General features: G+C 39.0%; 1 protein-coding gene across 4 annotated transcripts; it reads right to left on the reverse strand.

The window, feature by feature from the left end:
• Positions 1–1,775: 1,775 nt before the first annotated feature.
• Positions 1,776–48,417, reverse strand: EMCN (endomucin). 4 transcript variants are annotated; one of them, XM_026698280.2, is made up of 14 exons: positions 48,076–48,346; positions 35,325–35,357; positions 29,554–29,589; positions 26,944–26,985; positions 22,376–22,453; positions 19,635–19,703; positions 17,406–17,483; positions 15,171–15,221; positions 12,349–12,444; positions 11,142–11,166; positions 7,988–8,049; positions 4,741–4,819; positions 4,228–4,298; positions 1,776–3,286 (listed from the first exon to the last, which is right to left on the reverse strand). In XM_026698280.2, exons 1-13 carry the CDS (start codon positions 48,143–48,145, stop codon positions 4,274–4,276), a joined length of 744 nt encoding a protein of 247 aa, XP_026554065.1. In that variant the 5' UTR covers positions 48,146–48,346; the 3' UTR covers positions 1,776–3,286; positions 4,228–4,273. The 4 variants fall into 4 exon arrangements, with proteins under 4 accessions (XP_026554065.1, XP_026554064.1, XP_026554067.1 ...); XM_026698279.2 differs by having other exon boundaries at positions 4,228–4,301; XM_026698282.2 differs by lacking the exon at positions 4,741–4,819 and having other exon boundaries at positions 48,076–48,417.
• Between the last annotated feature and the right edge of the window lie 23,672 nt (positions 48,418–72,089).

The raw sequence follows: 72,089 nt of genomic DNA on the forward strand, positions 1-72,089 counted from the left end.
AGCCATTTTTGCCTTCCTGAGCTCTGGAGGCTTTCCTAGAGCCTCTGGGAGAGCAAAAATGGCCTCCTCAGGCTCCAGAGACTCTCTGGAGGCTGGAAATGGGCCATTTCCAGCCTTCCAGAGCTTCTGGGAGGCCCATTTTTCACCCTCCCCAAGCCTCCACGTGGACCCTGAACTTACCTGTGATCCAAAATGGGCTGCATGGGGACTCCTTGGAGGGGAGGGGCAGAGCGGGCAGGGCCAGTCAGTCACTGGAACTACCGGTTTGCTGAACCAGGTGTAAAATTAATATCTGGTTCACCCAAACCAGTGTGAACTGGCAGCAGCCTACTCCTGATTTCAGGGTCATGTGATGATCTTTTGTGACTTTCTGACAAGCAATGTCCATGGGGAAGTCAGGTTCACTTTATAACTGTGTTACTAACTTCACAAGAGAAGTGCTTCATTTAATGACTGTGGCATGATAGGTCATAAAATTGGGGCAAAACTGAGTTAACAAGGATCTTACATAGCAACAGAAATTTTGGGCTCAATTGTGTTATAAGTTGGGGATTACCTGTGTTACTGTAACAGCTGGATTTGGTACCAAGAAAAGACAAGCTGTCTAAATACTTATACAAGGTTTTATTCTATTTTGTTTTTATAGTTGATATTTATGTACTAACACAATTCACTCAAATTTTTTTGGTAAAAGTACAAAGGTTCCTAATCCAATTTCATTTACATTTTCATTTTTTGGAACAGTTTTTAACAATACGATATAATCTCCTCCCCACTTCTTAAATCACCATCCAGTTTAAGGATGAAATAATTCTCTTCTTTTGATTCATTCACTGATCCTCTGAGTGGATTGGGATCTCAGAATTTTAAAAATTAACACACACTGCGATACGTCCAGAGAAGGAAGATGGAAATTGTGAGAAGCCTACAGAACATGAGGAAAAATGGAAGGACTTTGGCATGGTTTGCTCAGAAAAGAGGCAATTAAGAGGAAACATGAGAGCTATCTTAACATATTTGAAAGCCTGTCACATAGATGTCTGAGGAAATATATGTTCTTTTGCTTCATTCTGATGCCTGATACAACAGGTTCAAATTATACAAAAAGGGATTTTGGCTAAATATTAGAACTCTCTAGCAGTACAAGCTGTTTAACTATACCAACTGAAATAGATGTGTCCATTCTTCATTAGAGGTTTTAAAGATAGACTGAACTGCAATTTAATGTTGAATTTCTAGCATCACTAGATTGAATGGGATGACCTCCCAATTATTTAAAGCCTGCCACATCTTTCAGCAACTTATTTGCATCTTAGCCATGTTAATTAAGCACAAATGTCTCTTTGATAAAACATTGCAGAAAAACACTTTTTTTTCTTCCTGACAAATTATATTTTTGCATCCTTAATAAAAGCACCCAGAAAAGGAATTTTAACATAATAGTTTGCTTATTACATTTCTAGATTGCTATAGCAAACACAGCTTTTGACCATGTGCAGGATTTGTTTCTTTTAAAAAGAGAACACAATTCTCCAGGGAAAAATGCTTGATAAAGATTGACAGGGTGATGATTTCTAGAATCTTTTCTGAACATTGTGCTTATGCAATGTAGTCATGGTAGCAGAAGGTGGTATCATGAATTTTGTTATTCTGAAATTATTATTTCCCTTTTTGAATATTTGGAATTAAGGAACATTAGAAATTCGTTAAAAAAAAATAGTCCCCAGACCTGCCATTTGAAGTAGAAATCCAGTAGATTAAGGAAATCAAGCCAAGAGATTCCCATGTATTTTATTGAAGAGATATACAAACTATACATTCCTCCTTCTTTCCTAGGTTCAGGTTGCATTGCAATGATTTTTACCTTGTAAAAGTGTTCTTTCCACCACTTCACAAAAAAGATTGCAGAGCTACATATAATGGTTTAAAAAACATAATAGTAATGTTGGCCTATCAGGAAAAAACCCAGGAATCCACATTATGGTAATAATACTTCTGATATTATCAAATGATGCAGGAGCAGTTGCAGAAATCTTCATCAAGGTAAGATGTTACAAGAAGCAGAGAACAAGTAAAAAAACAACAACAGTAAAAGATGTCCTAGTATAGTAGCTGAAACTCTGAATATGTTGCATCTGCCGCTCACAAATAGTTATGTCGACACCTCCAATCTTAAGTCCAAATCTGAGTTACAGACATCATGGAGACAAATTCTTATCTTTTTGTGCAAGAAGTTTTGGAGTGTCTTGCTTCTTCCCTTTCCTTGTTCCTTCCCATTCCTTGTTTCTTCCCCATTCCTTGTTTTTTTGTCACATTTTAGTGGTGAGATTCAATTTTTTTTTTTACTACCCGTGAAAAATGTGGGCGTGGCTTGTTGGGCATGGTGCCTTGTTGGGCATGGCTTGGTGGGCATGGCAGGGGAAGGATACTGCAAAATCTCCATTCCCTCCCCACTCCTGAGGGAAGGTTGCTGCAAAATCCCATTCCCTCCCCACGCCACTAACCTGCTTTCCAGCTCCATTCTCCTGTGCAGGGCAGGAACTCAGGAGGCAGAGAATAGATGGGGGCAGGGCCAGTCAGAGGGGGTATTTGCCAATTCTCTGAACTACTCAAAATTTCCGCTACCGGTTTTCCAGAACTTGTCAGAACCTGCTGAATACCACCTCTGGTTTTGCTTTAGAAAGACTTCTGGAAGACTTAAATGTGGTGGACATTTTTGTACCAGTTTAGTTAGTCTTAATAAGGGGATTAATCACTTTTGGATACAATAATTTGAATCTTTGCTTTGCATTGAAATGGGAGAGAGGGAATCTACTGTATTTACAGAAGGAAAGACTCAAGTTAGTATCTAGCTCTTATTGTAAACAGGTATGGCCACAAAATATAATATTTAATATTGTGGTAATTATTGAAAAAACATAAAGAATTATATTTACAGACAGAATATATTTTTATGTACAAAACTACAGTGTCAGAATTGGCAAATGTCAAGTGCATTTTTATATAGTTTTACATTACGCAATTTTTTGTCTGCCTTACATACATGGAAAGCAATAAATAGGTCTTGTAGAGCAATGGACTGAAAGACAGAAAGAGAGAGAAAAACTACAAAATTCTTTTTAGAGGTAAACAGCAGGCATGTAGAAAAAACCATGACAACATGGCAAAATTGCAGAGAAATGAAAATGAATGGTTTTTTTCAGTGATGCATAGATGCTCTTGACTCACATCAAGAAAATCCAACTTTGTTCGATGGTTTCCGGAATGAAACAGGAATTCTTCACATCTAAAATGAAGAAAAGTTTTGAAGTAGTTTTTATTACAAGATTATTTTGGCTTTATTAATTAGGCTGGTTTTTAGAGTGCAAAAACTACAATAATTTGCATTATTTGTCTATAATTTCAAAACTGTTTGAGAATATTAATTAGGACACAATTAATTGCTTGGAAAGGTGGTACTGTTTCATTTGGGATTAAGGGACATTTAAGGAACCTTACATCTTTCAAATGACAGATTCCCTCAGGCTAATCTTGCAGAGGTCCTACATCTGCCAAAGGAAACCAATGGAAATTTCTAGAAGAAGGATGTAGAAATATCCCTTTTTCCTAGTTGTCATTGCCCTCTGTCTACCTATCTATCTGCCTATCTATTCACCTGTCTTTCTGTCTGTCCATCTGTCTGTCTATCCATTCATCTATCTATCTATCTATCTATCTATCTATCTATCTATCTATCTATCTATCTATCTATCTATCTATCTATCTATCTATCTATCTATCTATCCTCTCATCCATCCACCCATCTCTGAATTATAGCATTCCTGGACATCTTTCTTATGGAGTTAATACAAAACTCTTTATAGTTCACTGTTTTGTCAGGGGCATCCTCTCCGCATAGAACATCATATTTTCATGACATATTTCTTTTTCTAAATGACCTTTGCATAATTATAGTAGCCCATCTCCAAGGCTACCCAGATGCTATCCATGACTGACACTAAGAATCTGTTCTGTTTTGGATTTTCTGAACTGCAAGCAGAGTCCTCTAAGGTATTTATCCACTTGCCTTCTCTGCTTTGGGAACGCATAACAATATTTGCTCCAAAGTTTTAAGCTACATACGGAAAAGGTTATCTGCCTTTTTTCAACAAAAAACTATTGACTTCCACTGAAAATGAGAAATATTCATTTAGCATTTAGCAGATAGAAATAAAATCTTGAGCATACACATTTATTGCCTTGGCATGAGGAGGAATCATTATGTTGCCGAGTTTTATTCCTTCCCTGAGAAGTCTGCTCTGCTAAGAAAAATGAAAATATACACCATTTCAGTAAAGGTCCAGATACAGTCACATTAGAGTTTTCTGCCTTAGCCATAGGCCACTGCAGTCGGTGAAAAAGAGCTAAATAAATTAAATGTATTTTTTTTTAAAGAGAAAAGGATGGCCTACATATTAATCTAGCAGATCCACAAAGTGCAACTGAGTAATAAGAACAGGTACTCATTTAAGATTGTAAAGAAAAAAATCCACCTAAATTATTTTGCTTAAATATAGAAATGTTCGACATCACTACTCAGGATAGATCTACTCTGGGATATATCCCACCAGTTTGATGACTCCCAGCCCAGAAGCAACTTAATCCCAACGCAAAGGGAACCCATTGAAATCACTCTTCTAAGCCCATTGGGAAGTACTGCAGTCTTTAGGCTGCTGTCTGAGAACCAATGGGAGTACTCACATTGGTTTGAAGGATTCCAAAGGTAATGACATGCCTAAAGGCAAGTCATAGGAGGAAAGGGTCAAGAAACTGAACATGCCTAGCCCAGAAGGAAAATAAAGATTAATGGGGAACAGCAGTGGTTTAAAATACGCAGGAGATGAAAAACAGAATACAAACATCATGCTAAAATATAATTATGCAAAATTGTAAAAGCTTTCAAAAACCACTAAGCATCATTGATCAGGTGAATCATAATTAGCGAATACAGAATGTACACTTCATAATGAACTGGATTATTAACAGGGGATGTGGAAGGGGCTTGCAGATTTTTTTCTCTTTCTTAATATGGGCTTCTAAAATCAAACAAGGGAAAGGAGACTGGAGAATAGATTGTAGTTAAGGGGCCACTATGTAGCCTTCCCAGACAGAAGTCCCTCTCCTCCATACTCTGACTTTAACTTTTGGAATTCAGAACAATGGACATCAAACTGTTAAAACCAAAGTTAACACCTGAAGAGTTGCTCTTCATTCTGAAGATGACTTTGCTAATTAAATCCAAGTTCTTTTGGACCAAAGAGCAACTATTTTAGTCAAAGCAGAAATAATCCTCAGCTATGGTGAAACAATCTTATTTTCCTGTTAACATATCACATCTGATCCCACCGGACTAAAATTTTGTTGCCCATCTTTCTTGCATTTCTGTTTCATAAAACAGCTGTTCCCTGGGAGCTCAGTTTTGACATCTGAAGAAGGGAGGCTCATTTCCTTCAGAAAAGTTCAATAAAAGGTAAATGTGATTACATGTATAAAAAATAATCTCAGGGGAGATTTGGAGACTAGAGAGTTTCTTCTTCTTTTTCTTGGGCTTTTAAAAAACTGAATATTTCACAAGATCAGAAAGGGCAAAGTGGATTTCATGCTTATGGAAATGTGTGAACTGAAAGTGCATTAAAATTTTGAAAAGCCAGCTGCAAAAAGTGTATTAAATATGAATCGAATTAACTAGTGTGAGAGGGAAGAGAGAAAAAAGTAATGTTCCTTAAAGTGCCAATGGCTCAAATGTCTTCCAAATATAGTATGCATACAACACGGTTCAGTAATGGGTTTATTGAGCATTTGCTCAGCAGAAGAAAACTTTATAGTCAGATTGGAAAATTTAGAAGCCTTCTGAGGCCCTGAAACTCTCTTTTCCATTTATTACTTTTTTAAAAAATTGTCAATGTTATCTTTCTTTTATGCCAAGTCTGAAAACATTATGTCTAATAACAGTTTGATAATTTCATACTTGTGATTTTCAAACTCTGTTTTTTCAAATCAAGTGTGCCAAGACATAGACATAGACACACACACACACACACACACACACACACACACAAAATATATATATATATATATATATATATATATATATATATATATATATATATATATAAGTTTTGCGGGTATTTATATGTATGCTATTCAGCTTTGTTTGGGTATTTTCCAATGTCATTATAGTTGTGCTTTTAAAGTTGTCACAACATTTCAGCAGAATCTCATCTGCCGTCATCAGATGAGATTCTGCCGAAAACATTGCTACAACTTTAAAAGCACAACTACAACGACGTGGGAAAATATCCGAATAGCATACATATAAATACCCAAAAAAACAAAATATATATATATATATATATATATATATATATATATATATATATATATGTGGATCTTTGGTTGTTCGGGTTTCTCCAGCGTAAGATTCGAGTATCTAGGCAACGTTTTGATGAAGTCTCATTCATCATCTTCAGGCTGTCATTCTTGCTTCTCTGAGATACCGGAGCTGAATCTTCACAGCTGCCTAGATCAATCTCGGAGAAACCCGAACAACCAAAGATCCACATACAAATACCCGTGAGAACCTCAGAAAACAAATATATATGTGTGTGTGTGTGTGTGTGTGTGTGTGTGTGTATGTGTGTGTGTGTGTCTATGTCTTGGCACACTCTGAGAAGCACAGAGCCGAAGACACAAGCCTGAAGATGATGAATGAGACTTCATCGAAACGTTGCCTAAATACTTCCAATCTTACGCGGGAGAAAACCCGAATAACCTAAGATCCACATACTAATACCCACAAGAACCTCAGAAAACACAAACACACACACACACACACACACACACACATATATATAGTCTCCAAATCTCCCCTGAAGTTTTTTTCTTATACATGTAATCACATTTACCTTATATATACAAGAGTGTGTGTGTGTGTGTGTGTGTGTGTGTGTGTGTGTGTATGTATGTATGTATATATAAGAGCTTATTTATAAATGAAAAACCTCTAATGACAAACTATGGGTGACATAAATGGTTTAGAACAGGGATGTCAAACTTGATTTCTTTTAGGGCCACATCAAAGTTGTATTTGACCTGGGGGTATGGGCATGGCCAGAGTAGGCATGGCCAGGTCAACATCACTCATTTTGGGGGCACTTGTGGTGGCCAAGTGCTAAGGCAGAACTTCCCTCAGACCCTCCCTCACTCTCATTATAATCTCATTATAAATGGGGCCCGAGAGGCCTGTGGCCAAAAATGGGGCCAGTCCTTTGCTCTTTACAGGGTGGTCTCGCCGGCCAGATCTGGCCCATGGACCTTGAGTTTTATACCCCTGGTTTAGAAGAAGGTCCCAATCATTTCTTTTGCTGTACTGTTTTCCAGAAAATGGTTAAAACTTACATGAGAGGCATAATCATATCCAAAGGTTGGGGCGGGGGGACGACACACCAAGTATTCTGAACAAGCAGCCAAAGCAACTTTTCTTTCATATCATTTTGTCCATACATTTTTCATTTAAAGAAGCCTTCTTCAGTGTTATTGAGATTGATCTTAACATATTGTTAGGGATGTGTGGTGTTGTTTTTTTGAAGAATTGGAAGAAGTGTGTTAGCTCTTGTATGAGCAGAGCACCTTTAATAATATTCAATAAAGTACCCCAACTTGATTCAGAACCTTAAAAACATCAATTGGTCCTTCTCATTTACATTAAGGTTCTGGCTCCTCAAAGCAGTGGCATCATTTATTCCACACTTTGGAAAAAGTCTCAAACTAATTGGGCTGATTTAATGAATAACAGACATATGCTAGTCTCACACAAGGTTCAATCTTTTTCAAGCAGGCATAGCCTTTCTTCTAAATACAGGGTTAATAATCTGTTTAACTCTGACTGAATGCTTAAAAGCTTCATCTTACTTCTCAATCTGACCAGTAATAAATAAGCATGACTTACCTGAGTCTGAAGAAGTTGTCTTAACAGAAATGAGTTTCACATTCTCTTTATCCGATGGGGCTCTGTTGGGAGGTGTTGTATGATTGACAAATGTCTCATGAAGACAAAGGATACATGATAGGGAAGTGGATATAGGATGATACAGGGCAGAAAAACTGGCAGACTGTTGGCTGGATGGAGCTTTTCCTGCCTGGCTTTGCTTCTTATCCTTACATTTTGTTTACTCTCATTCCTTTTATAGGAGGCTGAACTACCAAGGGTGATTTACTTCAGCCTTGGTGATGGAATATAGATCGTTCTCAACTGATGAGTATTCATTTAATGATCATTCAAAATTATAGCATAAAAGTGACTCAGGACAAGTCCTTGCACTTATGACTGTTGTAGTGTCCCTGTGATCAAAATTTGTGTACTTGGCAACTGCATGCGTTTATGCCATTTACAAACTTATCAGGGAGCTTCCATCAGGCTGAGTCAATGGGGAAAGCCAGATTCGCATGAGTTACTTAATGACCGTGGAATAAAGGTCACAAAATCAGGTGTGACTTGCTTAATGACTTCATCACTTAGCCATGGAGGTTCCCATCCCAAGTACCCAATTCTGGTTGGGTACTTGGCAAGAAAGCTGAGGACTGCCTATACATTCTTTATCATGTCTAATAGCTGCCGGCCAATTCAAAGAATCCAAGTGAGCCAGATGGATACTGAGCTGTACAAATGGCTTGGCAATTCGGGAGGAACAACGAAGCCACTGCGGCTGAGCAGCTGCAATTTCATACTATTGCCCGTTGCCCCATTCTGTGTAAAATAAGAAATGCTTCTAAACTGCCATAGGAATGGGCAATTCCACCAATGCTTCTTTCAGATTCAAATTTTCATAGATATGTTCGATTTGGTCCTTCTCTGCTTCAGTTCACGTCCTATTTACTGAACTTGGGAGTTCTTGTGTATTTTGATGCATTTTTCTTTAATACAAATAATTTTCACAATGTAAGTCAGATTGTACACTGTTTCCATGTACATTTGATTGGAGTCTTTTTTTCCAATGTATTTTTCAAAATAATGAGAAATTGTATTAGAAAATGTGAGTCTGCATATTAGTTGAAAAAAGTGAAATTAGCTTTGTTTTCATTCAAACATGTATTAAGTTAATTTCTCCTTTTTCCTGCTAGAAAATACAGGGATGTCTTGTTCTCTCTGTCACCTTGCTTGTCCTTCCTGGAGTGAATGTTTCAGGAAATTTGTTTTTTTTTCTTTGTGGGCAACCGATTACATTTCTGTGCTGGACTGGAAGAACAAATAGCCTTTCCTACCTTCACCTAGCAAAGAATCCTAAAGCTGGTTTCTATCCCAGGAATATTTTTTAGAAAAACCAAAAATTCCTATTTCCATGGCCAGCATAAAAAGACATAGGATTATATCTTGCTCCCAGTGGGAAGTAGAGGAGGAACAGTGATCTGTTCCAACACAGATTTATTGAGAAGAACCATTTAATTCAGAGAAATGTGACTGAATTCATTTGAAAAACATTAGATTGCTACCTGACTGGAGGAGTTTTGGAAAGCCTTAGCAACTTGCATCTGACTTTCCCAAATATAAATAATGACAATAGAACATGGTAAAGTTGCATACTTTCTTTGTCAATATTACATAAAACTGCAGCTCTATATTCTCTAAACTGGACAGGGCTGGGAAATGGGGGTAAAACCCAAACCTAGTTGAAAGCAAAGCCAAGCAAAATATATTCATTATCTCATTTGGAGAAAACAGTTTTAAAAGATTGCCTTGAAGATTTTCCAGAGGTAAATGAATGAGCTTGAAGAGGATTTAAAAAATGGTACAATTGTTTTTACAGATGTCAGTTTGGTATGTGGGTCAACAGTAAAGGCCATGCTGAAACATTCGAAGACATCTACCTGGATTAGTAAATCAACAGTTTAATTAAAACAAGTAGCCTTAGGTCTGTGCAAATTTGAATTTTTGGATCAGTAACCAAACAAAGAAAGAATAAGCTCAAGTCTGGACAAGATAAAAATTGTTACAGAAATGGAAATGCTTTCTAAAGGTCAGGGTGAAATGGTATAATACATGAGTTCAGATGGACTGCAGACTACTTTATAAGCACTAAACATCTTTGGCGAATTACCAAAGAGTCATGCCCTGATTGAAAGGCTGTTTTTAAGACAATGAAGAAAACATTTGTCTGAACTTCTCTCATCCTGAAATTTTAGAGTCCAAATAATGGCATGGTGGTAACTACAGATAATACCTGTGCTGAGTACTGAGCCAATAATATAATTTAGGCAGCTTACTGGTATAACTAAAGTTGTAGAGAGGGATTCCTTGAAAAATCTATTTATCTGTGACTTGAGAAATGCGATAGTTTTTCTGAACTCTTTCAATGGCAAAGTGTGGAGACAAATTCTCCAGCATTTTCTCACAGACGGGGGTGAATACCAACATAGGGAGTGATGGAATTGTCTCATCTCTTCTTATTTATTAAATTTATGTATCATCCATTTCAAAGCAACTCTGGGTGACTTCTTTAGCTGCAAATAATAGTAATAACCTGTTCTTTGTATGCTGAAAATTGTGGTTGTCTTATTTATTTACTTATTTATTTTTATCCCACCTTTATTATTTTTACAAATAAGTCAAGGTAGTGAGCTTCCTCTTCCCATTTCTCCCACAACAACCCTGTGAGGTATTAGATACACACACAGAATAAAACATTTGGATAACATTCCACAAAGTTGCATTTTCTGAGGGGTGTGTGTTTGTGGGGGAGTTTAAAGTTTTTAAGGAAATGTTATTTCTGCACCAAGTAGAATAATGACTATGAGTGCAGCTTGGTCACATACTGAGAATCAAAGTACACACGAGAGAGATTGTAGCTGACTTGAAACTCCACAGAGTATCTGCCTGCAAGTTATGTAACTTTAATTCCCATACTCTACTTTTTCACTCTCCAAATTACATTCATCTGGAAGAAATGGGACTTGACTGTTGAAAGAGTAATGTAGACGGCTATAAGGTCAGGTGAACAACACCACTCTTTTAAAAACTGGGTTGTTAAAGAAACTGTAACCTAACATGTTTAATGTGTTTTAACATAAATGAGCAAAATGGATGGAAGAAAAGGGAAAAAACTTACTGTTCAGTTCCATTCTCTTGCCTCTCTGGAAGGAATTTAAATTCACATTATCTTTCTAGTCCACCATGATAAGTCACATCATCTTTCTACATTTCTAGTTCAACGTGATATATCAGAGAACTTTTTCTTTTATGTGTTTTGTCCTTCTTATAAAGAAACTCTTGAAATACAAAAATTGACTGTAGTCTAAAACCAATAATAATTTTCAAAGGTTTTATACATGAAATTTCCAAAGCAATTTGAATCTAGTTATATTTTATTCCAAAAAGATTTAGAACTGATTCCAATTGTTTAAGTCTGGTCCAGTTGTTTTTAACAGTTGTTCTTATAAATGGTATCAGCAACTGAAATCTAATCTGTGAAGCACGTGAGACACACAGCAATATTTAGTAACAGATGCTTCTGTTCAATTTCTATATCTTTATAAGAAAGTTTTTCTCGCAGATTTCTTAAGAGTAGGTTGGATGGGCCACGAGGATGTCCACTTAAGAGTTTGTAGGTTGAACTTTAGCTTTAGGGTTATAGATCTTCTTTCACCTTTCAGAAGCACTTTAAGAGAAATCAGGTTAGGTTTCTAGCAAATAAAACCTCAGACTAACAGACAGGAAAGGGCCTTTCACATCATTAAATCCAACTTCCTCCTCTATGCAGAATAAAGGATCCCCAACAGAAGGTTATCCAGCATGTCATGGAACCCATTGTCCCATGTCTTATATTCTGCAACAATTAAGAACAGTTTTTATCTTCCACGTGATAATCTCTCAGATATTTAAAGAGATCTTCTTTCTCATGGCTAAATATTGTTAGCACCTATAGTTTTAAGTTTATGTTTCCTTGATCATTCTTCTTACTATCTCTGAATCTGTTCCGCGAATGAATTGTATCTTAAAAGCAGAATATAGAATAGAATTCTTTATTGGCTAAGTGTGATTGGGCACACAAGGAATTTGTCTTTGGCCCATATGCAGAACTGCCTGCCTACTTGTAATGGGATCCCACCAAAATAGAACCAAGTAGAAAGAATTATATTTCACAAAATCGGAAAACTATATTTTTTAAAAGCAGCCACTAAAACTTGTGGATTTGTTTTCAGTTGACATCTAAAATACTTTCTCAACACTGCAATGCAAAGCCAGATACCCTCATCCTATGTCTGTATGTTTCATTATGTCATATGCATTTTAATTTTTACAGAATACATACACACCTGGCGTTGTCTTCAAGCACATTCGGTACAAAGCCATTAAAAGGAATACGATGACACTTATTACTATTAGGGCAATGACAACTGGCAAAATTATACCTGTATGTAACAAAAGTATTTATTTATTTCATACACTTTATGACACCTGCACATCTTAAGAATATATGTATAACATATGACAATCTTTCCCAACCACCTTTGATACCTTCTTTGAGAATTCTTGAAAAACTTAGTTCTGATACTACCATAAGGACAAAGCCAGATGGATGACTTTGAGTTAGTCATTTTCTCTCAGCCCTGGGAAGGAAGCAATGCAAACCACTTCTGAAATCTTGCTAAGGAAACTGGAAGGACTTGTCCATGCAGTCTCCAGGAGTCAGCGCTGACTTAAAAAATCAATTTGTTAGGCTTTCCTTTCTATATTTCAGCATAACCACTAGGTGGCAGGCAAAGAGCCTTAATGAAAGGGGGGGAATCTGTTTTCCCATCCCGCTCAAAAGTCTCTGCAGTAAATAGCACTATCTTGACCCAGAATTTAAGATCAAGGTAGTTTCCCCCCATCTGTATGAATCAGAAGAACAAATTACAAATGGGAGTGTATATCTCTTCGTCAGCATAATACTAGTTTCTGCAAATATGTTTAAGAGAGTGGATACTCTACACCAAGGTTGTCAAACTCACGGCCTTTGGGCCAAATGCATCACATGCTGGTCACGCCCATGCCTGGATTAGCGAAGGGGGAAAAAGTCGCACTATGTCACGTGATAATGCCGTGAGAACATGAGTTTGACACCCTGCTATACATGGTTTCTCCCTCTCCCTCCCTCCCCCCCTCCCTCTCCCATTGTTGAATACAGGTATTCCTCGACTTACAAGCACAATTGAGCCCCAAAATTTTTGTTGTTAAATGAGAAATTTGTTAAGTGAGTTTGGCCCCATTCTACAACCTTTCTTGCCACAGTTGTTAAGTGAATCACTGTAGTTGATAAATTAGTAACCCGGTTGTTAAGTGAATCTGGCCTTCCCATTGACTTTGCTTGTGAGAAGGTGATCACACAACCTCGGGACGCAACAATGGTCATAAATATGAACCAGTTGCCAAGCCTCTGAATTCTGATCCCATGATCATGGGGCAAGTGCAAAGGTCAAAACTGTGAAAAATGGTCATAAGTCACATTTTTAGGGTTGTTGTAACTTTGAATGGTCAGTAAATGAATTGTTGTAAGTTGAGGACTACCTGTATGAATTTTAAGTGCCCCATTACTTTCTAGCAGCTGATATGCTTTGGGGTACCAAGCTATTAGGACCATAGAGCTGTTGACCTTGTTTTCCTTGAAACCTTTCCCATCTCTCTGACTTTGCTCTTTATTGTCAAAGTCTTTGCATCTTCTTTTACATAGAATTTGTCTATCCAAGATGTCATACCCTTCATTATGCTGTTATATACTACCTGTTTTTAAATTATAAGATGTATTTATATATGTTTACCCATGCGATTCAGTGTATGTACATTTTATATCAAGTAAGAACTCCTTTTCATATGCTGTTTTAGTCTTATTTTTTAGTCTTATTTTAGTCTATATTTTTCAGGTGATATTCTAGCTAAAGAAAAATTGCTGCAAAGTGCAAACCTATAATTCCTGTTTGAGCTTTTTAATTATTATGGAAGAACTTGGAGGTTGGTTTTTTTTTGTTTCCCTACGTTTTCCTTTTAAAGAAGAGAATTATGGTAATTCATGCTTTTCAAGTCAGTTTTCTTTATTCTGGTTGCTGCTCTTCAAAAAGGACATTGTAGAGTTAGAGAAGGTTTGTAGAGAGCAACTATGATGATGAAAGGTTTCAAGTAGCTTCCTTCTGATAAAAATTGTGATATATGTAGTGGGGATAAAAGGGACAAAGGGGAGCTATTTCAATCTTCCCACAATACTGGAAGCAGAGTCCTCAAAGGGTGGACCAGTTAATGGAAGTCATGGGGATCAATGGCTATTAGACTAGACGGCAGTGTGACTATCTCAAAGGTCATCTGCTAGGAAAGTAGCAGTCTTCCCTGGGCAGTTAGCTGGCCACTGTGGGAACAAATTGCTGGACCAGATGGGCTAATTGAGTAGATGTTTTAATGAGGGTCTGATGCTACTGAAGTATGAAGATGAAAATACTCAATCATCCAGGTAAGATTGTTTGAAGGCTGTGTCATGGCAACCGGGCTTATTTTTCTTATTAATTTGAGATGTATCACTGCTCATCCAAGCATCTTCATCAATCAAAGCAAGCTAGTTAGACAGAGAGTTGTTGGGATGTACCAACTCCGCCCTCATCAAGCTCAGTGGGTTTCCTCCCCACAGTGCATTGCAATATGTTGATGAAAAATTTCAGTCTGATGGTACCAAAGTGAATATCAAACACAACTACATAGCTGTCTATTTTCTTTTATAGATTCTTTAAAAATTGTGTTGTGTTTATTGCATTGCATGAGATACCTTTTCAATAAATTTCAAGCAGATGCTTTTACCCTGAATGATAACTTTATAGCTCTTGGGCAAACATATTCTAATGCTTGCTCTCTGCAAAGGTTGGCATGATCCAACTTGTCCTGATGTATTCTAAAGGCTTCAGAAGTGAAAATTGTTAATTTTATGTTAATTTCATTCTATTTCTCTTTTGGAGAGTCTAAAGACACTCACTGGTAGTTAGCCAGGGAAGTGGGCAGGTACACATTTGCTGCAAGGTTCACTGTCCAGCAAGTGCAACAATTTCATTTCAAGCAACAATTTTTGTAAAATATTTGTTTGCTAAAACTTGAGAGACCATGGATCATATTTACTTACCAATGTAAGAAGCATCATCTTGTTTTTCCTGATTAGTTAATCCTGAATTGTCTAGGAGAAAAGAAATTGAAAGACATATAGTCATGTATATTGATCCTGTAGGGTTTTTTGTTTTTTGTTTTGCTTTCAGTGATCAGTTGAATTAATGGTAGCTTTCTTGGCTTTCTTAATGTTTCCTTGCTGTACACTTCACGTCCCCTTTCTGAACCATACGGAAATAATTTTGGAGCTCTCCCTATTGCTAGGGTCTGTGTGCACAATTTAATAGAGCAGAAGATATTATGAATTTGCCACAGAAGCCTTAATGTTTCAGCCATACATCCATTGTAATGTGAAAATTGCAGAATGATCAATCAATCGGAATAGAGCTGGAAGGAACTTTGGAGGTCTTGTAGCCCAACTCCCTGCTCAAGCAAGAGAACCCAGACTGGATCTGGCTGTCCAGTCTTTTGTTAAAAACTTCCTATGATGAAACCTGAAGCAGTGGTGGTATGTTATCGGTTCACCCCGGTTCACTCAAGCTGGTAGTAAAAAAAGCCTCCCGTGATCAGCTGAGAGGATAAAGAAGAGAAAAGTGCAGGATCGACCCTCCCATCTGCCCCTGTAGTTTTCTTTATCCTCTCAGCTGATTGGTGCTGCAGGTCTAAGCTGGTGTGGGAAAAGCTACATGTGTGCATTAGGTGCATGTGTGTGATCACCAAAGCAGTAGTGGAACAGGAAGGTTCACACTGCTGTTCTGAAGGCAAGCCGTTCTACTAGTTAATTGTTTTCACTATTAGGAAGTTTCTCCTTAAGTCCAGGTGGCTTCTCTCTCTGATTAGTTTCCACCCATTGTTTCTTGCCTTGCCTTCTGGTGCTTTGGAAAATAAGTTGACCCTCTCTTCTTTGTGGCAGCCCCTCAAATACTGGAATACTGCTATCATGTCACCCTTAGTCCTTCTTTTCTCTAGTTTGACCATACCCAATTCCTGCAACCATTCTTCATATGTTTTTGTCTCCAGGCCCTTAATCATTAAAAGGATAGCTACTTTAATATGGATTTGGGAAGCATTCCACACTCATATCTGAAAAATGAAGACAGTAATATTGTCCAAAATCAGTGATTTGGGATATTATACATGTTGATGTTATATATACAAAAGAGAGATTTTTTTTTTGTAGTTGTTTTCAAATTGCTTCATTTTTACAAGAAGCTAATAGCTTAATAAGGTACATGGTGGCTTAATAAGGTAGACGCTGAGCTTGTCGATCAGAAAGGTTGGCAGTTCAGTGGTTCAAATCCCTAGTGCCATGTAATGGAGTGAGCTCTCATTACTTGTCCCAGCTTCTGCCAACCTAGCAGTTTGAAAGCATGTAAAAATGCAAGTAGAAAAATAGGGACCGCTTTGGTGGGAAGGTAACAGCATTCTGTGCACCTTTGGCATTTAGTCATGCCAGCCACATGACCATGGAGACGTTTTCGGCTTTTCAGCTTTGTAACGGGGATGAGCACTGCCTCCTAGAGCCGGAAACAACTAGCACATATGTGCAAGGGGAACCTTTACCTTTACTTTAATAGCTTAATAGATAGTAGTATGGAAAAAAATCTTAAACTATCTTAAAAATCTTAAACTTCTCTATCTTATTTTCTTTGACCAGATAAACCATGATTGGCTATCAATTGTTGTTCCCTACTCCTTTCTTTCTGGATAACAATCAAATGAATGATGCTCTAGAGCAAGGCTGTCAAACTTGTGGCCTGTGGGCTGGATTTATCATGCATTGGCCATGCCTACACCCAGTTTAGTGAAGGAGAAAAAAGTCCTGATACATCACATGACACCACCACAACACCACGAGTTTGACATCCCTGCTCTAGAGGAAAGGAAAGCACCCTTACCAGCAACCTATTCACAAAAATGCTATTTTACTTGTGTTTCTAATGAAGCACATGAGCATCAGCGTGTCTGTCAACATAACTCACACAACTTTATTTTTAATAGATTATTTTTATTTTAAAAAAGAAAAGTGATAGTACAATGGACATGTCCAGACCCATCAGCCTGAATCTGGAATCCTATGGTTATTATATCTGGCCTGCAAAAAAAAAAAAATCCTACTTAAAATTTTCTGTATATCTAGTGGTCATTCATACTTTTGAAAACCAGGTATGGTAACTTTATGATGGCCTGGGGGAATGCCTGTAAGAAAACACGGCAGAGATAGATATTGATATATAAGTTTTTCTTTACTTACTTTTACGTCCAGCTTCAGATTCTTTTTCTAGTCTGACTGTTGTATTTGTCTGGTTATCAGGGCTCTGAGAACTCTGAACTGTAATGAAGAAGCCCAATGAATGTGTGTCAATCACAAGTAAAACCAAATATAACTTTGTGTTTCTTTCGAATGGAAGAATTCAGCAGACTGCCCATCCATACATTATCATGTCCCTTACATGAAGCCAGTGTGGTGTAGAATGGCAGGATAATTCTATTTTAAAACTAACCAACATAACAAATTTTATCATACTTGCAAAAAGCAGAAACTGGGAAGTTCCTATGAAACAATTAAGGCTTGATTAATTACTGCATTAATCGATTAACTTCATGATTAATTATCTTCACTGCATCCATGTTCTCACATTTTAAAGTGTATTTTACAATTTCCAGGTACACGCTCTATGGCAGGGGTCAGGGAACTTTTTTACCTCTTACCCCCAAAAATTTATAAACGCAGACGTTACCCCTCCCGGCCTCTCCCCTCCCCGGCCACCTCAGGCTGCTGACACATAATTTGGAGGTCGAGGCGGGAGGAGGTGCCTCCCCGCGGCTGGGAAGAAGGCGGGATAGCTCGCCCAGGGAATGAAATGTCACCAGGCTTCCCGAGGGTTTCTGGGAATTTTCTCGGGGCCAAGGCGGCAGTTGCAGGTGCCTCTTCGCTTCCTGTGTGCCTGGCAGTGATGAGAGGCTTCGGGAGGGAGCCGGGCTGGCTGGCTAGTTGGCAGGCAGGCAGGGCCTGGGGCGAGGAAGCGGGAAGGGAGGATGATATTTGGGAGCCACGGTGACACAAACTGCGCGCGAAAGCGTGCGGTCATCGCAGCGCGGGGAAAGCGTCCCTTTTCCCAAAATGCTCTGCCCTATGCCAGAAGCTCGCCTTCCCCTAAAAAACGGGCGGCGCGGCTCTTGCAGAATCTAGCCTGGAGTCATTTCCGACCCAGGAAACAAGGGTGGGGTGGAGGGGATAAATTTGCCTCAAGGGTGTTTTAATAACTGCTGCTATGCCGATAGTTCCGCCATTGGCCAGCGCAACCTCCTCATTACCCCCAGATTTTCACTTTTACCCCATTTGGGGTAATTTACCCCTGTTCCCTGACCACTGCTCTATGGCATTAATAGATGCTATCACTACCATAAAACTCAGCAGTTTAGAGCCATCTTGTGGCAATTACTTTAGATATTTAGGAGACTGAGGTGAGTCATTACAAAAAGTCTTGGAACTGTTAGATAAAATAAATTATAGGTAGTCCATAGGCTTAAGGTTGTAGATGGCTAACAATGTCTTCAGCATAAGCCTTCTTTCAAAAATGCTAGCCCTTCAGCTGTTAGTAGTTTTCTTAGGAAGAACATTCAGATCAGCAATTTCGCTCTCTACTCTGTATTAATGCAATCAATAGAACCATCTATTTTCAAATACCTTTCACAATCAATCAATTTAGAGCTCTGTCAAAAGCAAACTATTCACCCAAATTTTTTTATATAGGATATATAAACCAAGAGAAAGAGAAAAAGAGAGTGGGAAAAAAAGATATATACTAAAGTTAGAAAAAAGTAAAGAGAATGGAGAGCAGAACCCCCCTTTTAGGTCTGCCCCATCAAATTGTGATTTCAAAGGGCTCTCAGTAGAAGAAAGGTTACCAATTCTTGAATTAAGAGCCATGTACCGAGAGGATGGAGTTGATCCCTCAAGAGAACTTCTCTGAAACTTCCAGGCCTTGCCTTACTGAAAGATAATCTTTACTTTTAAAATAAAAAGGAGTGGGGGCAGCCAGGCTACCACATAAGATAGCAACTATTCTCTGAAAAATATTGACACCCACTTTAATAAAGTTTTCCCCAGCTTGGTACTTTCAGATATATTTGACCATAGCTCCCATTATTTCCCACAAGTATTGCTGCTATAATAAAGCCTTCTGCTAGCTTTCCCTACATGTTGTTCTTTTTATGTGCACTATTTTCAGCTCCTTCAGGAGGCAGAACGCAATAACAATAATATGATTTTTCTGTGAAGAATTCCCGCAGCCATCCTAGTTTCCCTTTTGATCGACTACAGTAAGAAAAACAATGAGAATACCTGTGCCCAAGTCAATTGAAAGGAGTTGAAACTGTAATAAGCTAAAACAGAAGAGGCAAATGCGGTAGTCATATAATTGTTTAATAGGTCTCTTTTTGAGATGTGATTGAGATTAAGGAAAAAAAAGAGTCTCACCTAAAATTGCTGGACCCAATGCTGAAGTCACAGGAATCTTTGTTGTTGATGCGGTTGTGCCTGCTGTTACTTTGATAAGATAAATGACAGTGTGTTATCTGCTGCTCTCAAAACATATTTGTCAAAGGATTAATCAGTTTTCAAATATGGAAATCAAAGCTCTTTTCTCAACATCCTTGGGTCCCAGCAAAACAAATAAATGAAGGAAGAATAAACAGATTGAGAGGGAGGAGAAAATAGAATGCTATGATTGGGATGAGTTAATGAGATCCTAAAACAGAACAAAAGAAAACAATCGAGAAATAATAATGATAATGGCAGCATACGAAGCCATATAAAGAGTTGCCTTATAGGTGATTCAACATGTAAATTTAATAAATAAAAATGAATAAAATCAATATGGACTTGGTGATAGCAAAGATGCTTTGCAAAATAAAAATGTACAGAGAAGTATAGTGAATGCTAAATTAGGCTTAGATATACTGACTTTTCTTATCTCACACCTTTAATTGTTCTCGTTTTGTACCCTATGACTATCATTAAGTGTTATACCTTATGATTCTTGAATCTTAACGAATGTACCTTTTCTTTATGTATACTGAAAGTATTTACACCAAGACAAATTCCTTGTGAGTCCAATCCAATCACACTTGGCCAATTCTATTCTAGTATTCTATTCTATTCTATTCTATTCTATTCTATTCTATTCTATTCTATTCTTCCTTACCCCTTCAAATAACATTTGCTCACTGTGAAAGGAAATACAGGATGGGTATTCAGGTGTTATGACTCCCCTTCAAAATTCAAATGAACAAAACAGAAAGCACCTGTTTCACAATTAAATCAAACAGAAAGAAGTCTTACAAGATAATGGCTGGCAGAAATCTCAATCCACAGCATAAATCTTTACTCTGTACGGCAAACCAGTCCTGGCAATAAATCTCAAGTCTCAGAGCTTCTTGCTGTAACGTCCTCACTCAATAAGTCACTTTGTTCCTGGCAAATTGTACCAGCCCAGCTGTGTCCTTTTATACTCATTGAGGCAACGTGCTAATTTACTGACTCGCCCTCCTCCTTCATTCCAGCTGATTTTGCCTTCTCAACCGTCTTCTGTTCCTTACATTTAACCACAAATTTTCCAAGTTCTCATCTCCACTAGAAGACTCTCTCAAAACTTCCCTGTCAGCCATTCCCAGCTGTTGATCAGATAAGGAACCAGAGGAGGTCAAAGGTCCTGACAATTCTAATACATCAGGTCTGTCTTCCTTTGTCACGTCCATCTCCTCATCCTGGTTACCAGTCCAATCACTGAGCCATGCCGGCTCATATTTTTCTGCCATGTCCTCCTCACTTGAACTCATATCAATCACAGGAGCTGAATCCAAGCCCAGAGCCACAACATTCAGGTATGGTCCCAACATTTTAAATTGTCTTACTACCTTGAATCACTATAACATTCAATCACTTTGGCCAGAATCTGAATATTAGTTGCTATGCTCCCAAAGGGGCCAAGTGCCTGTGAAATATTTAAGGCTGCTTTCTTTGAATTGATGTTCTTCAGAATGTTGAACATTGATTGTCATTGATGTTGGCTAACAACTATGGGAAGTGAAGTTCAAAATATATAAGTTTCCCAGCTTAAGGTTTTAGTAGGTATCACAATGACCTTTTAACATTTTTACTGAAACAGATAATGCAGTGATATGTTTTCAGAATGAGAACTTAAAAGAGAAATTAAAACTATCTAAAAGCATTTTGCAATCCCATAATCAATGTATCTATCTTGAGACGAGTTACAGCAATATAAATAATTTCTGGACATTTTTTCCCTTTTTATTTGGAAAAGCTTCCCCTTAGATTAGTTGAACCAAGGACCAGTTAGCATGCCTGCAATATCACCCCCATATTTTCTGCTTAGCTGCTACTATAATTTTATAATTTGTTTTTAGTTTTTTTATTTAAAAAATAATAATTTGTAAAAATAGATGAATGTGTTTGTAAATAAACATACATGTTAACCTTTAGATTTTGCTTATTGTCTCCTCTAGTGAAGTAACATTTTTATTTTATTTTATTTTCTATTAAATACATTTCTTAGTGCTTAAAAAACATCATGTTGTCTGGGTATTTAATTTGCTTAGCAATAAAGATTACATTCTTAATCTTTTCCCCAACCATTGGTAAAATAATTTCTATGTTTGATAATATTCTACATCCTCTTTCTATTTAATTTTCAATGTCAATCTATCCATTTCTGCACAATCTAATACCTTCTTGAATATTTCTTCATCTTGCGGTAAATCTTCCCAATGAAGTAAAATTTTGTGGATTATTTATGTATAAATTATCCCGTTAAGATTATTTTCCCAGTAAAGGGAAGAAGGACAGTGGTCTTATATCAGAGCTATGGAGCTTTCTTTGTAAATATAACAAGGCAATAACTATTATAAATCGAATAAAAAGAAATGCTGTTAAATCATTCTTCATAGAATGCATTTGTTTTGTGATTTTTTTCCCCATACTTTTTAAAATTTCTGGAGCAAGGATCATTTCTTGTATGGAAAAGACATCTCCACAGCATCTTTCTGCAACTAGAAATATTACATGTGTTGGATTTAATGCTGTAAGACTGGACTGTAAAAATCGGGATAACCACTAAATAGCTGGGTATTAATATAGATGATATTGCAGGTGTTGTTTTTTTTAAAGATGTATTGATATGTAAATCAGTCTTCACTTACTTTTAGGTCTGCCTTCAGTGACATCTTCTAATCTGTCTGTTTCATTTGCCCGGATGTGAGGAGTCTGAGATCTTTGGTCTGTAATGAAGAAGGCCAATGAGTGGATGTTCTAGACCAGGGGTATTAAACTCGGGGTCCAGGGGCAAGATGCATCAACTGTTGGTCATTCCCATCCATTTTAGCGAAGAGGGAAAAAGTCACGATACATCACATGATGACAACATGACGCCAAAAGTTTGACAGCCGTGTTCTAGGCAAATAGCATTGTAAGGCAAGCAACATCTTAAAACTGAGGTTGATTTAAGCAGAGTGCCATCCATATAAGACCATATCTTTATTGTTAGCCCAGAATACCTCCTAGCAAAATCCACTAGAGACCTCATTTTGGCTCTCTAAAATAAATATTTCAGGCTCCAACACATAAGTAGTGTATGCACAGCATGTTTAAGTAGACTAAGGAGGGAATTAGCTTGTTGAATGCATCCATTGACTCCCAACAGCATTAGAATGAGAAATTTAACTCCAAACAGCCTGGACTTATTTTAGATTAAGTTGAATAAATAAAGAATAGATCATTAACCCTGTATTTAACTCTCTTTTTTAATATTGCAAAAAGAAGAGAGCTAGGCATTTGGCTGTCCTGCTTTTTAGCAGCTGTCTACTTATGGCACATCAGGGTAAATACTTACCAGGGATACTTGAAAACATGTCCAAACCAATCATGTGAACATCATCATACTGGCTTACTTTAATAAAAATGTGGATTTAGTTGCCCATCAAAATGTTTTGCGGTCAGAGCTTTCAAACCTATGTCAATTACTCTGTCAATGGCCATGTAATAGGTCCCAATTTCTCTAACACTGCAGAAATCTGGAATCATGGTATTATTATCTTTTTTCCATTTCAGAAGTACTGTATTGCAAAAAGGAATTAGCAAGTATTGCTGTATCATATTCATAAATGCAAAACTGTTTGCTTTCATTAGAATCAGGAATTTCCTAGGGATTATCCTTTTGCACTTGTAGGCAAGAATGCATAATGAATCACTTTAAGAAGACTAAATAGCACTCAAAGGAAATAATTGCAAACATAGTTTCCCTATTACTGTTATCCTGTTTTTTTTTTTTATAACAGTTTTTTTTAAAAAAGGAAAATACAACTTAAGCTAACTCAGTCTAAAGGACTGATGGACTTCTCTCATAATATTAGGTGTCTTCCAAAACCTCATCACTCCTTTTGGATTTTGCAAAAAGGCTTGTAGGAAGAAAACAGAAAATGTAGAATAACAAGGGAATACAAAAGATGGTGCTAATGATTTTTCAGCTGTAATTGCTCTGTGCTCACTTGAACTTTCTGCCATGTTATGAATCGGTTGAGTTAATATTTCTGAGATCCTTGAAATGATCCTGAGCACCAGAAAGTTTGAAAATTATAGATATAAAGAAAATAAGAATTAAATGAAAAGGATGAACTACAAAATAGAAATGTTTCTCAGTAAACTATTTTTCATCCTCAAAGCCATAATGGAATGTCTTTCTTTAGAAAAACACATGATTAACTTTTCTAAAATTTAAGTAAAAGATAGCACACATTTTTTAAAAAGGCACTTAGACATCTATATCATGGATTTTCTTAATTTACAGTGCAAGCCTCTTCATTTAATGGATGTATTCCCCAGATATGTGAACAGAGCTTTGATTGTGCAGGTTTTGGCAGTTTTAAAATAATACCTGGTATTTTTTTGTTTTTGACTTTGTTTTATGTTAAATGCTGAAATATGATATCATAAAGTGTGGTACAAAAACAATCATAGCTAATAAATATGGCATTTCATTTCTATCCTGTCAGTTACAGTGAAATATGGAAGAAAAATAATCTGATCTATTTTTTTAAAAAAATGCAACCTAATTCTTACTTCACAAAGTAATACATGAATTGTAACTTTATTATTCTTTACAATTACAACCAAATAAATACCCCAACTTAAACAATGCTATAAACATTGGGACAAATGCATGGAACAGTGTGCACCTGAGAAAGAAAATAAAATAAATTATCCATTAAGAAAATAGCTTCCCATTGTTTAGTAGATTCCATATAAAGGTTTGATATGTAAGAGAAGTCTACAAAGGTTTCTCAGAGAGTTAAAAAGCACTTACAAACCAAACAAAAGCAATTATTTTTGGATGCGATCTCACCTTATGGACCAAAGTAGAAAAGTTGTACTTGAAAATGAAAATGTTATGGAAAACAAAACAGACACATCCATCTTTAGATGAATATAAAACTGTATTATCTTGTGCCATCAGATGAGATTCTTGTCAGAGGCTCCCAAGGAATCCCAAGGGGAAAAACAAACAGGGTGCTGCCTGTAACTCAATTTAAGAAAAGGATAAATGCTCCTGGAAATTTTTCTCTCTCTTCCCCATCTAGCATAATGAGGATAGTTCTTTGATACTTCTAGCACCAAATCATTTATTTTTTTGATAATGTTGGCATTATATATGACCAAGCAATTACTGCTAGCAGTTTATGTCTGCTATCTCATCTGCAGACACACACACACACACACACACACACACATCCACACACATCAGGGCAAAACAATAGACACAATCTACATAGACTTCTGTAAACCCTTTGATTCAGTGGTACATGACAAACTACTCCTAAAACTAAAATCTTATGGTATCTCTGGACACCTGCATAACTGGATAGAAGTATTCCTGTCAAACAGACAAAAAATGGTCAAAATTGGGAGTGTCCTATCAAATTCTGTACCTGTCAATAGTGGTGTCCCCCAAGGCAATGTTCTAGGACCAACTCTCTTCATACTCTACATAAATGACCTCTGTGATCATATTAAGAGCAACTGTGTTCTCTTTGCTGATGATGTAAAGCTGTTCAATACCACAGACAATAGTGCTACCCTTCGAAAAGATCTTGACTATGTATCAGAATGGTCAAACAAATGGCAACTTCAAATCTCAACAAATAAATGCTCTGTCTTACATATTAGCAATATATATATATATCAGAAAATAAAATACAAACTGAATAGTCAAGACCTTGTTGATGATCCAAGCTCTGTAAAGGATCTTGGAATACTCATCTCTAATGATCTAAATGCTAGAGCCCACTGTAATTACATAGCCAAAAAGGCTTTAAGAGTTGTTAACCTAATCCTACATAGCTTTTTCTCTGGTAATATCACACTACTAACTAGAGCATGCAAAACATTTGCTAGACCAATACTCGAATACAGCTCATCAGCCTGGAACCTACATTACATATCTGCTATTAGCACAGTTGAGAAAGTCCAGAAATATTTCACAAGAAGAGTTCTCCACTCCTCTACTCATTGTAGAATACCTTATGCCACCAGACTTGAGATTCTAGACCTAGAAAACCTTGAATTATGCTGTCTTCGGTCTGATCTAAGTATGGTATATAAAATCACACATTGCAATGACTTACCTGTCAATGAATACTTCAGCTTCAACCATAACAACACAAGAGCACACAATAGATACAAACTTAAGGTTAACCACACCAAACTTGATTGCAGGAAATACGACTTCAGCAACAGAGTGGTCAATGTCTGGAATACTCTGCCTGACTCTGTGGTTTCTTCCCCAAACTCCAAAAACTTTAACCTTAGACTGTCTACTATTGACCTCACCCCTTTCCTAAGAAGTCTGTAGGGGGTGTGCATAAGCGCACCAACATGTCTACCGTCCCTGTCCTATTGTTTCTTTTATTTTTCTTATATGTACCCATTTCATGTATTCATAACTATGTATGAATTACTACTTATGCCTACTATCTTGTAAGCAATTGACAAATCAAATAAATAAATAAAAATAAAAATAGCAGTATAGGGCTATTTATCACTGTCTCTGTCCCCCAGAGCACTTCCCAAGATAATGTAATTGATACAAGGGAAAAATTATTATATTTGTAGAAGTAATCATATTAACTGAATTTAATTGCATTTATGGGTTAAATCAATGTAAATTTATTTTTTCTTTTGGTATTTTATCAAGTGCTCAATCTGCCACTTGAAGGAGAAATGGAATTCTCAGTCCAAAAAGTTATGTATCCTCCCACTGGATGTTTTGCAAAGAATAAATCCAATTCACAAAATCAAAATTAATTTTGAGGAATCATGCATGGGACTAAAGGCATGTGGTTAGGATGTTGGGTTGGAAATTAGCAATCCTGTGTTTGAGATCTGAGTACTGCTGTGGGATTGGGTGAGTTCCCATCTGCTGGGGACATGAAAGGAGCCCCCAAATGGGCATCACCTGGACAATGGTGATGCCACCAGCTAATCCTTTCAACCTGGAAGTGCCTCAGTGCTTTTGACATGAGTGTGATATGGTGCATAGGGCTTGGGTGTTAATTTATAGCATGCTATTCTAACTTATTTGTAACTCAACAACAGAAGTTTCTTTTTTAAGTAGGTCTCTGCTGTACCATACTGTCCAGAAAATGTTTAGATATGAATTAAGACAGAAATAAAATATTAGAAGTATAGTAAATAATTCATAAAGCTAAGGCATTACCTTTATTGGTAGCAGTTGCAATTGTGCTCATTGAAGTGGCATCTTTGGAAGGGTAAAACAGAAAATGCACAATAAGTTTAATGGTTTTTTGATAAAATGATTATATTTTTTTGAAAAAGGCAATATATTATTTTAAATTAAGCATGCTTGAAAGCAAGTTTTAAATTTACTATTCTGGGCTTCCATCTTACAGTTCTGACAGTGCCTTTTTGTGCTGTTGTATCAATACATGAAACTTCTCTAGCTTCATTATTTTAATATGCACTCTTTTTGCTCTGCTGCAGAACAAATTATTTCCTTTCCTTCAAACGTGGATACTTTTATTGCTCCTTTGAATTACTGTTCTCTTTAGTGCAAAACAGCCTTAGGAGGCTGCAGTTCTGAGCAAAGGAGTGGGGTAGGAGTACTCTAGACAGTTCATATTCCCACTGCTTATCCCCAGTTCCCCTGCATGGTAAAATTCCAGATGGAAGTTAATAAAAATTAGGCATCAACCTAGTAATTCACTGAATCCAATGAGTTTTTCTGAGAAATGTCTCTAAAAATTGCTTGTCACATGCTTTGAGTGCCTGATTATGAACAGATACACACAGAGTTTACTTCATCTGTTTCTTCTTTCTGAAAGACATCCTGCCTTTCCATTTGCCCATTTTAACCAGATGGATCTTATTCCAACTCTAGCAGAGATGTCTGCAGGAATTCAATTTTCAAAAAATTGAAATGTCCTTGTGCTGTATATAAAAACATCGGGGCTTTGATCAGGTGCTGGAGCCATCTTGACTTTCTCCTCACACCACCTTCAGCCTACTACAGATAACAGATAATCAGAGTTGGAAGGGACCTTGTAGGTCATCTAGTCCAACCCCCTGCCCAAGCAGGAGACCCTACATCATTTCTGGCAAATGGCAGTTCCAATCTCTTCTTGAAAGTCTCAAGTGATGATGCTCCCACAACTTCCGAGGGCAACTTCTGTTCCATTGGTTGATTGTTCTCACTGTCAGAAAGTTTCTCCTTATTTCAGGGTTAAAGGAAAAGGGAAGTACTATTGTACTTCCTTTTCCTTTATTCCATGAGGGCACCCATTAACTATGTGGATTTATTATAAAAATGCCTTATAGACATAGGTGTCCTCTATTAAATGAGGTCAAGAAAACAAATATAAAATATGTGTCTAGTATCATAAATCCCATTTATTCTTGCATCCCTACATCAGAGAATCTAAAGAATGTAAGTTATCATGTCCAAATTATGTTTTTGCTCTTTTTGGAGACAGCTATGATTTCCTGCCTAAGCAGGGGATTGAACTAGAAGACCTCCAAGGACCCTTCCAACTCTGTTATTCTATTCTATAAAAACATGGTCCACATGCCCAAAGTAAAAGACTGTGGAAGAGCAGAGTTTAAGGATTTTAGCTGTGATCCGATCTTTGCATAAAGGGGAATAATTAACAATAAATTTGGGGTCTAATCATTCTCATAACATCATTGCCACAGAACATGTGCATGACTGCATTCCCACTCATGCTAGTAATACTATTGCTAAATTTGCAGATGATACAACAGTGGTGGGACTCATCTCTGGGGGGATGAGTCTGCCTACTGAGATGAGGTGGACTGGTTGCTTTCTTGGTGTGGAGACAATAACATGGTTCTCAACACCAATAAGACCAAGGAGCTTATAATGGACAATAGAAGGAACAGATCAGACATCCAGCCCTTGCTTATTAATGGAGACCAAATGGAGCAAATGGCCAGTTTTAAGTTTCTGGGTGTTACCATAAAAGAGGACCTGACCTGACCAGCAGAGATTATACTACCTGAGACTTCTCAGAAAACAACAACTGAATGAAAACCTGCTGGTGACCTTCTACTGCTGCACCATAGAGAATATCTTAACTTACTGCACCTCTGTATGGTTTGCCAATTGCACAGTGGCAGATAGGATAGCACTCCAGAGGGTTAACCTCTTTGCCCAGAAGATAATTGGTTGCCCTCTCCCCTCTTTGGAAGAGCTTTATAGTTCCCGCTGCCTTAAGAAAGTTCAAAACACTCTCAAAGATCCATCTCATCCCGGGAACCCTTTTTTTGAACTATTACCATCTGGCAGATGGTACAGAATAATAAAAACAGGGACAAATAGGGTGAAAAACAGCTTCTATCCCAGGGCAGTAGCTCTTTTGAATTCTGCTGTATAGTGCAGTGTAGGTGCAGTGTCGGGGGTATTCGGTTCAATGTGTAGAGCGTGAAGAATATGTGTTTGTATTTATTTTCATGGTCATGTGCACTGAAGATGGTGTTTGATTTTGTTGTACAAGGTGCAATGACAATAAACAAAACAAAATGAAACTAAACTCAACTCAACTAAACAATATTAATTTTTAAAAGATGCTTTCTCTCACAGCAAATGATTGCCTGTCTGGGTTTTGACCAGATTATCAATTTATACTTGAAACAGTATCCAATAACAGAATTTTATAGAAATATAATAAAGGAGCCTTTATTACAATCAGTGGTGGATTAAGACACTGATAAAACCTTTTTAATATTTTCACTTGTGCAATGTGAATAGTTAAATGTAGAATTTCAAGCAGTTTTTCATTCAAGAACTTACTTTTTGCTGCTGAAGTGACATTTATCATGGGAGACCCTATAGAATAGAAAGCATATTAAAGATTACAATTTTATAATATAGTTTTAAACTACCAATCAAGTTGAATAAATAGTTTAAAATTTAGCATGCCTTTTTTAGTATTAACTGACTGACTTCCTTAATAATAGCAATATACCATAGTTATATTCAGATTCCAAACTATGATATCATTTCAACAAATAATAATAACATGTAGAATTTCAGGAAAACAACACTATTGCTACATGCAGACTTCAGTAAAGATAACAGAGTTTTCTAAGAACAATAATATGGTATAAATATAGGAATACCTTAAACTGCCTCAAATTACATGATGAGAAGCAAATGAATTTAATGAATTATACAAACAAATACATGATTGGAATCAAATATGTGCATCTAAATAAATTAGATTAAATTCTATAGTTTCTGATCAAACTAAAGAAATCACCTTAATTACCCAATATCGATCCATTACTAGAAACCTTCCATGCTTGAGTCTCTGTTCTGCTTGATTGGTGTTTCTAATATCTTCTGTCTGTTTTGTGCCTTTTTTTTTTTTGTCTTGATTGGCTGGCAACATTGTGTTTCCTGTATTGGAGGCTTTAAGTGCAGCTTGGCTCCGAATAAATGGATGGCTATCATTTATTAGGAAGCTAGGTTTTATCTGGGTGCCTGGTTGGGGTGTGTTTGAGCTGGAGGTATCAGGGGGGATCTGTTTGTGCCCAGATGTTTGCCTGGTTTGTGGTGTGGATATTTTTTTGTTTGTGAGTGCAGGCTTCCAAATAATTGACAGTCTGGTGGAATCATCTCTTCTATTCATGCTTTCAGGTCTTTTTTCAATCTCAATGGCTTCTCTGATAATTCTGTACCTGGGGTTTTCTATAGTGGCTAGGGTTTTGGTGCCATTGAAGTCGATGCTATGACCTGTGGCTTTCATGTGTTGGACTATTGAGGAAGTTTTAAATTTGGGACTAGCCTACTGCTGTGCCAGAATGTTTTTTTCTTCATCCTGATTGGCTGGGAGTCTTGATATTAGAAACACCAATCAAGCAGAACACAGCAAACTCCAAGACCAATAAACACAGACCAAGACTCCCAGCCAATCAGGATGAAGAAAAAACCATTCTGGCACAGCAGCAGGCTAGCCCCAAATTTAAAACAGAAATGGCTGTGAAAGTCTGACTGACAGACGAACACAATACAGAAGCCTGGTGATGGCAGATGAGATTCTGCTGAAATGTCACTACAACTTTAAAAGCACAACTACAATGACGTCGGAAAATACCCAAACAAAGCTGAATGCCATACATGTAAGTTTCCCGTGTAAGATTAAGAGTATCTTGGTGACGTTTTGGCAAGGTCCCACTTGCCATCCTCAGGCTGGTGCTTTCGAGTTCGTGCCAGTGCAAGCAGTGTGTGAGCGGAGCTGCCGTCTCTCTATAAATATTGGTGGTGGGGGCTGGTGTGCTGGACTAGTTGGCTGTGCTGCTGCCTCCTGATTGGTTGATGGAGTTGATGTTGGTATAATGGGCTGTGTGATGGCCTTGTGAGTTTTGTTGTGGAGATATCTTGGATCTTGTGCTGCAATATCCTGGGTCGTTTGTTTTGTAGTGATTTTTTTTCCATTAGCCTCTTGTGTTTTAATGGCTTGGGTAATGGGTTGTGTGATGGGCCTGCAAGTTCTTTTGTTGTGGTATCCTGGGTCCTGTGTTTGTGTTTTGATCTCTTTTCCATTAGCCTCCTGTGTAGTAACGGCTTGGGTAATGGGTTGTGTGATGACCTTGTAAGACTTATTGCTGTGGTATCCTTGGTCTTGTGCTGTGATATCCTGGGTCATTTGCTGTGTTGCAACTTCGTGAGTTCTTGTGATATAATTTCCTAAGTTTTCTGATGTGATATCCTGAGCGGATGGCTGTGATGTAGCATTCTGGGTTTTAGTCTGGCTTCGAGTTTGTGGTCTGGGTTTGTGTTCTTGGCGTGTGTCAGCTTGTTTGGTTTTGGGGTTGGCGGGCGTGACAGCTGGCAAAGCAGCTGTGGTCTGTTTGCTGGATGGTGGTTGTCCTTCGTTTATAGGATCGGCTTGGGCCTGTGTCTGATGAGGGGGATTGGCGGTGGTGTCCCATGTTCTTTTGGGTCTGGTATTGGTTTTCGTGGCTGGGACTCATTTGTTGGTGAGGGCTAGCTTCCAGATGTCTGGTAGGTGGGAGGTATCATCCTGTCTATTCATGTTATGGGGGTGTTTCTCTATCTCGATGGCTTCCCTGATTATTCTCTTGCTGGAGTGTTCAGTGTTGGATATTAATTTGGTTCCTTTGAAATTAATTTTATGTCCTGTGGCTTTAAGGTGCTGGAAGAGGGAGAAGGAATTTTCTTCTCTTCTGACTGCGTTCTTGTGTTTTGCGATGCGTGCATTTATTCTCCTGTTGGTTTGTCCAATGTATGTGGCTGGGCGATTGTTGCATGGTATTTCATAAACTCCTTGGTTTTCTAGTTGGAACTTGTCTTTGGGGTTTCTTAGGGTGTTGGCTATTTTTTGGTCAGTGCCGAAGGCTGTCTTGATATTGTGTTTGTGGAGAATTTTGCCGATTTTGTCTGTGGTGCCTTTGATGTAGGGGAGGAGTGCGATACCATTGTCTTGTTCTGTGTCTTGGTTTTTTGGGGGTATCTCTTTTCAGATTAGATTGGTGATAGTGTTTCTTTGGAATCTGTTGGAAATTAATACGTTAGTGAGGGTGTGTAGTTCTGTTCTCAGGTGGTCTTTGTCAGCTAGGCATTTGGTTCTGGAGATGAGGGTCTTGGCTACGGAGTTGATCTGTGCAGGGTGGTGATGGGATTGTGCATTTAGGTAGCGGTTGGTGTGTGTTTTTTTTCCGGTAGATGGTGTGTCCTAGGGAGCCATTGGTTTTTTTGTAAATTAGGACATGCAGGAAGGGAAGTTGGTTGTTGGTTTCTGTTTCCATGGTGAATTGTATTTTGGGGTGTAGGTTGTTAAGATGTGTGAGGAAGTTGTCTAGTTTTTCTTTCCTGTATGGCCAAATTATGAAAGTGTCATCTACATATCTGAGCCAGAGTTTGGGTTTGTGTTTGGCTTTGTCTAGAGCATTGGTTTCAAAGTGTTCCATGTATAGGTTAGTGATGACGGGTGAGAGGGGTGATCCCATGGGTGCTCCTTCTATCTGTTTGTATCTTTGTCCATTGTGGATGAAGTATGTATTGGTTAGGCAGTAGTTGGTCAGATCTAGGATGTGTTTGGGGGGTTGTATTTGTTTTGGATGGCTGTCAAGGCTTCTTTGATGGGTACTTGGGTGAAGAGGGATATGACATCAAAGCTCACGAGTAGGTCACTGTGTTGTAGGTTTTCTTTCTTTATTGTTTCTATGAAGTGGAAGGAGTTTTGTATGTATGAGGTGATGGATTCTGTGTAGGGCTGGAGATCAAAACACAAATGACCCAGGAGATTACAATGCAGGACCCAGGATACCACAACAAAAGAACTCGCAACCCCATCACACAACCCATTACCCAAGCCATTAAAACACAAGAGGCTAATGGAAAAAAAATCACTACAAAACAAACGACCCAGGATATTGCAGCACAAGATCCAGGATATCTCCACAACAAAACTCACAAGGCCATCACACAGCCCATTATACCAACATCAACTCCATCAACCAATCAGGAGGCAGCAGCACAGCCAACTAGTCCAGCACACCAGCCCCCACCACCAATATTTATAGAGAGACGGCAGCTCCGCTCACACACTGCTTGCACTGGCATGAACCCGAAAGCACCAGCCTGAGGATGGCAAGTGGGACCTTGCCAAAACATCACCAAGATACTCTTAATCTTACACGGGAAAAGACCCGAACACACCTAGACCTGCATGGTGTGTGTGTGTATACATACATACATACATACATACACATATGGTGTATATATACTATATATAGGAGTAGGACAGGTATATAGTAAGTCTAGAAGGAAATTGGAGGCATATTACATTCTCCAGATTACTATGACCATAGTGCTCCATCTGGTTCACCAAAACACCCCAAATTAACAATAATTGATTTCGTGACATCTGTATTTTGTGACAATGTAATTTACAAACCAATTTGCCTAACATAGCAATATTCTATATTTGCTGTATTACCTTCTATTGAACTATTTTCTAACAATTTTAAAAATCTATATATAATATACACACACACACTGATAGAATATGCTTGTCAAGTCATTTAGGTATATAATCTGCTTTGTATTGTATGGTTTTAAGTTAAAATATTTAAAATTTAAAAAAATACTGAAGCATAAACTAATGTTGCAGCAAAATAGGTGTCAATTAACAAAATCAATTCATAACCTTATTTACCTTTTGTAATGTAAAACATTTTCATGACTACCCATTTAAATTCATAAGGATCATTTGGAATTAATTGGAATGAGGTAATTCCCCCAATTTGGTGCATTCCAATTTGGTGCTCTCCAATGCACTGGATTTTAACTATGCTGGATGGAGAGCATGGAAACTGGAATCTGGACTATAAATTCCATGTTGTCCACTCAGCATAGTTAAAATCCTATGCATTATAGATAGACATTATATAAGGAAGTAGCTAGAGTGGGTATTATACAGGGAGAGCTAAATGTGAGAGATTAATAGTGTCATAACTGTACAGTGAAATAGTTGTCATAGGATAACTGCTAGATGTCATCTCAACAGCAGCAGAGATTTAGCAAAAGTGTAAAGAACTTTTCATATAATAAATGCATGATAATGTCAATTCTGGGGAAGCCCTCCTCAGGCCTTTTTTTGCCTTTTCGGCTTGAAGATAATTTATATCCTTATGATTCTCCCATGACTGACCAGCTATGCATGAGTTTAATGCTTAGGAAAGGGTTAGAGGTTCTTTAGGTTTAAGGGGTGGAGCTAAAAAGGATTTATTGGCTTTGCCAATCTTTGAAAATCCTCAGATAGGTGCTGAGTCTGCCTTTTAGGTGTAGCTTTTGGAATGTGCTCTCCAAGGTCCTGAAAGGGCTTTGTTGGAAAATTTGCACATGGTTATGGACAAACTCTCAGCCATGCAGAAATATTAATTATCAATGGAATCCCAGCACTTACATGTAAATGTAATTACATCCTAGTGGAAAGTAATGCCCCAATTAGCTATACAGGCATGTGGGATAGCTGCATTGATAAGGGATATCAATAATAGTTGTTGTTCTTCAATTAGCTGTCCTATGCTTTTTGAGATTCAATTAAAGTACTATCTATCTCTATTAAATATTACAGAAAATTATAGCTACAGATGCAAGGATCTACTCCATTTTGTTATTTAGATTAATAGGATTACTTTACAGATTTCAAATTCTTGTTGTAGTCTAGATCAGGGGTGTCAAACTCACGTCATCATGGCGTCCTCACATGACGTATCAGGACTTTTTCCCCCTCCGCTAAACTTGGCATGGCCATAGCCAATGTGTGATGCATCCGGCCGGGAGTTTGACAGCCCTGGTCTAGATGTTCTTTGCTGATGTTTTGATGCTCCACAGCTTCAGTTATTAAATCATCTTGTGGTAATTAGATTCACATAAAAACTGCTTCTCCTCTTTCCCAGTTTTATAGAGGGAGAGTAACTGTCTTATTATAGGTTATAATAACTATAAGTAACTCTCACAAATAAAAATAATACGAACATATCTTAATTGATACCATTATTTTCATGATATGTTTACATGTTTTTGCTTACCAGTAGTTCCTTGACTATTATTGGATACGGTAACTGTAAAAGATACAAAACACCCCCATAAGTTTGAACCAATTCTGTTAGATACCTAGTTTGAAATTAAGTAGAAGACACAGGATAAAAACAAACATTCTGCTGAGCTGCATCTAAATAGTCAGTAATTCTTTTAAAGATATAGAACCATGATGGAGAACCTATGGCACGCATGCCACAGGTGGCATGCAGAGCTATTTGTGCTGGCACGCAAGCTGCAGGCAAACTTACCTCACTGCGCATGCACGCACCTCCCAGCTGATTTTTGGCTGGTTTGAGGCCTTTTTTGGCCTCCCGAAGGCTTGAGGAAGGCTTCTGCAGGCTGAAAACTAGGCCCATTTCATTACTTCCTGTTTTTCCAAAAATACCGGAAGTGACGAAACAGGGCTAGTTTTCAGCCTGCAAAGCCTGCAGAAGCCTGCAGAAGCCTTCCTCAAGCCTTTGGGAGGCCGAAAAAGGCCTCAAAGCAGCCACAAATCAGCTGGGAGGCTTAGTGCAGGTAACGGCTTGGCAGGATGAATGGGTGGGGGTGGGGGTTGCATGCGCATGCATAGGGGGCATGGGGGGGCGCATTGCCTTCTGGGTGCTGGCACGTGAGTGCGAGCATGCAAGTGCATGCACAATTTTTGGCACAGGAGCCCAAAAAGGTTAGCCACCACTGATATAGAACATAATGTAGAAAAACAAGAAACATGCCTAGTCATTTATTTCATTAATACAACAGCTGAAATAATTACTAACTTAATTTCCCCTTTTACCAACCAAACAACCTGCCTGCCTTTGATCTTGATGAATCCTGATCCTAATATGACATCAACTCTTCATATATTTGTTCAATTGCTTTTAAAATTAGCCAGGTGGATTACATCTCTTTATAATTGCACAGTTACTATGAGCTGTGTGAAGCATTTCAATTTATCTGTCAAATGTTCTGCCATTCTGTTTCATTAAAACTTAGTGCTTCAAAATAGCTTCATGGAGCGGTATCATGAGAAGCTGATATATATCCCCCCCCCTTTTTACAGATCTCTAAAAAGTGAAGGAAACATGTCTTCAAGTGCCTCTCTTGTTTGACATTAATGAGAGTTTAACCTAGTTAATACTAGGAAATTCAGGGATATAGACTAGACTTGAAAGTCCAAATAAACATCTCAGAACAAAGCAATGTCAAAACACCTCTACAGTCTTGCCAAGAAAATTGCAAGCTTGTGTTCAGGTAATCACCAGGAACTGAGCTGTACTTGTGGCCATTTCTCTCCCTCCCTCCCTCCCCCCTCCCTCTCTCTGTATGAGAAAAATCATATGAATTCTTTTGGTTTGAGCTAAACCTATTATACTAACAGTAGAAAGATTTCAATTTCCAAGAAGAGGAATAATTTGTTTGCCCATTGTAAAGGCAATACTTTTAAAATAGTAATAAGAAAAAGGGATGTTTTATAAGTAGGTATTTATTGTTAACCCTGCATCCCTAAGTAACATGATTGTACAACTGCAACCAGCTGGGATATATTTTTGAGTTTAGCATTTTCCCCCCAGTAAATATATTTAAATGGCCCTGTGCTTGACATCTTGACTGGGTCAATCTTCAGTGAAAGGCTTAATTATATGGCAGATATCATCATGAGAAAAGCAAATTATAGTAGAGAACTCAGGCACAAGAAAAGTCTATTGGCAGTTAAGAAAGATCAGAAAATTTTAGTACCATGTAAATTGCAATTTTTACTTCAAAATGTGTATTATGACACCAAAGGAGTTGCTTAAGAATCCAGAACAGGCAGAAATGATTATGCCCCTATAGAAATGTTTTGCTGCTAGCAGAATAGATGTTGGATGGGTGTAGAAGCAAGTGGAATTAATGGGATTTAAGCAGCCAAGTTGAGTGCCTGCTGTGATGGAAGGCCCTTTAAGTGTTTCTCATCCCAGAGTCTTTGTTTATTGTCAATAAATTGAGAGGCAATTCCAATTTGCAATTCAAGCTTTAGATGATTAATCACTCTGATTAACTAATCTGTGCAGCAATCTTATGCACATTTACTGTGAGCTAAATCAGACTGGGTTCACACTCAAGTGCACAGGAGTTCTCTAGTTTCTAAAGTTCATCTCATTTATTCATCTCTGTAGATTCTTGCATGTTGTCCTATAGATTCTCATGATGTGTGCTTTGTGCTAAAAGCCTGGTTGTTTATTCAACCAGAGAGGGATGCCCTAGGGCAGGGCTGTCAAACTCTGGGGCCATGGGACAGATGCGTCATGCGCTGGCCACACCCATGCCTGGTTTAGTGAAGGGGGAAAACATCTCGATATGTCACATGATGCTACCGTGATGACATGAGTTTGACATCCTGGTGTGTGGCCCACCAACAGCCAGCAGAGCTGGTGGCAGACTTGGACAGTGAGGAGGATGGGTAGGAACATGGGGCAGTCCTGGAGTCTGGGGAAGGCTCTGATGAGTGCTCTGGGTCAGAGGCAGAGATGGGGACAGGGCCATCTGACAGTTATCATCTGCCTTTGGAGTCAGAGATCAGCAGGGCAGAAGAACAGCTGGAGCCTCTTCCCAGTGTGCGCATGCACAGAGCTGCCAGAAGAAGGGAACAGTTAAGGAACAAGGGTCAACACAGGAGTAAAGGTGGACAGTGAATGGCTCCTCCCCTAGGGAATGAAGAGGAGCAAAAGGGGAGTGGTGTTTGCAGGAGACAATTAGTTCAATTCATTAGAGTGAAGATCTGTTCCTGACTTCTTGCCAAGTAATTGCTGCTACAGTGGGGCATTTGGAAGATATCGGCCTGGCAACTCTCCAAGCTTGACAAAGGCCTGTAGTTGTGAAATCTCATGAAAGACTGTTTGCTGGAAATTTGCTGAAGAAGAATTCACTTTAACCTAAAGAAAAGGGGTTTTATCGGGACAAGGAGTCTGCTTCATGATCTTGGGAAGCCTAGGTCAGAACACCCTGCACTAGGGCATGGAGGCAGGGAAGCCACTTGAGTTACCAACACTGTATCTCTGTGCAGGCCCTTGCTCGGTTGATCTGAAATCAGAACAATGGAGGGGAGTGTTTGAGTAACAAGGTTAACTAGTCATTTTCTACTGGCTTTGCTCTGCTCTTATATGCCTAAACAACACCAGGGTTCAAGTAAGATGTTGCTCAAGTAAATTCTTGCTGAGGAACTATTTTAGAGAAAGGTCACTAAACCAACAAACCCAATCTTGACTTACCCACTCAAATTTCTAGCCATTCTCATAATCTCTTTATGAACAGCTGAGCTCAAGTAGATTTCTTCTGTGTATTCAATCAGCACAGATTAAGTTCCAGATTTACCTGCTTCTGAGCCTCTGTTCTCAAGTGAGCTATTACTTTGTTCCCTATGTACATATAATAGCTCTAAAATGTAACCTAAAACCATGATTAGAGCTATTGTGAAAAATGCTTGCTTACAAATATGCCACCACATCATCCTTCTGCAATGTAGCTAGTTGAGGCTATTTAGCAGAAATAAGAGGACTCCGCACCATCTCCCAGATCTTTTTGCAAAGATGAATGCAAACATCTAATGAAAACATGGATTGGAAATGCATTTTCATGTTTTTTTTTTTTTGCAGAGCAGGAGCAATCTTTACTCCAAGAGCTGAAGAATGTGACCCTTTCTGAATCCCGATTTTCTACTCTCCTATTGGTCAACTGGAGAGAGAACTCATGGCGCAAGAACTGTATATTTTTGAAGTGTTAGCTCCACTTTTAATAATGCCTTGGTAAGACCACACTTGGAATACTGCATCCAGTTTTGGTCACCACAAAATAAAAAGAATGTTAAGACTCTAGAAAAAGTACAGAGAAGAGCAACAAAGATAATTAGGGGACTGAAGTCTAAAATATATGAAGAATGGTTGCAGGAATTGGGTATATCTAATTTAATGAAAAGAAGGACTAGGGGTCCTTCTAGCAGTGTTACAATATCTAAGGGGCTGCCACAAAGAAGAGGGGGACAATCTATTATTCGAACCACCTAAAGGCAGGACAAGAAGCAATGGATGGAAACTAATCAAGGAGAGAAGCAACCTGGAATTAAGGAGAAATGTCCTAAAAGTGAGAACAATTAGCTAGTGGAACAGCTTGCCTTCAAAAGTCATGGGTGCTTCATCATTGGATGTTTTTAAAGAAAAGACTGGAAACCACCTGTTTGAAATGGTATAGGGTTTCCTGCTTAAGCAGGGGTTGGACTAGAAGACCTCCAAAGTCCCTGCTAACTCTGGATTATTCCTACCTCTCTCCTTCTTTCCTCCTCTCCATTAGTTCTTTCAGCTAGAAAAACTAGCATCATTTGCCTATTCATGAATTACTGCATATATAGTCTGCCCTTTCTCCAGATGCTTCTCCTATCATTTCATCCGCACAAGAATCGTGTACAATAGAATGGGCTGAGAGGCAATGCTTGATCAAAGTCATTTACTCAGAACTCAAACTTGGCTTCATCCATTTCATATAGTCCCTCTGCGTCAAAGGTAGCCTATGCACTCCCAAACATTTCCATCATGTGTACCTCACAACATTTAGAAATTTGGCAAGTACTGTATCAGCCAGTCCTTGCATAGATGAGAAAAATCAAAACAGTATTTATCATTCCAGGTAGAGAAAAACTGCTCTTCTGTATGACAAATGAGGTATGGGGTTGTTTTCGTATTATTCAGTCTCACTTTACTATGTAACTAGCTTGACCTTAACATCTAACTTCTACCAAAAGAATGTGATTAAGCTGTGTACTGCCTGAAGAGGGTCACTGCAAATGCTCCCACAATGCAATTATTTTTAGAGTTTCCTGTTATCTTTTATATGCTGATGATGCCACACCTAAGCTGCTTTGTTCCTGACATGTTCCTGGAAGAAAATAATTATGTTCGAATCACTGAGCAGCATTAGATTCCCACATGCAGCTTTACAGAAAGAGTGTTAATCTTTGCTTCTACCCTGGATGTGATTCCACCATGAATAACATCCAAGAGAGTCCTTTCCTAAACACATGAAAAGATTAAGTGGCCGATAACCAAGGTGCATCAGATTATAGTGTTATGTTCTGAAAGGTTATCATTCCTAAAAATACTTGAATGATAATAATCTTCTTTTCTCCTTCTCCTTCTTCATTTCTCCTCCTCCTATTCTTTGACACTGTTCTCTTTTTGTATAAGTGGAAGGCACCTGTGAACTAGCTATCCAGCAGGCTTTCTATAGCTAGTGGGGAATCTTCTGGAAGACATTTAAGCTTTTTACTGGATAAGGAGTTGGAAAATGGGAGGGGAGAGTTCTTTTTATTTATTTTTAACATTAATCCAGTTTTAGGGATAAAAAATAGTTTAGACAGGCTACCTATCTCTGAATGGAAGGAAAGTGACTATCTGCCTCTTCTCTTGTTCATGGTAGATACTTTGGTTTCCAGATGGGGAAAGAGAAAGTAACGGTGCTATATATTGCAGTCCTTTTGTCATAGTTATTAAAATGAATTGTTGCTAAAGACATTCTCAAAATTTGAGTACTAACTAATGGGACTTGTTTTCAAGAATGGCAAAATCATTCATTTTCATGTATTAGACTCCAACCCTTTCTATAAAAATCAGCAAATTATAAGTCAGGAAGGAGAAAATATATAAGGAGTATCAAGACCAAGTCAATTATTTAGGCAGGGAAAGTGACATTTTGTAAAAGTTCTCATTCAAATTACATATCACCAAAAGTATACAGGCACTTACTAGTTAAGCTTGGAGGGAAAAAATGACCAGCAAAAATACTGGTTATTTAAGTAAGATACTTAAATTAAAACCTAGTCTGTACAGAGCTGTGGGAAATAGCCAGATAATTTACTTAAGTTGTTAAGGTCACTCTCATCTCTAATTTATGAAAAATATTAGGTCAACACAAATGAGATTAGGATAATTGTGTGAGCACTTTGGATTACGAGCAGTATGTCTCAAGAACTGGATTTATTTTTAAAGTAGCTTTAATGTGAGTATATCTTATCCAAATAAGAAGTAAGCTTGCTGCAATAAATTTTAATAGCTGTGGACATAATGTATATGAATAAATATGCACTTGAAAAGAAGACGAAGTTTGAAAATACAAACTTCTTTGCTCAAATATTTATAACCCACTTTGAATTCAATCCAAGTTCAGTCCAATTCTTGACCAGTCCAAAAGTGAGGCTGGCTTTCCATCTCACCTGTTCACCTGTACCTTCAGCTTTGCAAGGTATGGGAACCTTAATGTGTTAATGTTGTGATATTGATCTATTACAACTAGTATAAATGTATGGACAAGAAAGCCAGGAATGATTAAAATTTCACCCTAAATATCTAGAGGAGTACCTTGAGGATGGTTGAACTACTTGGAGAATTATCTTGGTTTTGGCTTAAAGTAATAGATAAAAAGGCTCTTAAATTTAGATAAACTCCTACAGTTTCTTGGCAGTGTTACTGCACTGTGTTATTGCACTGTTGCAGGGATATTTAACAACTTATGTAAGAGTCATGGAATATCCAGGTCTCCAATTCAAGGAACAGTCTTTACTCAGATTTCTAGGGTCAACCAGTTTTGGCTGAATAACTGCTGAAGCTTGGACAAGTTAAATGGTAGTTTTCCTCAAGCTGAGCTCAACTCCTATTTAGTCTTCTAAAGCAATCATATAATTTTGAGGTTTCCAGGGGAGATATAGCAAACTGCAGATGCCTTTGTGAAAGTGGAGACACCCTCTCCAAAGACCAAGGAACTAGTGAGTAGACCAGTTCTTTGGAACCTCTCCAGGGATAAGGAGAAGACAGGAAGTCACTTCCATGTGCTCCTGGTAGGAGTTTCTCACAAGGAGAACACTGGGCAGCAGTTTTCCATGGGTTTGAACACCAGAAGATGACTGGATCAGCTATCTTTCTTATTAAATGAGCCTTTTAAATGATGCTATTTGCAAATCTTATATTAAGGAATGTGTAGAAGATGGATGTGTAGGAGAAGAGATGTTGCCTTGTAAACAGATGAGGGAGTGGGGAGCCACAATGAGTTACTGGTCAGAGGAAGAAATGTAGAAAGGACCCATCCTAACTGATCAGAAGGTTAAAAGTGGCAGCAGGAAGTTTATACCCAGACTTGCAAAGTTCTGTTCATGTAGCTTTACAATAAAGTAGAATTAGCTCATCTCGTCATGTTTCCTGTCTGATTTACTCAGGAAGGCTGACATCAGTCTAGCAAGTCTTTCCATTCTTTTTTCTTTCTCTATGTTTAGTGTGCGTGCATATATGCATGTGTGTGTGTGTGTGTGTGTATACACATGCGTGTGTGTATCTCCCTGCAATTCCCTAGTGATCCTTCATTTATAAGCTAACCTGTTCTAATCATATTTACCCAAGACAAGATATGCAAATAATGATATATAGCTCCTGATTTGAATAGCTGTGGGAAGAAAGAATTGCAGATCACTATTGAAATACATTCTTCAATGCAACTACTGTAGAAAGCAGCTCCCTTTCTTTTTTTCATCTGGACAAGCTAAGCAAGAGGCTTTCACAGACTTACTGGAAGATAATAGAGATTATTTATTTATTAAACAGCATCCAAATAAATGGATAACTTTTATATTCCCAAGAGTTGCCATTTTGCACCCCTCACCCTTTAATGTCACTCTTACAATGCACTGCACATTTTTTTTTATTTTTGTGTGAGGGACATTTAATTAATAAAGAAAACAATTTAAAATGAGCAGGAAGTGAAAGCAAATTCACAATGTGAATCTTTATCTCAGCCCTTCAAAGATCAGATGAATAAGGCCTCCACACTTGCTAGTGCCTACCCATTAGGACGCTGGAGTGTCAAAGGAAGGGGAGTGCTCCAGAGAGAAATTGGCTTTTCATCAGCTCCCGAGAGATTTTTAAAAATCTATTAAAATGTTATTCAGCTGATTTCCACTTATAGATAGAAAGTGCAATGGCTAAAAAGATCACTAAGTGAAAAAGGAATGAGGCATTATGCTTTCCAATCCCAATCTGTTTTAACCTATAGACCAAACAGGAAACATGAGCAGATGAGCTAATATTACTTTATTGTAAGGCTGCATTAACAGAATCTAATAAGTCCGAAAGTACATTTCTCCTATTATTTATCAAGTACTGACAATTTACTTCCTAAGTATCACCATGAGTGTATCCTATAATTTGACAAGTCCTATCCTTTATGATCATGGTCATCTACCAGGGAGCATCAAATCTGCAAAATAGTCACAAAAGCATGTTCAGTATCCTCCCCTCTTTATACATACAATGATGGCACAGAAGTGTGCAAAGGGGTTATAATGTTGGTCATGACAATGCTGTATAGGTTTTGACAATGCTGTGTAGATACTGCTGTCTATAATCAATATCTGACATAATGCAAGAATAATTTCTAAAACTACAGCTGGGATCTTATGACTAAAAATCAGTGAATGAGTGAGAATTTGATTGGTATTTCCTATTATGCTTCTTTGGTCATTGTAGAAAATATTAAAATAACTATACTTGGTCTTCAACATTGTTCAAGTATTAACATTTCAGCTAGGTAGTCCAAAAGAGGACTTCTGGGGATTGATACTATGAATAACATTTAAGAAGTTAAAATTTTATTAGAATTAAGGAGCTGGGAATTAAAGGGAAAGCATCTGTGCTGATTGAGGGATTGCAGATGCTATGTTTGCATGGGAGTGATAAAAATTTACTGTCAAGGGTTAAAATGAAAGAAAGAAAGAAAGAAAGAAAGAAAGAAAGAAAGAAAGAAAGAAAGAAAGAAAGAAAGAAAGAAAGAAAGATCTCTGAGGGAAAGACAGTAAGCTCTTTGTGGTAGAGGATTTTTCTCCTGAGATTCTGGGAAATTTGAGATAGATGTTGGGGGAAGGGCTAAAATATGGTAGTTATGATCATATGATCACAGTCCTGCCCCTTTTTAATATCCACTGATGCATGTAAAAAGGGAGTGAGACAAATATCTCATAGACATGTCCTCCATTCAACCCATGAATGCCCCTGAAAGGAAGAACAAATATGTTCAAACTTATTTTATGTCTTTTCCAAAACTAACCATTAAAAAAATTTACTGCTGAAACTGTTTTCAGGAATCTAGTATTAAGATGTTTTGGCAGCCACAAAATAAGGGAGTCTTGTGAGATAGTATCCATTTATAATCTAATGACACAGTAATACATGTAATTAACGCAGACACAAATCTCCCTCAAGAAATGCTTGCATTGGGTGGGATGAAATTCTGGGCAGTTTTATGATTTTTTTTTTTAAGGACTTCAAAAGATAGGAGGAAGATATCCTTGTGGCCCTTGAAAAGCTGTCCCTTAATAAATTGCTAAAAGATTGTATGTTTGTGTTCTTTTATGCTCCAAAGCATCCTTTTACGTTAAGTCCAAAGTGTTGCATAGCAGTCTTAAATGACTACAGTATAGGTTACATATAGGTGATATCTCTATGACATTTTGCATATGGATATTGATTTGCAAATTTGATGGTAGCTATATATCTATATGACTAAATACACTGGCAAAATAATGGCTGTAAATTATGTCATGGGTTATGTCTATTTATATATGTACACACACCCTTTACCAAATGCAAAAACCTAGGACGCTGTATTCTTCATAGCTTTCAATGGCTGTTTCATTCTTTAAGCTACTGTCTCTCTAGGACAGGGGTGCCAAACTCACATCATCACAGTGGCGTCACATGACATATTGGGATTTTTCCCCCCTTCACTAAACTAGGTGTGGGTGTGGCGAGCACGTGACACATCCGGCCCAAGTATCAGGAGTTTGACAGCCCTGCTCTAGGGAGTGATGTTTTGCAAAGAACTCTACCAGCTAATTTTTTACAAAATCAATTTAATGGACTAACATGGGCAATCCCAATTCTATGATAACATTGTGCTTATCTAACAGATTACACATTGTTTTCAGTTTCTTTCTATGAAGGTTTAGAGCACATTGTTAATGCGCATTGGGTGCAAACATGGCACATTGTCAATGACGAGCCCTACCCCTTGGGAACACTGTTGTTTTACAGTGCCGGATGTCTCCTTTCATCTAACGCCGGCCACTGTCCTGCTGATCATGGTTCCCAAGGGGCTGGCTGTGTGGGAGAAGACTCTGGAGGCTGCTGCTGATGACATGACGTATTGCGATGCCCCAGATGGATGCTACAATGGCGGCTGTTAATGGCCTTATTGGGACTTTAAGGATGGGGGGCAAACAGGATGATTGTCTCTAGGGCTGTAATTGTTGTTAATTGCCCAGGGCTCATCATAGAAGAGGGAGGGGCTGCTGAGATAATGAAGCTCAGTACTAGCAACAGTCTGAGTGGAGTTGAAGTAATGCTAGCCAAGATTGCATCGGCAACCTCCTTAGGTAATTACAGGGAGTGTTCAGAAGGAGATGGGGTTAATGAGGTAACAATAACGTGGGTGTGTATAAAGGGGAGAAGAATTGTTACTCTGTAAGGCTGTTTTTGTGAGGGCATTGTTTCATTGTTGCCCCATTTCAAACTTGTTGCCTGACCGTAGCCACCATTGACAATAACCTTCATCACTACATCTGGTGTGGAGAGTTACTTGTAAGTAACTATGGTTCTGGTCCTAAGGGCTTTGAAAGTCAACTCTTTCAAAGCACTTCTACCTTTCCTTCTGTAGCTGCCCTGTGCCTTACTATATACTCACATACTAGATGTCTGTAAGACTTTGAGACAGAACAGGAGACAGAAAATCCAACTCAATCCCCAATATCAATTCATCCTATGTCAATGGCATTCCCACCCCCACCCCCGACTTTTTGGATGGAGCATTTATTGTCACTTAGGCCATTAAAACCAACCCCTTGCTCCAGGCAGGAATTCAAATTAAAGCATGATTATCCATCCATTAGCATATCTAGTGAAGGAGTTTTTATTTTCTCATTATGTACTGCTGAATTGCCTTCCAGTTCACAACACTCAACAGGAATCTGTCTTCCTCTAACTTAAATCCTTGATTCCATATCCTGTATTCTGCCATGCTACAAACTTTGCTTAATAACCAATAAAAGGAATATGGGTAGGAATCCAGAGTTCAGAAAAAAAATGGTTTGTTATCTTGAATAAAATGGTATTTATTCATCTACTCAGTTCGTCCTGAGCAATATGTACAGGCACCCACACATTTGTACTCCATGGGAGTACATTTTTTTTTAATCGCCCCTTGTTCAAACCCTTTTTATTTTGCTATTTAAAAGCACATTGGTTATGCAATATTTATCAATAGTAATGCTTCTTCATGTTAAGTGTGTTTATGCACATGACAGAGAAATATTAAGGTTTTTTAGATCTCAGCACTCACAAATACAAGGGAATTTTAAGCTGCAAAAGAATTTTTCAGTGAGAACTCTGTTAACTTCAGTCTCCTCTTTTGCAACAAAAGGCAGTGGTTTTAATTCAGTACCTAGGATTGCATAATTATTTAACCACAAGGGTCCCGATAGTTACTAGCCATTCAGTCAATTGGTCCATTCCAAAATCTGTGAAAGGATAAAAGGATACAATGTGCCGACTGAGAAGGCACAACTAGAATAAACAACAATAACACAATTTTCTTTGTTGCTTAATGAAATTTCTGGCCTCCTGTTCTTTCAGAGCATTTGAAAAAGGAATAATACTAGTTGCTTTCTGATTATTGTTTTGAATTACTTTCTTGATAAATGGGCAGCCATCTAAGATTACTACAGAGTGATGCTAGAATCCATAATAAATATTAAGAAATGAATCCGTAATATCTACAGTCCCAGTTGCATCATATTCCCCAAACTGTCACAGGTCAGAGTATTCTATTTTTGCCAGAACATTGCTTTATTCCACACCTTATTCTTATTAGCATAAAATTAGAAATACAAATAGGAAATGGCCACACAATAATAGCATGTTTTTCTGGCACTGAGTTCGTTAAATACAATGGGACTTGCCCCAAAGGAGCACTCTAATTCAATCCTATGCTAGGTTTGCTGCAAAGTAAATTCTTATGGTTAAAGGAGTTTCTTTCCCATAATGGGCTTGAAAAACAATCTACTTCTTTAAATGCAGTATTTTGAAGGCAAGTAGTTAATTTTTAGCAGGATTGTGTGTTTTATGCTCAGCCCATCCAGCCACCCCACTCTACTCTGAATTAAGGGATTACAAGGTTTTAAAAGGGAGTTTAAAAAGAGTTTGTTGATGTTTTATCACAGGTGGGAAATTCTTCTAAAAATCATTTTGGATGCCTATAGGACAATACAAATATTATTATCATTTCAAGCCACCTGGGATGAGGTTACCACAGGCACACCAGAAGCAGTTATATGGTTAGCATCCTTAAATATCAAATTAAAACATTTATTTAAACTAAATCAGTGATTGCAAGACCTCTGTAGATGCCATACACTAAATAAAAATGATAATAATTTGTTATCCTCAACTGCTAGTTTACAAGGAGCTAGTGCTCTAGAAAAGTGTACTGATAAGATACGAGAGACAGGTCTTTTTACTTTTTAAGATTTAGAAAGAATCGTGTGTTCTCTTTCACAGTAGGTGAATAGTTTCTGAGACCCAAACAAACATGACTGCAATCAGTTGCCAAAATGGCAACATAAGAGGCTGTCTCTTCACTAGCTCCACTGTTCTGGGAAAGCTGAAAGGGTGGCAAAGAAATCTGAGGCCTTACCTTCCTCACAGAAGAAGCCAGACAAAGCCAGTGAAAGGAGGACAGTGCTCCACAGCTTCCCAGCCATCATTCAGGATGCTCCAGATGTCTCCTTCCAACCAAAGGCAGCAGGAGGACTAAAACACTCTTCCCCAACCTGGTTCTAATTAGCCAGCAGGAAAGGTTTGTAGCAGAGAGAAAGAGGGAGTAAGGCCATCTGTGGAGAGCCACTGCCCATCCTGCTTATTTGGGGGACCTTGATAAAGAACAGGAGGAAACACGACAGCCTCCCTCCGGGAATTCAGCATGGAGGAGATTTATTGTTTCAGCCCGTTCACAGGAACTCCTTCTGCTTTGGCAGGCGTTGGTGTTTTTGTTACTCCAGTTATTTTGTTCTTTAGCTGCAGAGGTCAGGAAAGGTTGCTTAAAGGAACGGATCTCCCTCTAGAAGAGGTCACTCTGATAATGTTGAAAATGTATTTTAAAAGGCATTTGGAAGACATCCACTCATGCTTAATGATGGCCATACTTAAAGCAGGATAAATGCTAGTTTAAGAAAGATGCTCTCCAAACTTGTAAAATAATGTTTGGTGGGCAGTTTCATTTAGGGAAAGGCTTGTATTGTGCAATTTGGGCTACCACCTTTGAAATTCTACCTTAAGACATGCTGTTTCCAAATATGATTGAAACTGAGGTCCACCATTAGGCAGAATGAGTCCGTTTCCTCAGAAAGCATACCTTGGGAAAAATGGATGCTTATACTTCCTAAATCAGGGGTCCCCAAACTTGGCAACTTTAAGACTTGTGGACTTCAACTCCCAGAATTCTCCAGCCAGATGGGAGTTAAAATCCACAAGTCTTAAAGTTGCCAAGTTTGGAGACCTCTGTCCTAAATTAACAGTTCTGTCCTGTTTTTCAGCTGAATGCCCTCCATGTTGATAAAACTTAAGTTTCAATTGTGTGGGTTAAGTTGTATCCAGTCCATTATAATTATCAGATACTGATTTGGTACATTAATTGTTTCCTGGGGTTTAAATGTGAATGTAAAGGGGAGACACATCTGGATATTGTCAAACAAATAAAAATTACATTCTGATTAAATTAAATACAGTACTATGGTATGCATATTGGGGGAGGGAGGAGATCATCCAAAATAAAATATTGCCACCTTTGTTTAAAACAATACCATAATTTAAGGTAGGGATGAAAGAAATGAAGCCCAGGGTGGCTGGAATAAGAAAGTTCAATATCTTTTTTGAAATTTTGGAGAGGTTCATTATGTAAGTTGGTATTTGGCTTTGTAATGTCTTAAGGCACCTATTTCACTTCAAAAATCTGAAACCCATCCAAAATAAGTGCTGGTCTACTCATATCAACATGTTACATTAAATCTGGTATATTATCAAGCTGACAGAAATTCCACACTTCTAGTTTGTGGAATCCAAAGGTACCAAAGCCTCAACAGGAGCACCTTCCGGTGTCCTTTTCATGGGTTAGAGCAGGGGTGTCAAACTCGCAGTGTCATGTTGTGATCATGGGATGTATTGCAACTTTTCTCCCTTCGCTAAACTGGGTTACCATGGCCAGCCTGTGACGCATCTGGCCCATGGGCTGTGAGTTTGAAAGCCCTGGTTTAGAGTTTAGACTATCCACTAGATCATGGGTGTCAAACTGACATCATCACAGTGGCATCATGTGATGTGTTGAGACTTTTCCCCCCTTCACTAAACTGGGTATGGCCAGCGCATGACCCATCTGACCTGCGGGCTGGGAGTTTGAAAGCCCTGCATAGATGATAGAAATAGGCCCAGGCCATAGACATTTATGGCATTAAAGACGTTACTGTACTGGAAATTTAAAGAAAGGTTACACTGAAAGAAGAGGGAAACAACCTGTTCTCCAAAGCAGGGGTCTCCAACCTTGGCAACTTTAAGACTTGTGGACTTCAACTCCCAGAAGGCTGAGGAATTCTGGGAGTTGAAGTCCACAAGTCTTAAAGTTGCCAAGATTGGAGACCCCTGCTCCAAAGCGCCTGTAATTGGGGCAGTTTGTGACAAACTGTCAGGCAGAGGCCCCTACTATATGTCAATGAGCTCCACTTCGTATTCCAGATGAATTAAAAGGAAAACAATGAACCAATTTCCTCAACATGTTGCTGTTGTTGTTTTTTAAATGGAAATATTGATTATACTTTTTTACTGGAAGCAAAATATAAGCCATATGTAAGGCTTCATTTTCCAAAAGAATGCAAAGTCAACTTCTTGTAGCTCTAATTACATCTTGATCCAAGTTTTATGTTAGGTAAAATCAATAATGTAAATGAAGAAAGAAGCTGAAGTTGGATAGGAACAAGTAATCATTCATTGTCTGCCAAAAATATGTTTCAGCCTCTGTAATTATGAAATAATTTGTGTAGCAATACTATAGCATCTGGGCAATGCAGGTATCTTGAAATTATTATTAGCATCATAATCAAAGACAGGTAATATCACATGCCATTTGGTATATCAAAGGTGAGATGATCAAGGCAATTTTTATAGATGGAAGCAATTATTTAATAGGAAACAAAAATGCATATAATTATCATTGGACCAAGAATAGATAACCAAGTGCCTTCCAGATATTTTGGACTATATTTCATCAAATTCTGACTATTACCTATGCTAAAGACTTTGAGATGTTGACTTCTATCCCTACTTTAGTTGGGAGAGGTGTTTTTGGTTTCTGAGGTGGAAAGGAAAGAATCAAACTGATAATAACTGATAATTACACACATAAGATTTTATTCAACTCATGAATTATCCGAATTATTTTTATTCTTCAAACTGTAATGTCAGCCTTTCTGGAGAGCTTCATGAGGTAAAAAACTGGACTAACCTATGTGCAGATATTAATACTGAGTCAATGAGCACTATCCCTTTAAACTGCTTCTGTCTTATACTCATGTAGGCATGATAGTAGACTCATCTAAGAAACTCATGTCTGGATCAAGACACCTATCAACAGCTCACAAGGTAGTCAATCAATAGAGTAGGGTAATCACATATTCCCTTTGGAGCTTCCCATCTTTCTTCTCTTGGACAACAGGACAGAAATTGAAAATTGCTTTTATTATGTGGTGGATTTTACTGAACACACCGATACACACTTAAAAGTCTTTCTCTCTCATCTCTTTCTCTCTTTCTCTCTCTCTCTCTCTCTCTCTCTCTCTCTCTGTGTGTGTGTGTGTGTGTGTGTGTGTGTGTGAAAGCACACAGGTAGCACACACCTTTAAAATAAAAATGTATTTCATGCTGCCCTGTTGGTCTCTGGTGTCTTCTAGAACTGTCTTTATCAGAAATGCTATGATAGCATAGTGGCTTTAACATCTGTCTTGACAATTAGAAGGCTCTTGGCATTGAGTTGAGAGTGACTAGAACAATGAAGAAATGGCACACTGCTGGACTTATTTTTAAAAATCTGGGGGAAAAATATCTAGTTCAGAGAAAGAAAAATGACATTAAAAAACCGTTTAAGCAGCAATCTTTTTATCTACAAGCCAAGTTATCTGTAGAAGTCATTAGAAACCATGGTAACAGTTGACTCAGTTGCAGAGGAATTCCTGCCTCTGTGAGGTAGCCAAAGAACTGTTGGAGTTAGCTTGTAGCAAAGTAAAATACAGAAGCCAAAATGGACAGGAGAGCTCAAGCAACAGAAGGGAAAAAGAAAAACCGCAGCCAAAAATATGTCTGGAGGTCATATTTGATGCAGAGTGATGATGTATGTTCCTGCTCTTCAACAATGAAGGAATGCTTTTCACATTCTAGTGAAGAGTCAATTGGGAAGTATGATTAAATCCAATGAAATGTAAATGAACTAGTAAAAGTGAAAGAAAAATTAATGAATGTTGCAGATCCACAAATATTATGAGAGCAGATAGATGAAACCTTGGTCAAATAGAGGTTCTTCTGCTTACCTTGAGATCAAATAAATTTTAGTTATAAGACAAATTTCATAAACTTCTTGAAGGTAATTTCAGTTTGTTACAAGATTTAATATCTGAGACTAATGGTGTGCTTGGTTTGCTTGAACCAAAAAGTTACCTGCTATTTATTGCAGATAAAGCTTGTGGCTCTGTGGTATCTTATTAATCTACTCTTCAAAAGTGTCTCTGCTAATGATGTTTTGGTGTTCCAGAGTCTGTCCTGCATGTTCTTTTTTTAAAACGAGTGTAAACTTCTATATTAGGGAGCAGAACTTCCCAGGAAATGTGACTAGAGTGCCAAAAATGTCTAGGTCAAGTTTCTGTCATAGAATAACGACTGATCAGTATCTTAAAAGAAATTACCATTTCCTCAGAGTTGCTATTGCTAATTGTGCATTTCAGTCCACATTTTCCTTTATTTTAAATGACATATCAAATTTAGATTGATAATGTTTGCATTAGCTTTCTAGCACTAAAGTTTTGCATCACCGAATCAGCTTCATGTTTAACTTGCCAATTTCTTCATCCAAGAAAATAATAGTGCTAATTCTTATCCTTTGTATCTTGATATTTTATAGTTGGGCAGACATGTTGGCTAACATGAACTTGGGTATTTTGTATTTTCAGAGTCTTTGAGAAATCACTCATTTTAACATTCTGTGTGAATGAAGCAATTTTGTTTCCATGTCACACACTTATTCAAACCTTGGAATTGTATTGTGTGAACTCAACCAACCAACTCAACCAATGGGAAGCAATATGCAAAATCTTGCCTTCTGATAGCATCACAACTCTTAAAATTACTAGAACTGTTGACTACTTTTCATAAATAGTTTTTTTTGCTTTTGTTCCTTTTGTTTTATGCTATTTATTTCAGATTCTTTAAATTCAAATTCTTTAAATTCTTAAGCTTATGATTAAAATTTTGTTTTCTTTAGAATTGAAGGCAGAGTCACCCAGTATTTTCAAACTTGTCTATAATAATAACTTAAAAGTACTTAATGAGCAAATGATTATAAAGTGAAGTTCGTCCTTTAAAAAACTCCACCATCATCCTGGGCAAAATAGCTAATATTTTTGTCTCCTGGTGCTCAAATTCACAGAAAACCAATGCACTAAAATCTATTTGCAAGAAACAGCTGTCTGGAGCATATATGGGCTATATGGGCTGTTCTCTCCTCTCCTTTTCTGGAAAGTTTCGAAAGGGCCAGTCTACTCCTTGGTTCCTTAGTCTTTGCCCCAGCCTTCAGTTGTCAGCTGTTTTCAGTTCATCCTTCGCCCTGAAGTCCCAATTTTTTTATTTTTTTATTTCAGGCACATGTAGTTCTTAACTTATAATCATTTGTTTAATGACGGTTTGAACTTATGACCAGTCAGCTTCTAATAATCAAAATCAATTAATCAATTCACTTAACCATGTGATTGCTTAAGTGATTGCTCAACTCCAGCAAAACTAGTCATAAAAACAAATCAGGTCATATGATGATTTGCTCAACAACTATATAGCTTAATTAAAATTCTGATTTTGTAATGATGATAAATGTTGATCTTCATCAGAGTGAGCGAAAAGGGGCCCATTCTCATGGAATTTTAGTTAGTGGTAACAATCACCTATTCTTATTGTCTTGTCATCATCCTCTTCCTCCTCTTCTTCCCTGACACTGAGTACCAGTACTCTTAGTACTCTTAGAAAGTTTTTTGTCTATGAGTGTTGGTGCATATGGGCAAGAAAGTAGTTGGTATACTAACTGATTGGTATGGTATATATCCTATTAAAGCATATATTTTCCAGTCTTGTCTATATTGATGAACTTAGTCCTTCTACTCTCTTCTTTCTTTATTGGTATACTAGCTGATTGGTATATCCTATTATATCCTATTTTCTAGTTTGGCCTTTGTTGATGAATATAGTCCCCCCTATCTTCTTTATCAGTCCAGGGTGGGTAAGGAAACAGGGAAATAAACTGCTTAGGGACTTGCTAAAGGTGAGTCATATAGAGCATCCTGTCAACTCTGAAGATGACATGTATAGACATATTTTATTGTAGCCTTTGTCTATTCTTTTCTTAACTTTATTTAGGTTTCTGTAAGGGATTTTAATGGTACCCCAGGCTCGCCACACTCTAGTTATTGGAAGGGGGAATGTTATTTCTAGATGGCATTCTTTCCCATGAGAACAGAGAAGATGCCTGCAGATGGAGGAAGGTGGAGGGGGGGGGGGGGGGGGGGGGGGGGGGGGGGGGGGGGGGGGGGGGGGGGGGGGGGGGGGGGGGGGGGGGGGGGGGGGGGGGGGGGGGGGGGGGGGGGGGGGGGGGGGGGGGGGGGGGGGGGGGGGGGGGGGGGGGGGGGGGGGGGGGGGGGGGGGGGGGGGGGGGGGGGGGGGGGGGGGGGGGGGGGGGGGGGGGGGGGGGGGGGGGGGGTGGGGGGGGGGGGGTGGGGGGGGGGGGGGGGGGGGGGGGGGGGGGGGGGGGGGGGGGGGGGGGGGGGGGGGGGGGGGGGGGGGGGGGGGGGGGGGGGGGGGGGGGGGGGGGGGGGGGGGGGGGGGGGGGGGGGGGGGGGGGGGGGGGGGGGGGGGGGGGGGGGGGTGGGGTGGGGGGGGGGGGGGGGGGGGGGGGGGCGGGGGGGGGGGGGGGGGGTTTGGGGGGGGGGGGGGGGGGGGTGGTTTTGGGGGGTGGGGGGGGGGGGGGGGGGGGGGGGGGGGGGGGGGGGGGGGGGGGGGGGGGGGGGGGGGGGGGGGGGGGGGGGGGGGGGGGGGGGGGGGGGGGGGGGGGTGGGGGTTGGGGTGGGGGTTGGGGGTTGGGTGGGGGGGGGGGGGGGGGGGGGGGGGGGGGGGGGGGGGGGGGGGGGGGGGGGGGGGGGGGGGGGGGGGGGGGGGGGGGGGGGGGGGGGGGGGGGGGGGGGGGGGGGGGGGGGGGGGGGGGGGGGGGGGGGGGGGGGGGGGGGGGGGGGGGGGGGGGGGGGGGGGGGGGGGGGGGGGGGGGGGGGGGGGGGGGGGGGGGGGGGGGGGGGGGGGGGGGGGGGGGGGGGGGGGGGGGGTGGGGGGGGGGGGGGGGGGGGGTGTGGTTTTTTGGGGGGGGGGGGTGGGGGGGGGGGGGGGGGGGGGGGGGGGGGTTGGGGTGGGGGGGGGGGGGGGGGGGGGGGGGGGGGGGGGGGGTGGGGGGGGGGGGGGGGGGGGGGGGGGGGGGGGGGGGGGGGGGGGGGGGTGGGGGGGGGGGGGGGGGGGGGGGGGGGGGGGGGGGTGGGGGGGGGTGGGGGTTGGGGGGGGGGGGGGGGGGGGGGGGGGGGGGGGGGGGGGGGGGGGGTTTTTGGGGGTGGGGGGGGGGGGGGGGGGGGGGGGGGGGGGGGGGGGGGGTGGGGGGGGGGGGGGGGGGGGGGGGGGGGGGGGGGGGGGGGGGGGGGGGGGGGGGGGGGGGAGTTTGGAGTTACCGGACTGATGGACTGTTTGGAGATTGTAACTCAGGGCGGGTGGGGTGGGCAGTTTCAAACTTTTTCTTTTTACTGGATATAATTATTGAATCTGGCCAGTGTCAGAATTACACCGAGACCTTGCCAATTGGATATGTTCCTAATAAACAGACTTTTAAAAAAGATGGATGCCTTGGATTTTATTTCTGGGGACATATTACTTGGAACCTTGACACATCCTATAACCAAAGTGAAGGAAGAGTTTGAAATATGGAAAGGAATTTTTAAACTGGTTTAACTTCCAGCTGCTTCACAATGGAACACAAAGACCTTAAAGCTACTGAGTAGAAAATACCCCTGTTTATTAAGACACCAGATAGCATGGAGCATTCATCTAGTAGTCAACATTTCTTAGAATCTCCAATGTGTCGCTGTGGCCTAGAATCTAAGATATGCTTTCTTGAAGCCCATGTGTGAATTTGCCACTTGCCTAAATTAATATGTGTAATCCCTAAGTGAGTTCATTATATTGTTAATTATTTGATGCTTTCTTAATTGGGAGGAAGACTTTGTCCCACAATTTAGTATTTATTTAACCATAGTATTTATTTGTATTTAAAATATTTATTATTTTATTTATTTTATTTTAAGAAGACTTTTTTTTCAGACTGTCCATGGGAGAGGAATGATAGTAGGTGCAATCTTGTCAGTGGTGGGATTCAATGTTTTTTTACTACCGGTTCTGTGGGCGTGGCTTGCTGGGTGTGACATGGCTTGGTGGGCATGGCTTGGTGGACATGGCAGGGGAAGGGTACTGCAAAATCTCCATTCCCACCATACTCCAGGAGAAGGATACTGTAAAATCCCATTCCCTCACCACTCCCAATCTGATTTCCAGCTCCATTCTCCTGTGCAGGGCAACAAAAGAAGACCTAGCCAATCAGTTGGGACTCGGGAGGCAGAGAATAGATGAGGGCGGGTCCAGTCAGAGGTGGTATTCCGAAGTACTCAAAATTTCCGCTTCTGGTTCTCCGAACTATTCAAAATTTCAGCTCTCCAGAACTGGTCAGAACCTGCTGAATACCCCTCTGAATCTTATACAGAATTGAAGTTCAACCTCTTTTTAACATATACTATGTGCATCCCAGGAAGTTAAAAGAAGGGCAGGTATTCAATCATATGGCCCTACTCACTCTCTTGATTTTTGACCAATCTTGCAGACGTCCTTGCCTTTTTCACCTTAATCTGTCTACAAAGTAGAAGGAGATTGAGCAGACTATATATTTGGATATGCTTTGCAAGACACCGGAAGATGTACAAAGAACTTCTCTTTGAATCAATAAAGCAGCCTCATCTTTTCCTCTGTATGTACAGCTGCTTCATAACCTGCTAATAGTCACTCACTTTCCTTCAAAGCATATGTGGAAACATTCAGGAATAGGTTCCAGAGCAACTGTGCAAACTTGAAAAAAGAATAAAAATAAAGAGAGAAGCATCTGCTTTCCTGATTCAGAGAGAGTAGCTTTCTATGACCTCACATTGCTGCAGTGCATCTTCTCATAGGATTCATACAGCCCTAGTCAATGCATTATCCCAGGGATGTCAAATCTTGGAAATAGCAAGGGACTGGCCTGTGGTGCCTCTACTGGCCAAAATTGGGTGCTCAGAGCTGCGTGTGGTTCCCCCGCACCCCAATTTGGTCAATAAAGTGTTGCAGGAGGCCACCCAGGCTGAAAATGGGGCATTGTCTCCCTGTGCCCCATTGTGGCTGGCAGGATGCTGCAGGAAGTGTTCTGACTGCCCATCCCCGGCTGGCCCATAGAGGAGAACTACAATGCTTATCCAGCCCTCAAAACAATCCATTTTGACACCCCCGCATTATCCTCTTTCTAAATATTGCATGCATTTATTTCTCTGAGAATTGCAGCTCCTGTTGCAAGAAAGCTCTTGTTCTCATAGATGATGTAGCTTGGAAACAAAAGTGTTCCAGTGAGTCATTCATCCATCTCTTGACCAAAAACAGGAAGAATAACACATTCCTTTAAAACCAGAGGGAGTGGGAATCCCAGTGATTATGAGTCTTTGTGTTTCAATTTGATCTCTGGCCAGTGTCACTGCTTGTGGCTGCTGTGAAAATATGATCTGCTAATCCTGCCTGTCTCTTCTAAACCCTTATTGCTCACTGCTAGAAAAAGACAAAACATCTGCAAACTTCATGCACAGCCTAGTCAAGACTAGATGCATTTTAAGTGCTACTGATCCAGCATGATGCTGCTGCAGAACTTCAGGCTTAATAAATAAACTTCCTAATAGATGAGGCAATAGATAAAACAAATGAATAGTTAGGACTTGAGCCCAGGTAAACAATTGAACATGGTCTGCTGAAGCAAAATATGCAAGACCCAAAAGCTTGTTTATGAAAGCATTCTGTGTTCTTTACAAATTTGTTCAAATGTCAGAGGAACTTCTAGAATGAGAAACACAGAAAATGCTACCATATCCTGTTTCTTTCTTTTGCAGAAGTGGAATTCAATGGATTTCTGTTTCTAATCATGGAGGTTCTACATAGAAATAATCAATTAATTTAGTTCTATAAAGTGGGATGTTGCCTCAAAGAAGTAAACTAGTTTCCTCTTCATCAGAATTATAGTAAACTTTACAATTTACAAATAAGCCACATTATTTTTTAGAAAGGTAATTTTAGGAAGTACAGCTGCTCCTTCTTTAAATCTCCATCTGTAGAAAAGCAACAATTCTTGAAATACTGTCAATAACAATAATAAATCTTGGTATTTTGGGCCTTAATTATGTTGCCTATGTGAAAATAATGACATAGTATTTGCTCCAAAGTTATAAATTCCATCAGAGGAAGCATGAATCAACAATTTAATCCCGTATGTGTCACATTCAGCAGTTAGTCTCACTAAATATAAGGGGACTTATTCCTATGGAGGTTTGTAGTGAATGAGATTTTGGCCTAGGTATGGGAAATCAAGAATCAAATCCTCATATACACCGGAAACGCAGTTATCTTTCAGCTGCTATCTATCAAGCATATGTTGTGCGGCTGAAAGGAAGAAAGGAGAACAATCTATGGTAGTTATTGCCAAACTGCTTTGGGATTCTGGAATCTGTGCTCCCCCCAAATTAGGTAGGTTTTATTGGAAGCAATGTAGCAAATAAAATGTAATAAATACTAGATACAAGTGGTATCCATAAGAAGTCAAGAAAATGTCAAATGTCAAAAGCCAACTCATGTGCTACAACTTCACTGAAAAACTGATGTAATGATAGACCAGGGGTGTCAAACTGGCAGCCCGTGGGCCAGATGTGTCGTGTGCAGGCCACACCCACCCCAGCTCCATGAAGGGAAAAAAATATCACCATATGTCATGTGACAGCAACGAGATGCTGAGTTTTTGACAGAGTTGATTTAATGTAAGGGTTCCAAGTAATAAATCCATAGCAAGCAAACCTCCAAGGTAGTAGATTCCTCAAAGAATAGCTTTATTGGAAATATCACATTGGCAATATCTGGTGAAACTGACTCTGAAGTCTCCCGTGGTTTTCCCCTAATTAAAAGTAAACGTTTTTCTACTTTCTCAAAACAATCAGTCACATGGTCCAATCACGGTGTGGACTGGCAGCTGGGTAGCATCACTCTGCCTTTCTCTAAACAGGTGTGACAATATCCTTGGTTCCCAGGAGAAAATATTTTGTTTTGGCTACAGAATCCCCTCTATCTCAAATCCTCCCTCCCTGACCCTCAGCTCCAGTGTGGCAACAGTCAAGCGGTCAAAAAGGGCTTCGGTCAGGCCTGCTTCAGGGTTGACTCCCATGTTATAGACAGTATGTAAATTGTATCAGTTGCATGATGAAATGACACACGTGTAATTTATCATCCTTGTAGATGTCTATGCTAGTTCTATATCGGTACTATATTTTTCTTTCTAATATTTATCAATTTCTACCAGGAACCCAGCATTCTTTCTAATGGTCTTCAGAACATCATTGCTCCAACATTTGCTTCCAATTGGATGATGAGAGACAATTTCTTAGCCAATAGGAATTTTGACAGGGAGTTGGGAAGTGATTAAAAGCTTTTTTTAAAAAAAAACCTTCTCTAATTAATGATAACGTTTCTTTCTTCTTTCTTTTAGTGATTAACTTGTATTGCTCTGTCTGCATATGCCACCATTTTGTGAAAGAGGGAAAGAGAGAAAGAGAGAGAGAGAGAGATTAGCGATTTCAGGTATCTCAAGGAAAGTAAGATCTGAGAACATTGATAAACATGAAGACTTTGAATAGCAAACTCAGATTTGATCCAAATGCTAAACAAAATGAAATATCACAATAATTGTGAAATAGCCCAGATATGAAAAGAAGCATTAACCCTCCACAATCAAGGAATGTATTGAAAAGGTGGTGGAACTGATGGAGATAGTGAAGCTGACTGCATTAATTAGGGACAAGAATATAAATTTCTGGACTTTTTTGTGAAAGAGAAAAACATATATGAAACTTTTTCAAAATTAAGTCGGCAATCGTTATACAAATGGCTAGTGGTTTGTATTGGCATAACTAAAAAGTTGATATGATAATCTGCTATGTATCTTTCTGCACTGAAAAAAGTTGGAAGTCACTGTTTTTTTAAAATTACTTTTTCCTCTTTCACTTACTTTATCCCCTCAATTCCCTTTCCTTTCCAGTTTTTCCATTGCTTATATTTCTATTTGTATTTTATATTAAGGAAAAAAACCTACTAAAATATACTGTGCATATTTTTTTTTTAAAAAAGGTGAAATAGCAATTATTTTCAGCTACTATAAAGATGCGAGATTTAACAATAGAGTTTCAGGTCTACCCCAAAAAATGCTGGAGGGCTTTTCAAAGTTTTTTATTCTACCCTTCAGTTACTAGGTGGAGAAGACTGTAAAACATTCATGAAAACAGACTGGAATGTCCAGGACACAGACCTTCCTCTGATTCACATGTTTTCTTTATCCCCACCAACTGAGATCATTTCTAGTTTCTTGAACACATAGTTGCATACATTTGTCAGGAGATAGGCATAGATAGGGGTGATATAGGTATAGGTATAATAGACACAGATATAGATGGCATTGTTATTTAAATATAGATATAGATGATAGAGACATAGAAAGACAGAGACAGAAATAGATGGATAGAAGTTCAAGAATGGAACTATCATCTGCCATCTCTCTACATGAATGACATCAAGCTGTATGCCAAGACTGAACAAAATATTAACTTGCTGCTCTACCTAACACAAATCCAGAGTGGGATGTCATTTGGACTGGAAAAGTGTAGCCTGATGGTAGTAGTCAAAGGGAACCAGAGGTGGTATTCAGCAGGTTCTGGCCAGTTCTGGAGAATTGGTAGCGGAAATTTTGAGTAGTTCGGAGAACTGGCAAATACCACCTCTGACTGGCCCCACCCAGGGGTGGGTTTCAAAATTTTTAACAACCAGTTCTGTGGCAGTGGGTTTAATTGGTAGGCGTGGCTTGGTGGTCATGTTACTGGCTGGGTGTGGCCAACTCAATATCACTCACATCGAGGCACACATCTCCTTGCCTGGCCTCTCATGACTGTCGGGATGCTGCAACAGTTGTAAGTGTGAAAAAGGGTCATAAGTCACTTTTTTCAGTGCCGTTGTAACTTTGAATGGTCACTCCACACAAGCAAAGTACCAGCAAAGGAGGGAAAAAAACTCCAGAGAAGCTCCAGAGAAGTCTAGTCCTGCCAAGAATGTAATAAGGGTTAACGGAGAGGCAGTTTCTGTAAGCAACAGCAGAATGTTTCCTTCCTGCCTTCCTTACAGGATTAGGCCAGTAATTTCTTCTAAAAACCAGTTCTCTGAACTGCTTGGAATGTTAACAACTGGTTCTAGCGAATAGGTGCAAACTGGTAGACTCCCACCTCTGCCCCTGCCCCCATCTCTTCGCTGCTTCCTGAGTCCCAGCTGATTGGCTGGGTCTTCTTTTGTTGCCCTGCACAGGAGAATGGAGCTGAAAAGCAGGTTAGTAGGGTGGGGAGGGAATGGACATTTTATAGTATCCTTCCCTTGTCATGCCCACCAAGCCACGCCCACCAAGCCATGCCCACAGAACCAGTAGTAAACATTTTTTTAATCCCACCACTGGAGGGAACGTAGTTAAGGCTGGGTGGAGCTACCAGTGGCACCATAGCAGACATACAGCTTAGCTACAAGTAGCTTGTATCTGGTATTCTAGGGTCACATGGAACCAATGAGGAGGAGGCCAGGGAGACAGCAACATCAAGTACTACAAGAAGGATAAGACAGTCCTGAAGAGCCAGCTCAATGGGAACAACAAGATCAACAGGTAATTCTTTTCAAATATGATATGATTATTACATATTGTATGATGTAATTATGAGGAAATGTGGAGCTGGGTGCCACCTATATGCAGATTTGCCTATATCTACTTCACCTTTCAACTTCATCTGGTGCATTCAATTCTTTGATGGGCTCCTACTTGGGCCAGATTGAGAATAGGGTGGTTTACAAACCTGTGCTTGTTAATGTAAAAAGTTGAAATAAAGGTAGATGGGTAGGTGGCTTATTTTGAAAAAGCTTTGTACAAAATGCACAGGTACAGTATATGTGGTACCTTGCTCAATTGTAGTAACTGTGTGGGATCTTGGAGTCCTGATCGATACCATTTAAATATGAGCCAGCAGTGTGCAGCATCTGCCAAAAAAGCCAACACAGTCCTAGGCTATATTAACAGTGGAATAGAAAGCCTTATCTTGTGGTGGTGAAAAAAGAATTTGGGCTTCTTGAAAGCTGACCTTTGACTCAGGTACTACATTAGATAAGCCAACACATTCCTTTTCAGGAAATAACCGTGAAACAGTCAATAAGGGTGTTTAATTGAAGATACTAGGAACTCTTTGTTCTTTTCAGACACATCCCCCACCCTTTTCCCCCGCATGTTAGGATTTTGGAAAAATCCTTTTTTTTTCCCCATCTGTGTAAAGGGAGCATTTTAGTATCTATAAATATGGAAATGCTTGTTCTGAAAGATATAGGAGGAAGATAGAGTGTAAGAGCACAACAAGCAGAACAAGCTTTAATTACAGTCAGTGCCAAGTCGTACCTACAGTTATTTGTTTTCTAAGTTTGCATTTTCCTTTCCTGTTTTTCTTACGTGAGTTGCTGTACACAGACTTATGTATTTTGCCAGGAAGGAAAAAGAATCTATAAGTAGTGTCGCTCTAGAGTTGTGTGGCACCAGTCCTTAAATCTTGCCTTTATTCATATTGAATCTCTAGCTGCCAAGGCCAATGGCTCAGCTGTCAAGCGATCCTTGAAAATATAATTCTGATACATTTGGCAGACATCAGATCAGAGACAACTGCTTTGATCAGTCCTGCTTAAAGGGAATCAAATGATCCCCGAGACTTAATATGCTTTTCTGATCAAGATTGCTGATCAAGATTGGAATAGTGCAGAAGTCCATGAGACAAAGCAGTACTAACATTTGGGAGCAAAAATGCCATTTTTCAGCAACAGGAGGGCTGGAAGAAGACTCAAAATGTGTGACAAGGTATCAATTTGGACCCTTTCCCTTCCAGATATTTCTACAATGACCTTGTGGCCTTCATGTGTTTTTTCCCGAGTTTCCCAATATTTAGAACATTGTAGCACACATGCTAGACAAGATGAGTAACACACAAACTGATTAAAGAAACAAACAAATAAATATAAACTGTGATGAATGACTAGGTGGACAATAAACAATAACTTTTGTTTCCATGTTTGCCTAGGAAGGATATATTTGGGAACACATTTTTCCACTGGCTGAAGGACCATTTCCTGATAATGCAATTGAGCATTTAGTACCGAATCACTAGCGAACGAAATAACTGATCAAACAGGGATGACCATTGAATCAGAATTTAGATTTCTCCTAGCCCATTGAGCAATTTTTAACACTGTAATGATGATTTTAACTTGTATTTAATTTGCATTACAGAGATTATTTTTCATGGGAGTTCTTCATCAGAGGCTTACAATCAAGCTTACTGAAAATTCCCTCTTCTTTTTCTTTCATTTCTGAAAACATGGATTTTCTTTCACTTCCTAATATTTTAGAACAGGGGTGTCAAACTCGTTAAGGGCCACATCAGGGTTGTGTTTGAACTTGGGGGGACAGGGAGCATGGCCAGACTAGGTCTGTCCAGCTTCACATCACTCATGCCGGGAATGCCTATGGGCCAAGTGCTCTGCCAGTGAAAATGGGCTCCCAACTTCTGTTTTTGGTCTCCTGCAACCTTCTGCCAGTGAAACCAGAGCCCCCCTGAGCTCTGTTTTTGTTGGCAAAGGGCTGCAGGAGGCAGTCATGGCCCTGCCAAGCTCTGTTTTTGCTGGCAGAGATACACAGGCTGGTTCTTAGCTGTTTCTAGAGCGGTCCGATGGGCCATCTAAGCACCAAGTTGGCCGGATTCAGCCCACGGGCCTTGAGTTTGATATGCCTATTTTAGAATCTTGTAATTTAGGGAAATAAGGCATATTTTAGAATGTTGTGACCCAATCTGCTGCAGGCAAGGGGTACCAACCAAATAACAATTTGGGCATTCTGTTATCAGTTAGCAAGAGAGTCTGGCTCATGGATACTTTTTCCTCCTTGATTCCAAACCTTCAGGAATGCAAACAAGATCTTGGCTTCCTTCAAAATGGTCTGGGGGGACTGAGTTTGAGAAATTCTGTTTTTGAAGATAAAATCCTATCCTGATGCTGGTATCTGAATGCCTGACCTTGTAAGCTTCAGTTCTTTTCACAACATTTAAATGTTAAGACAAGTGTCACGAGTATATTGGTATTAAGCAATTCTTATTGAAAGATTTGTTTCAACTAACTCTGTGAAACATATGGGTCTTGTTCAGTGTGAAAATTTTGAAAGCCAAGATAATGTAAGAGCAGCTGTGTGTCTATTCCCAAAGGCACAAAAAAAAAATCAAAAGGATATCCAGTATTATGGACAAAAAGTATAGAGCTGTTCTGAGTTTCCTTCCATGGATGGCATGGAGATGGAAGCAATAATGGAGTGAATGGGAATAAGGAAAAATGGGGGGATGGGTATTATTGTTTTTTTCAAGAACAAACTGAAGGCTGCCTATTTGATAAAACTTCCTACTCTCTACTTTCATTCTAATTGCCTAAGCTAGTTTGCAAAATGGTTTGAACACACACAGCCAGAGCTCTGTAAGTTTTACACTAGGGTCAATGTTGGGATTCAAATATTTTTACTACCGGTTTTGTGGGTGTGGCTTGGTGTGCGTGATAGGAGAAGGATACTGTAAAATATCCAGTCAGCGGTGGTATTTGCCGGTTCATTTGCTACTGGTTCTCCAGAACTGGTCAGAACCTACTGAATACCACCTCTGAATAGGGTGCATGCCCAGTGGTAGGATTCAAATTTTTTTACTACCAATTCTGTGGGCATGGCTTGGTGGGCATGGCAGGGAAGGATACTGTACAATCTCCAGTCAGTGGTATTTGCTGGTTCTCTGAACTCCTCAAAATTTCCGCTACCGGTTCTCCAGAACTGGTCAGAATCTGCTGAATTCCACCTCTGGCTTAGTCCAACTTTGCTTATATGTTTTCAGCTAGTTATTCAGGAAACTGAGCCAGAACTATTCCATAGGTTAGGATCTGAATTTCTTCATATGATTATATATATATAAATAAAGGCACAGTCATGTTTGACTCTAGGGGTTGGTGGTCATCTCTGTTTCTTACCAAGAGAGACAGTGTTGTCCAAAGACACTTCTATGGTCATATAGCCAGCATGACTAAATGCCAGAGGCACACGGAACATTACTACCATCCCACTAGAGTGGCATCTTTTTATCTATTTGTATTTACATGCTTTAAAACTGCTAAGTGGGCAGGAGCTGAGGCAAGCAACAGAAGCTCACCCCATCACACAGTGGTTGGGTCTCAAACCCAGGCTATTAGCATTCCGTCTGTCAAGCTCACCATCTTTAACCATTGAGCCATTGTGCCCCTATACATAGAAATATAACCCCTTAAAATCAACTTTCCTACCAAAATATTTGTAAATAAATAAGATAATGAAATAGCCATATGGGGAATGAATGAAGCTAGGAGAAAATAGCATTGCTTCAGTTCAAAGGCAGAACAAAACCATAAGGTCCTGTTTAAAGTTGAAAGGTAACAGCAACACAGTCAGCTGCATCCTTCATGATAAGTATAACATATAATTTGACCTTCAGGCACAATATTTCCTGTGGGACCTGAGGACAACCTGCATATTTTACTTTAAATTCTGTCACATTGTTCTCATGAGGAAAGCTAAATTATACCCAGGTTTCCTCAGAGCAGGGTCCCCAACCATTGGAATCCAGTGAGTGCATTTGATATTTTGAAATGCTTATGAGTGCTTAAAAATGATTGGCATATCATGGCTGTTGTGAATCACAGACCCCATTTAACGAAGGGTGAGTTAATGAAGTTGCTTCCAGTCACCCCAAATACTATCAACATTCAGCTTTTTGTCACATAGGTAACATTTACAAAAAAAAATCTTAATTTCACTGTGCCAAGTGTTGTGTTGTATCTGTATCCTATGCCATCCACATGAAATGCAAGAATAATTTGTAAAATAAGAATGGAGTTCAAAGCTGGTCATTTGCAGGTTTATTGAACACTATGTTTAAAATTAGGATAAATTTTAAAAGTTTTAAAAATTAGAGTAGGACAGCCAGCATGGCAGGCAGAAAGAATGTCAGACATAAACATCTTTTTGACTTTAACTGGTTTTTTATTTAAAGTGCTTAACATACACAATTAACAAAGCAATCTTTAAACATAAAACTAAAACAAATAGAAAATTGGAAAAGAGACAATATTTAATAAACTAAAAATACGAATTTTGTTACGATATGCAGTACCCTAGGTGCATGAGAATTTCACATAAAGGAAAACAATAAGTGGGTAGAATCTAAAAAGAGAGGAAATAGTAACTATTGTAATTGAGTGTATCCAAAGGAAACTATTAAAATACAAAAGAAAAATCTGGAGAGAATGCGAGAACTTCAGTCTGAAAAGATTTAAATCAAAGAATAATTAACAAGAAAAACAAATGAAAGATGAGCAAGAGAAGTAATTTTTAAAAGTTTAGTTAGAATTATGGTAATCATGATGAATTGAATAATATTTACTTGAGAAAAGATTACTGTCAAAAATCAGAAAGAACAGAATGACTATTCATCTTAGAAAAACTATCCAAGGCTAAAAAAGTAGAGAGTCAGAAAACTAAAATGAAACTGGGGAAAGAGAAAATAATGAGTTGCACAAATACTTCAAGACAAAACATGATGGAAAAAAAATGACAGTTATGTTGTATACAGTGGCATTTCTATCAGAAACTTCATTCGCTTTAGGAAATTACATAAAACTCCCTCTATGAGAATTTATAAGAATTCCTTTGAAGTCTTTGAAAGAAATATTTTTTCAAAATTCTATTCCTTAGTTTGACAAAGAGAACAGAAACAGTTGACTCTGTTAGAATCTAAACTCTCTTGCTGTTATTCCAACTGAAATAGAAAAAAAAAATACAAAGAATTCCCGTCTACCATGAAAAAAAAAAGAATCTAAATTCTCTTGAGTGCTGTTTTTTTAAAGATCTCTGAAGTTTGATTCTGAGTCTGTTTTGGGAGAGTTTTCTCAGACTCCTTATCAGCCCTTCAAAAGTTTTGTGAAAAGTGCTAGCTTAAAACTTCCATTTTGGTCAGGAAGCTGACAGATAATGGCGGGCTTCTAATAATGATTTGTTTCTCTATGCAGGAATCCCATTTTTTCCTCATAACTGAATTTTCAAAAAGAGCAAAATATAAGCTTTTAAAAAATATGGTCGTTCAAGTGAGAATATGATATATAGTAATAGAAATCAAATAACAGTAGCTGTTGTAATAGTTTCCTTTAAATTGGTTGTATAATAAATTGATTCTAAACTCATGATAAGACATAGGAAAAGTACTAGGGAAAAGGTTTTAAAATTCTGGTGTTGAATCCTGTATTTATAACGGACCTTGTCAATCAAATTCTGAACAAGAATGTTATCTGACAACTTGAAGAAAATCAGAGTTAGGCATCATGTCGACATCCAAATTTTGGTGGACTGCAATTCCCATAATGCTTCATCTATGCTGGCTAGGAGGCACAGGATTTAGGCACCAATAGATTGGAATTATATATTCATCAGTTTAGCTGTTTAGTGTTTTGCCTTGGAAGAATACTAAAACTATTAACAACAATTGTTTGTATTGTAAATAAGCTCTGAGACGATAATGCTTTAGAAAAGTTGCATAATTCTTGTATTTAGAAAATGCTATTCATTTTTGGACAAAATAGAGCAAAGAATTGGCTGTTGATTGGCCATTCATTTCTTATTTAGCCTTTAGAAATGATATTCTAGCATCAAGAACTAAAAGTAGGTAGAACAATCTGCTAGTGTTGGTGTGGTAATCAAAATTCTGAAATGTGTGGAGAAGAGAGAAGCTTTGAGCTCTGTCTATGTAGGTGGTAGAAGGAAAAGCTGAACTTTTGAAATGGCTTGAAAAGAGCTCAGAAATTATGTAGCTTGCTTTAGAAAAGCCAAGTCTATTTTAATTGTGAGCATAGGCTGAAAAACTATCTCCATCATATTCATTGTGTATATTTATAAAGAAATTAAGAATAATACAGAATGTTGTATGGCCTGCATTTTTAAACTTGTCAACCCAATTAACAAGATTCCTGTAGGCATATGTAAATGATAATATATTTATTCTTCAAATTGTTCACTTCCTTAACTCTTTCAGAGCAAGCCTAAATTAAAAACTAGGATTGCTTTTATCTTATTTTGCACTTACTATGATATTATATTGCCCTATTTAGACAGGATAATTCTATCATTCTTTGAAATATATAAATGCGTGCCTAAATATATGTCCTGTATCTTTTTCCTTTTTAGATTTCCTCTAGTTTTTCTTTCTTTTTTTCTTCTTTATAATATGCATTACTTATTTTCCTCTTTTTTATTCAGTCAATTAAAAAAAGTAATATGTATATCTGGGATATGTCAGTTAAATAAACAGATGTAGATTTTGATTTGTTTAATCTTTTTATGATCATTCTATCAAAACTAAATTATTCAGCATCAATATGGAAACCAATATCACTAGTCTCTCAAATTTTAGCAATTTAGCCCCCAGAATGCTTATAGGGCCCCCAGAAGCTGTCAATGTTGCTATAAACGATTTGGAGAGAGGGAGGGAGGGAGGGAGGGAGGGAGATGCTACAAAAGTCATAAAATTGAACTGCAAAGTTCAATTGTCATAACTATTTAGTGTATAGTCACTAAAGGCAGCCTGCTAAAAGTGAACTATTTGTATTAGATTTTGAAAGTAACCCAGAGAATATTTGAATGCACAATTGTAATAAATTTAATGAAATAAAAAAAAACCCAAAATAAATAAAACTGTTTTGTAGAATGGAAGGTTCTAACATTTTGTTTGCTTGGAATGAACCTAGGGATCAGAGAACTTTGTTGATATTCACAGATCCCACTGCCTAGTTGTACTTCAAAAGAAAAGCAAACATTGTAGTGGAGATATCTTTTTAAACTAGGCCACTCTAACCTACTACAGTGAAAAGGACATTGATGCACTTAGGAGATGAAGATGGATGAAAAGGAGCTGCAAGAGTTCCTAGCCCTTTACACAGTTGTCATCACAGTTGGTGAGTTTATTTATTTGTTGGATTTATATCTCCTTTTTCATCCACAATTTCAGGCATATATAGCCCGCCTTCTCCCTACTGCCATTGGACTGATGCAGAATGACTAATCCAGTATTAGCCAATGAGCTTCTTTGGCTGTGTACAGTATATTTGGACCTAGATCTCCCAGTTCCTCATACAATACTTCTAACACTACACGACAATGGCCCTCAAAATATCTTAAAAAACACCAATGCCATCCTCATCCATATGTTCATCAGGGCTCTCCAACTTGGCAACTTGAAGTCCACGAGTCTTAACGTTTCCAGATTTGGAGACTCCTGATGTACATCAATCTCATTGGAAATATATTAGGGAAGAAACTGATTTTCTACTCCACTGCATTTTTCAAGGAGGGAACCCCAAACTAGAGAAAAGAAATCATTAGGAATTTCCCATGTTTTATCAATTCCAATCTAGCAGTAGGATTCAAATTTTTTTACTACCAGTTCTATGAGACTATGCTTCATTCGAAATCTACCCATTTTAAGCTTAAAAACTTATCTTCTATGTCAGCTCTGGTGAGAGTAAAACAGCTGAGGTGCAGAAATGTGCCCTGCTGCACAAATCAGCTGAGCTACAAACAAAGGAAATATAGGACAGGAAACAGCAGGGGTGAGTGGGTGGGGCCAACTGCTCACTAGATCTACTGGTTCGCTAGAACCAGAGTGAACTGGCAGCATTTCACTACTGTTCCAATCTCATTTTCAGTTGCAGGGAAACATGAAGGAAAAAGTCCCATCTTCCTTTCTGAATATGATATTAAAATAGCATCCTGAAATATTCAGATGTGGTATAAGGATCATTTAAGAATACGAAGAAACTTTTCAAGGCCTTTGTTTGTCTTCAGGAATGAGCTAGAATAATTTATATTTGTCAGATCAAGGAACAGATAAACAGTATATGTGCTGTAGTGGGGCAGTGGTTAGAATGTAGTATTGCAGGCTAACTCTGCTCACATTGCCAGGAGTTTGATTCTTTTGATCCTGACTTGTTCAAGATTGACTCCACCTTCCATCCTTCCAAGATCAGGAAAATGAGGATTCATATTGGTCAATAGGCTGGCTCTGTATACCATTTAGAGCAGGCCTGTCAAACTGGCGGCCTGCAGGGCAGATACGGCTCGCAAAGGCCATGCCCTTCCCGGTTCCACAAAGGCAAAAAAACATCCTAGGACATCATGATCCAGTCCAGGATGCAATCAGGTTGTACACCCCTGATTTAGAGAGGGCTATAAAACCCTATAAAGCAGGGGTGGGATACGACAGGGTTAACTACCGGTTCAGGATTTACGAGGTTTAGCGATTTATGATGTGCCTCCCTGCACGCTGTGAGCCATGCGCCTGTAAATTGTCATTAGCATGCTGCGTGCAGAGAAGCAGCCTTTGAAACAGCCCTCTTTTCCTGCTTTTTAAACTGCAGCTGTGCCTCGTTCGGCAGCTGAAGTTGAAAAATCAGGAAATAAAGATCAGGTAAGAACCCAGGTGGGTGGGTGGGCAAAAGCATCAGCAGACATAGAACTGGTTCTATGTCTGGTGCTCTTCAGAGCTACCAATTTTACAGAGGTGTACAGAACCGGTAGCAACCCACCCCTGCTGTAAAATGGTATATAAGTCTAAGTGCTATTGCTATTGTTATATACCCCTAGAACCATTGACAACAGTTACTTGTATTGTAAATGAGTTGACTTTTTTGTACTCTACAGTTCTAAACATATGTCTAATACAAAATCTAATACAATTGCTTTTACAGTATATAGGGATTCCTCAACTTACAATGTTCATTTAGTGCAGGGGTGTCAAACTCAAGACCCAGGGGTTGGATCCAGCCCATGAGGTGCTTAGATCTGGCCTATGGGGCTACCCTGGAAACAGCAAAGGACTGGCCCATCATGCCTCTGCCAGTGAAAATGGAGCTTGGGAGGACTGCATGCGGCCTTCCCAAGCTCCATTTTCACTGGCAGAGGGTTGCAGTAGGCCATTGCAGCCAAAATGGAGCTTGGGAACCCGTTTTCACTGGCAGAGTGCTTGGGTCGCCACAGGTACCCCCAACACGAGTTATGTCGAGCTTACCACACCCACCCTGGCCACACCCACCCCAACCACCCCAAGGTCAAACACAACCCTGGGGGGCAAGTCAGATTCACTTAACAACCATGTGATTCATTTAACAATTGCAGTTATTCGCTTAACCACCATGGCAAAAAGGTCATAAGATAGAGCAAAACTCACTTAACAACTGCCTTGCTGAACAAAATAAGTTTTGGGGTGAATTGTGGTTGTAAGTCAAAGATTACCTGTAATTAATTAGTCTAACCTCATGGTTCTTCTATCTTGCTCTCATGTTTATCCCATAGAAATCTTGGGTCAAAATTTGTAAATGGTGAACTGGAGAGGATTGTTTATGATTTCAGGAAACTGCTTTTCCAGCTCTACTTGTAGATGCTGAGAAATGAAGCTGACACTTCATACGAAGCATTAGATACACTTGCTACATGCCTAACAAAACAGAAAGGCACACAGTTCGTTGTGTTCTTTTCTTTAATGGGCTTCTCTTCAAGCAAAAAATGACATGGGACTATTGTTTGATGGATAAAAGCCCCTTCAACTTCAAAGAAAACAGAATCTGGCTAAAACCGGTGAGTTGTTCAACGAGCTGTATGCAGAGTAGGGGGTATTATGGCTGAAAATTACAATGTTGACTAATGACTTGCCAGTGCAAATGACTCACCAGAATGATGCTGATCGAATGAATAAGCAACAAGGGAATACCTTCTTACCTTTTTTTGCCATGCTGCAGAAAGTAATTTGACTGGTTTAACTGCAGACTGATAAC

This window comes from Pseudonaja textilis, chromosome 6, assembly GCF_049901715.1.
Source record: "Pseudonaja textilis isolate UNSWEBS1 chromosome 6, rPseTex1.2, whole genome shotgun sequence".
NCBI lineage: Eukaryota > Metazoa > Chordata > Lepidosauria > Squamata > Elapidae > Pseudonaja > Pseudonaja textilis.

Bases quoted from the DNA above. Each gene is read 5' to 3' on its own strand.
- EMCN (XM_026698279.2), bottom strand. From the start codon at position 48,145: ATGATGGCTGGGAAGCTGTGGAGCACTGTCCTCCTTTCACTGGCTTTG. The intron at 35,358-48,075 runs GTAAGGCCTCAG...TATCTTTTACAG, and splicing joins TGGCTTCTTCTGTGAGGAAG to TTACCGTATCCAATAATAGT. The intron at 17,484-19,634 runs GTGAGACTCTTT...TCTTCATTACAG, and splicing joins ATTGGGTCCAGCAATTTTAG to TTCAGAGTTCTCAGAGCCCT.